The sequence below is a fragment of the Eucyclogobius newberryi genome, unplaced genomic scaffold, assembly GCF_026437365.1.
Source record: "Eucyclogobius newberryi isolate DKJ021-1_F unplaced genomic scaffold, fEucNew1.0.hap1 SCAF_21, whole genome shotgun sequence".
In the NCBI taxonomy this organism is placed as follows: Eukaryota; Metazoa; Chordata; class Actinopteri; order Gobiiformes; family Gobiidae; genus Eucyclogobius; species Eucyclogobius newberryi.
In genome coordinates this window covers 29,117,799-29,189,887 of record NW_027315846.1, presented here as the reverse complement: position 1 = coordinate 29,189,887, position 72,089 = coordinate 29,117,799, and the positions used below count along the sequence as shown (strand labels likewise).

The following is a 72,089-nucleotide window of genomic DNA, read 5'->3' as shown; positions in this document are numbered from 1 at the left end:
ACCACAGAGCGCCGTGCATGTGCATTTTAAAGCCTCTAATCCCTCTATTAAAGACATTGAGGAGAAGATTCTAAGCAGGAGAAAAGATGGTTTGAAAGAGGAGTTAAAGAGGCTATTCTGGTCAACAACAAAAAGGAAAAAAGAAATGGAAGTTTAAGGTTCAACCTACCGACCGCTATTTAGGTACTCAGTAAGGAGGGAGCGAAAGTCAGTTTACACAATAGGATTTTGATACAAAGAAGAGTAGTCTTAAGTGAAACCGTAAACACCCATAATAAGATAAGATAATCCTTTACATAATCAGGGGGTTCTGGCTGATGGACAAGGCCTACTCTTTCTAAAAACAGTGTCCAGATTACTACAACTGAATCTCTTTCCACAATTGAACACTCCAAGGCGAATGAGGGATTACACCGACTTGTTCCAAAACTTTAGTCAGAATGTCACCATGAATAAGCCCTCAAGACATCCGGGATGATGGTGGCATAGTGCTTTGTCTGGTCTGCCATTCTATCCATGGAAATGATCCGTTGTGGCAGATGTATAAAGAGACTGAACACTTATTTTATGAACATGTCTAAGAAAAACAAGAAGAAAAACACCACCGAAAATCTAGCTCGCAGTGTTGCACCTAAGCTAGCTTCTACCTCTTCCCCAGCGCTAGCCTCGGCGCACTCCGACATGGATTGCACCGCTTCTACATGGGCTGCTGCGCACTCAGGGCCCGCTGCTGCTCAGGTCTCTGGTCACAGCCCTTGCGGAGATGCAGGATTTGAAATTCAAGAACAGCAAGTTGGGCACCCGGACTGCAGCGGAGGAGGAGGGGGTCTCTGACCTGAGGGACACCGTATCCACTTTACAAACCAAAGTTGCTGAATTGACAAACCAGGTGCGTGTTTTGACAGACAAACTGGACGACTTGGAGAACCGAGAGCGAAGATGTCGGTATCCCAGAGGACACCGAGGCCAGGGATGTAAACAAGTATATGGAGACCTGGATCCCTGAACATCTCAAATGTCCAAAAAAAGCTGGGAAAATAAAGATAGATCATGCACATAGCTCTCTAGCTCCTAAACCGGCTCCAAACCAGCGTCCACCATGAACGTGGAATACGCTCTGCTTTATCCTGCAACACTGAGGATGAACGTGGAAGGGAAGATTAGAAGGTTTACTTCAGTGCACGAGGCATTAGCATTTGCTAGCTCAATACAGGTTACGGTCTGACATTCTCTCCTTTTTATTTTCCTTTATTTTAAAGAAAGAGACCTGGAATGTACTGGAGACATGTGAGTGTTGTGTTACGGCCAGAGAGCTGTGTAGAAAGGGCAGATTTACAAGAATGATTTCAACATGTTAAATACAATGGCACCTGAAAAGTTGAAAAATATGAATAGCATATTTTAATGTTATTAGCATATTGGGTCCAATTAAATGGTCCAAAATATTGACAAAGATCAGGAAAGAGAAAAGGTATATATACCTTGAAGAAACCCATTTAAATTACTTAGAACATCAGAAATTTACAAACTTATTCTTAACTTATTCTTCATACAGGCGCAAACAAAGAAGGGGTGTGGCCATATTGATCTCAAGCAAACTAACCTTTCATCAGAGTTTTGAATACAAAGATAAAGATGGCAGATTTGTACTGGTCAAATGAAGTATTAATGGAAGTGTTTTTACTTGACTTTACTTGAATGTATATGCTCCACCAGGAAGCAAACTCACTTTCTAGACTGAAATTGTGGATCTGTCCGGCGGCAACCGAACGTACTCAGCCATCATTGGATGTCTCAAGCTCAAAAAGTACTGGCAAATCTATAAATAATGAATTTCATAAATGAATACATAATGTAGGGTTGATCAATCTCTGGAGAGAGAACATATCCTAGAAAATATGACAAATCATCAGTTATTGCCCATGATGTCCAAAATAAGACTTGAAGCCGAAATTATATCATCCATAGCCAAACATCGACAGAGCAGCATCGACCACATTGACATTTGAAAAATTAAGAGACATCTAGAGTGTCCCCTCTGCCGTGGGTGGAGCCTCTCACATGCTAAGTGGTTTCAAGGACAGAATCAAACTCTTTAGCGTTTCTGTCACAAATGTTATCAACATGCACATTGAAATCACCTGTAATGACCAAACCATCAAAATCTGTGCATACGACTGAAACATCTCAGTAAAATCATCAATAAAACGTTGGCAGTGCTGGGGAGGCTTGTATAAAACAATGAAGAGAATGGATGGAGACTGTTATAGCTCCATTTTAAAGGAGACATACTCAAATGATGAAAACACCCCAAGAGACATTTCACATCTAAAAACTGCAGACAAATGAAATTATGAATTAAGATTATTTGACATTTAGCACAGCAACTTGGTGTAGCGGGAGCCGAGCAGTTTTCAGGGAGCTGGGGGGAAGACCTGGTGAGATGCAAGGGTGGAAAGTTGGAACTCCTGTCTGACGCAGTTTTGTGCTTGGAAGAGTCATCATTGTTGATATCAGAAAACTTAATCTCGCTATTTTAGGCTTGAGTGGATCCCTCTTAATGCCTGATTTGATCAGACTTTCAAGCTGGTTGGGATAGGAGCTAGACACACATCCCACGCATGGAACGACGGTCCATCACCAAATGTGACTATAGAGGTCATTCACTTGACGTGACACGACCGCCCCACACGCTCCCCCACACTCCTCCAGGCTCCCCCAGGCTCCTCCAGGCTCCCCCAGGCTCCTCCAGGCTCTCCCAGGCTCCTCCAGGCTCCCCCAGGCTCCTCCAGGCTCCCCCAGGCTCCTCCAGGCTCTCCCAGGCTCCTCCAGGCTCCCCCACGCTCCCCCAGGCTCCTCCAGGCTCCTCCAGGCTCCTCCAGGCTCCCCCACGCTCCCCCAGGCTCCCCCACGCTCCCCCAGGCTCCTCCAGGCCCTTTTGGCCATGTTGTCCGTCCTCAGTGCGTGTCCCTTATACAAGCCCATTCTATACCACAGTCTGTCTGCTTCGATTTACGACGAAACACGGCTCAAAGAGGCCCAAAACTTCATTAATGATATTGCACTCTTTACTATAATCACAATGGTGAAGGTTTATGTCGCAGTTGATGCAGCAACCGGGAAGATAAACGGAGAGAAGTTCTATCCGATACGAGAAATAAAAGCGCGATGGACATAGACTTTTATGACAACGTATGACAAGGGGGCGGCAACGTATGACAAGGGGGCGGCAACGTATGACAAGGGGGCGGCAACGTATGACAAGGGGGTGGCAACGTATGCGATCACGTGGTTTTGTGACGTCGGTGAATGAGCTCTATAAGTATGTTAAACAGCTGCAGAGAGCATTGATAAAATGCTGCAGAGAAAGGATTGTGCAATCTTAAGTTTAGGACTGAATGATATAAGCCTCCTGAGTCCATATTATCCAGTCCATTATTGGTCCATTATTTCAACATGCCCTTTATATAATGCTTATTTGAAATCTTTAACATTTGATCAACGTTAGGCCTTTTACACTGAGAAACATCCAGCGACTGTGCAAATATACTATATTCGAGCCTCGCTGACTGTAAAAGCTGACCCACTCCTGGCCTGTATATACACACAATGCAAGTCCTCATTTTAACTTCTGTGTGTAATGATGGTGAAAATATGATCATCTAAAATAGACCAGATTGCTGTAAATCATATCTGTTTTGCTCATGTTTAGCCTCACTGTGAGATTAAAAAAACAACTTAAATTGTTTATCTATAGCTCATAGGTCCCTTAACATGCATCGTCATGCATCAACAATAGGTTTTCACCACCTACCAACTTCCACTTTGCCTACCTTATTAAAGTGTACATTACATTTGCACACTTTTTTAGGTATTAAAATTCAGATGCTATTTCTATCCAAATGTCAAAGGTAAACGCTAAAAGGCCGGTTCTGTTCGCCTTCCTCCTAATGACCTCAGAGCTGTGAATGGAGGGCTGTTCAAACACACACATTGGACCCATTGCTCTTGCATGGTGCTTATCTCAATCATAAAACCAAATCATTTTCACTTTTAACATGAGTAATAGTACATCAATAAACTGCAGAACAATGAACCTTTGTCAGAGTGAGTGAAGCAACTGTATGCATGGTTGTCCTCTAGGGACATTCTCTGGAAAAGATGCAGTGGCTGAATAAGTATTAATATCTCTGGAACTTTTCCACATTTTGTCACGACACAACCACAAATGTAAATAAGTTATATTGGCATTTTGTGGAAGAGAAAGAAAACACAATAATTGTGAAGTCGAAAGAAAATTATAAATGACTTTCACTTTTGTTTTTGAATAGAAAATGCACCATGGGTTAGGGTTAAATTGTGAAACAGCGGTTTGAATATCTACCTGGCACATCGAGGACGCAGGACTGGAAGCGGAAATGCAGGAGTCCCACCAGAGACAATAGAACATTGGATTAATTCCTTGCCAACACCAAGGAGGCTTATTCTTCTTCCCCCCTCCCTCCCCTGGGCAGCTCGGACAACACCCTTGTACATCTGAGGCTTGTGTATGAATCCATCGTGCACAGGCAGCCTGTGGTGTCCCGTGAGGTGAGGATGTGGTCTGCTGAGAGCGAGGAGGCTCTGAGGGACTGCTTCAGCACCACTGTCTGGACTGAACTCTATGGCCCACATGGGGAGGACATCAGCACCATCACAGAGTGCATCACGGACTACATCAACTTCTGTTTTGAGAACATTGTTCCCTCCCGGACGGTGCTGTGTTTTCCAAACAGCAAGCCATGGATTAACCGTGAACTGAAGGCTCTGCTGAAGGAGAAGAAGAGAGCCTTCAGGTCAGGGAACAAGGAGGAGCTGAGGACTGTGCAGAAGGAGCTGCATGCCCTCTCTTCCACAGCCGGACAATGGCCCACCCCCGTTTCCCTTCACACCTCTGCTCCGGACCATCAGCTCCCCACTTCACCTGGACTCACCAATCCCCCCAGCACATAGTCCCCCTGCCAACCACTGACTGTCACAGCAGCACAGGTGAGGGGTGAGCTGAAGAGGATTAAAGTGAGGAAGGCAGCAGGACCTGACGGCATCAGCCCCAGGCCCCTTAAGTCCTGCAGATGAACTGTGTGGAGTTATGGAGCATGTCTTCAACATGAGCCTGAAGCTGAGGGTGGTACCACAGGTCTGGAAGACCTCCTGTCTGGTACCTGTGCCCAAGACACCGCGCGCCAAAGACCTCAACAGCTTCAGGCCAGTGGCTCTCACGTCCCACCTGATGAAGACACTGGAGCGGCTGGTCCTGGATCACCTCCGCTCCACCGTGAGCTCAGCCATGGACCCGCTGCAGTTTGCATATCGGCCTGGCATCGGAGTGGAGGACGCCGTCATCTCCCTGCTGCACCGCTCTCTCTCACCTCGAAAAGCCTGGCAGCTCTGTGAGGATTCTGTTCTTCGATCTTTCCAGCGCCTTCAACACCATCAGCTCCTGAGGGACAAGCTGGAGACGGCTGGTGTGGAGTATGACCTGGCAGAATGGATCCTGGACTACCTCATAGACTGACCCCAGTTTGTGAGAGCACGGGACTGTGTGTCTGACACTCGGACCTGCAGTGTGGGGGCGCCCCAGGGCACTGTCCTCGCGCCCTTTCTCTTCACCCTTTACACTGCAGACTTCAGACACGACACGGACAGCTGTGTCCTGCAGAAGTTCTCTGACCACTCTGCCATCATCGGACTCATCACGGACGACGATGACGCGGAATACAGAGGACTGGCGCAGGACTTTGTGGACTGGTGTCAGTGGAACCAGCTCCTCATCAACGCGGGGAAGATCAAGGAGATGGTGGTGGACTTCCGCAGACGCCACCCCACTGCCCCCTCACCAGTGAACATCCAGGGATGGGACATTGAGAGAGTGACTCATACAAGTACCTGGGTGTTCATCTGAACCACAAACTGGACTGGACTCATAACACAGACTGTACAGGAAGAGCCAGAGTCGGCTCTACCTCCTGAGGAGACTCAGGTCTTTTGGAGTGACAGGGCCGCTCCTGAAGACCTTCTACGACTCTGTGGTGGCATCAGCTCCTGTACGGTGTGGTCTGCTGGAGCAGCAGCATCACAGAGAGGGAGAGGAAGAGGCTGGACAGAGTCATCAAGAAGTCCAGCTCCGTCCTGGGCTGTGCTCTGGACTCGGTGCAGGACGTGGGGGACAGGAGGGTCCTGGCTAGATTCACATCTATGCTTGACCATGAGTCTCACCCCCTGCAGGACACTCTGTCCACTCTGGAGAGCAGCTTCAGTGAGAGACTGATCCACCCTCGCTGTGTGAAGGAGAGGGTTCGCAGGTCTTTCCTTCCTGCTGCTGTCAGACTTTATAACAAACACTGTTAGTCCTGAACATGTGCAATACTGATGTAACCATGTGCAATACCTGTAAATAAGAGTGTTCTATTTTGTTTTTATTCGATTTACTTACCTGCTAATAGTATTACCTAGTCTTGTGCTAGTTATTTTTACTATATTTAATTTTATTTTCATTTTATTCTATTATCATCATTTTATTATTATTATCTGATTTTTATCTTTATTTTGTATTTTTATTATCTATTTTATCTTATTTTATTTCCCCCCCTCCATTCCCTATTGAGATAGGAGAGGAGTTTTGTGAGAAGAGTTTTTTGTTTTGTTCATAAGAGTTCTATTAAGAGTGTGTGTTTGAAACTTCTTATAATCTGTCCTTTCCTCCTGTTTCTATTGCAGTGAAACAACAAAATTTCCCCTTGTGTGACATTAAAGGATTATCTTATCTTATCTTAAGAAGAAGACGGGCTTTTATGCTCTTAAGCGCCACATACTGGACTTAAAATTGTGGCAAACCCCCATTCTACCACAAAAAGAGCAGCATGCAAAAGTATTCAAACCCCCTGAGTCAATCATTTATAGTCTTTTAGTAAGTCATTAGTAAGTCTGTCCCTGGTGAAGAAAAGCAGCCCACAGCGTGATGCTACACCACCATGCTTGGCAGTGGGACAATTGGTGCGTTCAGAGTCATGGGCCCTGTTAGTTTTACACCATAAATAGAGTTTTACTTTTAGGTCAAAAGTTCAAGACAAGAGCACAACTGCAAACATGTTTTTCAACAATGGCTTTCTTCTTGCCATTCTTCCATAAAGCCCAGATTTGTGTAGTGACGACTAATAGTTGTCCTGTTGACAAATTCCCTGTCCACCTGAGCTGTGGATCTCAGGTGGACTCCTCCAGAGTCACCATGGGCCTCTTGGCTGCATCGCTGATCAGCGCTCCCCTTGTTCAGCCTGTTTAACCAACACTTTGTTAACTCTGGAAATATTTTTGTTGATGCTGTTCTATCTATGTCACTCCAATACATGAGAATAGAGCTGACAATCAAGTATTTTCCCTTGAGCCCTTTACACAGTATGAAGTATTAAATGTGTTGCTCTCTATAGATCAGAAAAGGTCCACTGGAGCACATGTGCTCTGAGGACAAACTCAAACCACGCTGAACAAACTTGTGTGTGCAACTTCTCTGCATCGGAAAGGGGGAGAATATAACTAATCATAAGATATGGCTTATGATGTCCGAAGTGATGTCCGAAGTGCCGCTCAGATGAAAGCACAGTGAGTAACCAAAGCACACATGGATGAAGTCTGCAGACAGTAAGGGGTGTGATGGAGGTACTGCGGGGCCAGAGTGACAACGCTGGGGTCAAATAAGCTCCTGGATTTGGAGTCCAGATCATGTCATCCTAACCTTTGGCTTTTAGGGGTCTCGGAGGGAGAAGAAGGACAAGATACAGAAATTTTTGGAAGATTATTCTTGAGTTCCTTGATGGGTCAGGAGTTGAAGTCCCTCCCATCACAATCGAAAGAGCACATCGACTGAGCAAAAAAAGACCAGCAGCTGATAAACCACGAGGCCTGATAAAGAGGTTTTTTAATGATCATGTGAAGGAACGTGTCATGAAGGCTGCAAGGGTTAAAGGAGACCTCCAGGGTTAAAGGAGACCTCCAGGGTTAAAGGAGACCTCCAGGGTTAAAGGAGACCTCCAGTACAAAGGCAAGTGCGTCTTCCAGATATTCCATACGAGGTTCATCAACAACGACAAAAGTTCCACCACATCTGTGAGGAGCTCAGGAGGAGAAAACTGAGACATGGATTCTCTTTCCCTGAGACTCTTCTGACTTTAGAAGGTAAAAAACACATGCTCAGAACACCAGGAGAAGCAGAGGTGCTCCTCAGAACAGCAGGAGAAGCAGAGGTGCTCCTCAGAACACCAGGAGAAGCAGAGGTGCTCCTCAGAACACCAGGAGAAGCAGAGGTGCTCCTCAGAACACCAGGAGAAGCAGAGGAGCTCCTCAGAACACCAGGAGAAGCAGAGGTGCTCCTCAGAACACCAGGAGAAGCAGAGGAGCTCCTCAGAACACCAGGAGAAGCAGAGGTGCTCCTCAGAACACCAGGAGAAGCAGAGGTGCTCCTCAGAACACCAGGAGAAGCAGAGGTGCTCCTGAAGAAGATGCAAAACGCAGAGAACTGAACAACATGAGAGATGGAGCCACCAGTGTGGAGTATGTGAGTTTGGGTTGTGGTCACATGGCAATACATTTCTGTTAATTTGAAGAGTTAGATGACATGATTTATTTGTTTTTTCTCCATGTTGGCGTCTGCTTTTGTACATACACTTTGTGTTTAAGTACATCCACTCATCAATGTGCCAAATGTAGGAGATTGGATTTTTGGGAAATTGGAAAATACGTGTGAAGCGGCTGGGATGAGAATCAGCACCTCCAAATCCGAGGCCATGGTTCTCAACAGGAAACTGTGTCTTGCCCTCTCCAGGTGGGTGGGGGGTCCTTGCCCCAAGTGGAGGAGTTCAAGTATCTCGGGGTCTTGTTCACGAGTGAGGGAAGGATGGAGCGTGAGATTGACAGGCGGATCGGTGCAGCGGCTGCAGTGATGCAGTCGCCGCATCGGACTGTTTTGGGTTAGGGTTAGGGTCGAAAGACTCTGGATTTACTAGTCAATCTACGTTCCTACCCTCACCTTTGGTGCAATGACCCAAAGGACAAGATCACATATACAAACGGTTGAAATGAGTTTCCTCTGCCGGGTGGCTGGGCGCTCCCTTAGAGATAGGGTGAGGAGCTCAGTCACATAGGAGGAGCTTGGAGTAGAGCCCCTGCTCCTCCAGCTGAGGTGGCTCGGGCATCTGTTCCGGATGCCTCCTGGGCGCCTCCCTGGGGAGGTGTTTCGGGCATGTCCCATCGGGAAAAGGTCCCATGGAAGACCCAGGACACGCTAGAGGGACTATGTCTCTCGGCTGGCCTGGGAACGCCTCAGGATCCCCCCGGAGGAATTGGAAGAAGTGTCTGGGGAGAATGAATTCTGGGAGTCTCTGCTTAGACTGCTGCCCCCACGACCCGGCCCTGGATAAGCAGAAGAAGATGGATGGATGGAAAATACTTGCAGAGTGCGGGGGGGTGTGGTGAGTTAATGAGGGCAAATATCCAGTTCTTCCTAAGGATTGGTGTCAGGAGTAACTGGGGAGGTTTTTGGGGGGCCTTCATGAGGATTGGACTTCCCACCACTCTACAATTTTTTTAAATCAGGTTTTGGGTTCAATGCCTGTTTCCAGCATGAACCCTTTTGTTTCCTTTTTGACCCTTTCAGTGGTTTTGTGTTCTTATGGTTCTTGTGTGTTTGTTGTTCTCGACCAGAGAGATTAAAATGATTCAAGAGTTATCAACGGTACGATCAATACAATCGACCCAATGGCACCAGACGTGTTGCAAGTCGCATCCTTCAATGTGAATGGCTCGTAGCCCCTCAACTGCCTCGTTGGTCCACTTCTTAGAAGTCCTCAATACAGGTTTGGAGAGCTATGTTCACACTGAAAAAGATGACCAAACCTTGACAAACATTTATTACTGTTATAGGGTGATGTTTGGTGTGCCACAGACATTTAAGGAGGTTGTGTACTCCTCAAAGTCAGTTATGGACAGTAATGGACTGGGGACTTTTAAAGCCAGGTACGTTGTTAAAGGCTACAGTCAAGTAGAAGGAATTGAAGTCAGACACAGGTGAAAAGTTAGTTTGCAAACTTCAAACTACAAATGTGTGAGAAACCAGAACGATATGTTACGTTATGTGAAAGAGGTTTTGTACAAAATCCTCTAGATCACTGTTTACAACAGAAAAGAGAGTTATTCTGATCATTTGGGTTGGTGATGTTTTCATTGCTACTAACAATGAAGCTGCCATTGATTTGAATGGACCGCCATCTTGGGGCTTGGTTCCACCACACGCGATTCTGTCCTGGTTCCCTTCCCGCTCGTCTCCCTCCTTATAAAGGTAAACTTATAAAGTTTTGCTTCTATTTTGGTAACTTTCTGTGTAACCGAACGTTACAGTGAAACAAAAATCTTCTTGAGAATCAAAGAAAAGACGCAAAGTAAAGTAAGTTACGGTTAACGGTGAAAACATGGTGAAAGTTGTAAAAACACAAAGATCAAGCTACAGTCGACAGTAAAACAAGGCTTTAAATATGAATGATATGAAGTAATAGTGATTATACGGACAAAACTGTAATTATTCTTTATTTGTTCTTGCCTAGATTCGACATTGGTTGAAAGACACGGAATTGAAAGAATAAAAACAAATTCAACCATCAGTTCTGGCCCTCTCAATTCGACTGGTTACCCCCCACGAGTCCGAAGGTTCACTAGTCCAAAGGTTCACAAGTCCGAAGGTTTTAAAGGTTCACTAGTCCGAAGGTTCGCTAGTCCGAAGGTTTTAAAGGTTCACTAGTCCGAAGGTTCACTGGTCCGAAGGTTCACTGGTCCGAAGGTTCACTAGTCCGAAAGTTCGCTAGTCCGAAGGTTCACTAGTCCGAAGGTTCACTGGTCCGAAGGTTCGCTAGTCCGAAGGTTCACTGGTCCGAAGGTTCACTGGTCCGAAGGTTCACTGGTCCGAAGGTTCACTGGTCCAAAGGTTCACTAGTCCGAAAGTTCCTCATAGGCTAAAGTGAAGGTGCAGATGGCATGGGGATGTAGTCAGTCTGTAAAATGCGCACGAAGCACGAAGACACGCACTGGGGCTCGTCACGTTTAATGTACCAGCTGCTACAGGAAGCTCCATGTTGTACTGTGTATGTGAAAATAACAAGGGAACATCAGAATCCTCCGCTTTATGCCCTCATTTGATCATAAGTATAGAAACACGCGTGATCCGATCACCGTAGGATTGGTGGTCAAAAAGGAAATTCAGCTGGCCAAGACGGGAGTGTCTACAGAGCCGCGGCGCGCGGCCGAAACTGCTGCTATTTGAGTTAATTCATTCATTAATAATACGATAAGGAGCTCGGGCTATGCACAGAAACAAGTCGGTTATGGAAAATACATGAGTTTAATCATAAAAAGTGCATCAACACTAGAAAAGTCCAAAAAGCCTCGTGGGCAGCCTCCATTTGACTGGACGCTACACCAGTCTAACTGCCTGCTTTTCTTCTTCTTCTTTGGTGTTTCATGGCGGTTGGTATCCAAGTGTTACATTACCGCCCCCCAGTGTTGAGAAAGGTCACTTTCTACATGAACTAGTTCATTTCATAGTTCACAAATTTTAAACTAGTTCAGTTCATAGATCATAATTCAAAATTTTGAACTAAGTTCACATTTCCAAAAAATGAACTAGTTCAGTTCTTTTTTTTCAATATTATGCTATAATGTTTCTAAATTATTTCCACAGCCCAAATACAACCACAGCAATTATTGTATTAGTTTAATGCTGAAACTGTGTCAGATTCATCTTCATATCCAATGTTGAATCCTCCAGGATTTACATTCACACTGAAGGAACAGACTTCCCCAGAGGCAAAGTTTGCACAAACATTTTAGATTGTTCCCATCCTCATATAAATCATCATCATAAAACGTAACTGGTCGTAGGGCGACTCCTTGTAACTGGTCGTAGGGCGATTCCTTGTAACTGGTCGTAGGGCGACTCTTTGTAACTGGTCGTAGGGCGACTCCTTGTAACTGGTCGTAGGGCGACTCTTTGTAACTGGTCGTAGGGCGACTACTTGTAACTGTGCGACTCCTTGTAACTGGTCGTAGGGCGACTCCTTGTAACTGGTCGTAGGGCGACTCCTTGTAACTGGTCGTAGGGTGACTCTTTGTAACTGGTCGTAGGGCGACTACTTGTAACTGTGCGACTCCTTGTAACTGGTCGTAGGGTGATTCCTTGTAACTGGTCGTAGGGCGACTCCTTGTAACTGGTTGTAGGGTGACTCCTTGTAACTGGTCGTAAGGCGACTCCTTGTAACTGTGCGACTCCGTGTAACTGGTCGTAGGACGACTCCTTGTAACTGGTCGTTGGGTGACTCTTTGTAACTGTTCGTAGGGTGACTGCTTGTAACTGGTCGTAGGGTGACTCCTTGCAACTTGTCGCAGGGCGACTCCTTGTAACTGTGCAACTCCGTGTAACTGGTCGTAGGGTGACTCCTTGTTACTGGTCGCAGGGCGACTCCTTGTAACTGTGCGACTCCGTGTAACTGGTCGTAGGACGACTCCTTGTAACTGGTCGTAGGGTGACTCCTTGTAACTGGTCGTACGGTGACTCCTTGTAACTGGTCGTAGGGTGACTGCTTGTAACTGGTCGTAGGGTGACTCCTTGTTACTGGTCGCAGGGCGACTCCTTGTAACTGTGCGACTCCGTGTAACTGGTCGTAGGACGACTCCTTGTAACTGGTCGTAGGGTGACTCCTTGTAACTGGTCGTACGGTGACTCCTTGTAACTGGTCGTAGGGCGACTACTTGTAACTGTGCGACTCCTTGTAACTGGTCGTAGGGCGACTCCTTGTAACTGGTCGTAGGGCGAATACTTGTAACTGTGCGACTCCTTGTAACTGGTCGTAGGGCGACTCCTTGTAACTGGTTGTAGGGCGACTCCTTGTAACTGGTCGTAGGGCGACTCCTTGTAACTGGTCGTAGGGTGACTCCTTGTAACTGGTCGTAGAACGACTACTTGTAACTGTGCGAATCCTTGTAACTGGTCGTAGGGCGACTACTTGTAACTGCACGACTCCTTGTAACTGGTCGTAGGGCGATTCCTTGTAACTGGTCGTAGGGCGACTCCTTGTAACTGGTCGTAGGGCGACTCCTTGTAACTGGTCGTAGGGCGACTCCTTGTAACTGGTCGTAGAGCGACTCCTTGTAACTGGTCGTAGGGTGACTCCTTGTAACTGGTCGTAGGGCGACTACTTGTAACTGTGCAACTCCTTTTAACTGGTCGTAGGGCGACTCCTTGTAACTGGTCGTAGAGCAACTCCTTGTAACTGGTCGTAGGGCCACTCCTTGTAACTGGTCGTTGGGCGACTCCTTGTAACTGGTCGTAGGGTGACTCCTTATAACTGGTCGTAGGGCGACTACTTGTAACTGTGCGACTCCTTGTAACTGGTCGTAAGGCGACTCCTTGTAACTGGTCGTAGGGCCACTCCTTGTAACTGGTCGTAGGGCCACTCCTTGTAACTGGTCGTAGGGCGACTCCTTGTAACTGGTCGTAGGGCGACTCCTTGTTACTGGTCGTAGGGTGACTCCTTGTAACTAGTCGTAGGGCGACTACTTGTAACTGTGCGACTCCTTGTAACTGGTCGTAGGGCGACTCCTTGTAACTGGTCGTAGGGCGACTACTTGTAACTGTGCGACTCCTTGTAACTGGTCGTAGGGCGACTCCTTGTAACTGGTCGTAGGGCGACTCCTTGTAACTGGTCGTAGGGCGACTCCTTGTAACTGGTTGTAGGGCGACTCCTTGTAACTGGTCGTAGGGCGACTCCTTGTAACTGGTCGTAGGGCGACTCCTTGTAACTGGTCGTTGGGCGACTCCTTGTAACTGGTCGCAGGGTGACTCCTTGTAACTGGTCGTAGGGTGACTCCTTGTAACTAGTCGTAGGGCGACTACTTGTAACTGTGCGACTCCTTGTAACTGGTCGTAGGGCGACTCCTTGTAACTGGTCGTAGGGCAACTCCTTGTAACTGGTCGTAGGGCGACTCTTTGTAACTGGTCGTAGGGCGACTCCTTGTAACTGGTTGTAGGGTGACTCCTTGTAACTGGTCGTAAGGCGACTCCTTGTAACTGTGCGACTCCGTGTAACTGGTCGTAGGACGACTCCTTGTAACTGGTCGTTGGGTGACTCTTTGTAACTGTTCGTAGGGTGACTGCTTGTAACTGGTCGTAGGGTGACTCCTTGCAACTTGTCGCAGGGCGACTCCTTGTAACTGTGCAACTCCGTGTAACTGGTCGTAGGGTGACTCCTTGTTACTGGTCGCAGGGCGACTCCTTGTAACTGTGCGACTCCGTGTAACTGGTCGTAGGACGACTCCTTGTAACTGGTCGTAGGGTGACTCCTTGTAACTGGTCGTACGGTGACTCCTTGTAACTGGTCGTAGGGTGACTGCTTGTAACTGGTCGTAGGGTGACTCCTTGTTACTGGTCGCAGGGCGACTCCTTGTAACTGTGCGACTCCGTGTAACTGGTCGTAGGACGACTCCTTGTAACTGGTCGTAGGGTGACTCCTTGTAACTGGTCGTACGGTGACTCCTTGTAACTGGTCGTAGGGCGACTACTTGTAACTGTGCGACTCCTTGTAACTGGTCGTAGGGCGACTCCTTGTAACTGGTCGTAGGGCGAATACTTGTAACTGTGCGACTCCTTGTAACTGGTCGTAGGGCGACTCCTTGTAACTGGTTGTAGGGCGACTCCTTGTAACTGGTCGTAGGGCGACTCCTTGTAACTGGTCGTAGGGTGACTCCTTGTAACTGGTCGTAGAACGACTACTTGTAACTGTGCGAATCCTTGTAACTGGTCGTAGGGCGACTACTTGTAACTGCACGACTCCTTGTAACTGGTCGTAGGGCGATTCCTTGTAACTGGTCGTAGGGCGACTCCTTGTAACTGGTCGTAGGGCGACTCCTTGTAACTGGTCGTAGGGCGACTCCTTGTAACTGGTCGTAGAGCGACTCCTTGTAACTGGTCGTAGGGTGACTCCTTGTAACTGGTCGTAGGGCGACTACTTGTAACTGTGCAACTCCTTTTAACTGGTCGTAGGGCGACTCCTTGTAACTGGTCGTAGAGCAACTCCTTGTAACTGGTCGTAGGGCCACTCCTTGTAACTGGTCGTTGGGCGACTCCTTGTAACTGGTCGTAGGGTGACTCCTTATAACTGGTCGTAGGGCGACTACTTGTAACTGTGCGACTCCTTGTAACTGGTCGTAAGGCGACTCCTTGTAACTGGTCGTAGGGCCACTCCTTGTAACTGGTCGTAGGGCCACTCCTTGTAACTGGTCGTAGGGCGACTCCTTGTAACTGGTCGTAGGGCGACTCCTTGTTACTGGTCGTAGGGTGACTCCTTGTAACTAGTCGTAGGGCGACTACTTGTAACTGTGCGACTCCTTGTAACTGGTCGTAGGGCGACTCCTTGTAACTGGTCGTAGGGCGACTACTTGTAACTGTGCGACTCCTTGTAACTGGTCGTAACTGGTCGTAGGGCGACTCCTTGTAACTGGTCGTAGGGCGACTCCTTGTAACTGGTCGTAGGGCGACTCCTTGTAACTGGTTGTAGGGCGACTCCTTGTAACTGGTCGTAGGGCGACTCCTTGTAACTGGTCGTAGGGCGACTCCTTGTAACTGGTCGTTGGGCGACTCCTTGTAACTGGTCGCAGGGTGACTCCTTGTAACTGGTCGTAGGGTGACTCCTTGTAACTAGTCGTAGGGCGACTACTTGTAACTGTGCGACTCCTTGTAACTGGTCGTAGGGCGACTCCTTGTAACTGGTCGTAGGGCAACTCCTTGTAACTGGTCGTAGGGCGACTCTTTGTAAGTGGTCGTAGGGCGACTCCTTGTAACTGGTCGTAGAGCGACTCCTTGTAACTGGTCGTAGGGTGACTCCTTGTAACTGGTCGTAGGGCGACTACTTGTAACTGTGCAACTACTTTTAACTGGTCGTAGGGCGACTCCTTGTAACTGGTCGTAGAGCAATTCCTTGTAACTGGTCGTAGGGCCACTCCTTGTAACTGGTCGTTGGGCGACTCCTTGTAACTGGTCGTAGGGTGACTCCTTATAACTGGTCGTAGGGCGACTACTTGTAACTGTGCGACTCCTTGTAAGTGGTCGTAAGGCGACTCCTTGTAACTGGTCGTAGGGCCACTCCTTGTAACTGGTCGTAGGGCGACTCCTTGTAACTGGTCGTAGGGCGATTCCTTGTAACTGGTCGTAGGGCGACTCTTTGTAACTGGTCGTAGGGTGACTCCTTGTAACTGGTCGTAGGGCGACTCTTTGTAACTGGTCGTAGGGTGACTCTTTGTAACTGGTCGTAGGGCGACTCTTTGTAACTGGTCGTAGGGTGACTCTTTGTAACTGGTCGTAGGGCGACTCCTTGTAACTGGTCGTAGGGCGACTCCTTGTAACTGGTCGTAGGGTGACTCCTTGTAACTGGTCGTAGGGCGACTCCTTGTAACTGGTCGTAGGGTGACTCTTTGTAACTGGTCGTAGGGCGACTACTTGTAACTGTGCGACTCCTTGTAACTGGTCGTAGGGCGACTCCTTGTAACTGGTCGTAGGGCGACTCCTTGTAACTGGTCGTAGGGTGACTCTTTGTAACTGGTCGTAGGGCGACTACTTGTAACTGTGCGACTCCTTGTAACTGGTCGTAGGGCGACTCCTTGTAACTGGTCGTAGGGCGAATACTTGTAACTGTGCGACTCCTTGTAACTGGTCGTAGGGCGACTCCTTGTAACTGGTTGTAGGGCGACTCCTTGTAACTGGTCGTAGGGCGACTCCTTGTAACTGGTCGTAGGGTGACTCCTTGTAACTGGTCGTAGAACGACTACTTGTAACTGTGCGAATCCTTGTAACTGGTCGTAGGGCGACTACTTGTAACTGCACGACTCCTTGTAACTGGTCGTAGGGCGATTCCTTGTAACTGGTCGTAGGGCGACTCCTTGTAACTGGTCGTAGGGCGACTCCTTGTAACTGGTCGTAGGGCGACTCCTTGTAACTGGTCGTAGAGCGACTCCTTGTAACTGGTCGTAGGGTGACTCCTTGTAACTGGTCGTAGGGCGACTACTTGTAACTGTGCAACTCCTTTTAACTGGTCGTAGGGCGACTCCTTGTAACTGGTCGTAGGGCGACTCCTTGTAACTGGTCGTAGGGCGACTCCTTGTTACTGGTCGTAGGGTGACTCCTTGTAACTAGTCGTAGGGCGACTACTTGTAACTGGTCGTAGGGCGACTCCTTGTAACTGGTCGTAGGGCGACTCCTTGTAACTGGTCGTAGAGCGACTCCTTGTAACTGGTCGTAGGGTGACTCCTTGTAACTGGTCGTAGGGCGACTACTTGTAACTGTGCAACTCCTTTTAACTGGTCGTAGGGCGACTCCTTGTAACTGGTCGTAGAGCAACTCCTTGTAACTGGTCGTAGGGCCACTCCTTGTAACTGGTCGTTGGGCGACTCCTTGTAACTGGTCGTAGGGTGACTCCTTATAACTGGTCGTAGGGCGACTACTTGTAACTGTGCGACTCCTTGTAACTGGTCGTAAGGCGACTCCTTGTAACTGGTCGTAGGGCCACTCCTTGTAACTGGTCGTAGGGCCACTCCTTGTAACTGGTCGTAGGGCGACTCCTTGTAACTGGTCGTAGGGCGACTCCTTGTTACTGGTCGTAGGGTGACTCCTTGTAACTAGTCGTAGGGCGACTACTTGTAACTGTGCGACTCCTTGTAACTGGTCGTAGGGCGACTCCTTGTAACTGGTCGTAGGGCGACTACTTGTAACTGTGCGACTCCTTGTAACTGGTCGTAGGGCGACTCCTTGTAACTGGTCGTAGGGCGACTCCTTGTAACTGGTCGTAGGGCGACTCCTTGTAACTGGTCGTAGGGCGACTCCTTGTAACTGGTTGTAGGGCGACTCCTTGTAACTGGTCGTAGGGCGACTCCTTGTAACTGGTCGTAGGGCGACTCCTTGTAACTGGTCGTTGGGCGACTCCTTGTAACTGGTCGCAGGGTGACTCCTTGTAACTGGTCGTAGGGTGACTCCTTGTAACTAGTCGTAGGGCGACTACTTGTAACTGTGCGACTCCTTGTAACTGGTCGTAGGGCGACTCCTTGTAACTGGTCGTAGGGCAACTCCTTGTAACTGGTCGTAGGGCGACTCTTTGTAAGTGGTCGTAGGGCGACTCCTTGTAACTGGTCGTAGAGCGACTCCTTGTAACTGGTCGTAGGGTGACTCCTTGTAACTGGTCGTAGGGCGACTACTTGTAACTGTGCAACTACTTTTAACTGGTCGTAGGGCGACTCCTTGTAACTGGTCGTAGAGCAATTCCTTGTAACTGGTCGTAGGGCCACTCCTTGTAACTGGTCGTTGGGCGACTCCTTGTAACTGGTCGTAGGGCGACTACTTGTAACTGTGCGACTCCTTGTAAGTGGTCGTAAGGCGACTCCTTGTAACTGGTCGTAGGGCCACTCCTTGTAACTGGTCGTAGGGCGACTCCTTGTAACTGGTCGTAGGGCGATTCCTTGTAACTGGTCGTAGGGCGACTCTTTGTAACTGGTCGTAGGGTGACTCCTTGTAACTGGTCGTAGGGCGACTCTTTGTAACTGGTCGTAGGGCGACTACTTGTAACTGTGCGACTCCTTGTAACTGGTCGTAGGGCGACTCCTTGTAACTGGTTGTAGGGCGACTCCTTGTAACTGGTCGTAGGGTGACTCTTTGTAACTGGTCGTAGGGCGACTACTTGTAACTGTGCGACTCCTTGTAACTGGTCGTAGGGTGATTCCTTGTAACTGGTCGTAGGGCGACTCCTTGTAACTGGTTGTAGGGTGACTCCTTGTAACTGGTCGTAAGGCGACTCCTTGTAACTGTGCGACTCCGTGTAACTGGTCGTAGGACGACTCCTTGTAACTGGTCGCAGGGCGACTCCTTGTAACTGTGCGACTCCGTGTAACTGGTCGTAGGACGACTCCTTGTAACTGGTCGTAGGGTGACTCCTTGTAACTGGTCGTACGGTGACTCCTTGTAACTGGTCGTAGGGTGACTCCTTGTAACTGGTCGTAGGGCGACTACTTGTAACTGTGCGACTCCTTGTAACTGGTCGTTGGGTGACTCTTTGTAACTGGTCGTAGGGTGACTGCTTGTAACTGGTCGTAGGGTGACTCCTTGTTACTGGTCGCAGGGCGACTCCTTGTAACTGTGCGACTCCGTGTAACTGGTCGTAGGACGACTCCTTGTAACTGGTCGTAGGGTGACTCCTTGTAACTGGTCGTACGGTGACTCCTTGTAACTGGTCGTAGGGCGACTACTTGTAACTGTGCGACTCCTTGTAACTGGTCGTAGGGCGACTCCTTGTAACTGGTCGTAGGGCGAATACTTGTAACTGTGCGACTCCTTGTAACTGGTCGTAGGGCGACTCCTTGTAACTGGTTGTAGGGCGACTCCTTGTAACTGGTCGTAGGGCGACTCCTTGTAACTGGTCGTAGGGTGACTCCTTGTAACTGGTCGTAGAACGACTACTTGTAACTGTGCGACTCCTTGTAACTGGTCGTAGGGCGACTCCTTGTAACTGGTCGTAGGGCGACTCCTTGTAACTGGTCGTAGGGCGACTCCTTGTAACTGGTCGTAGGGTGACTCCTTGTAACTGGTCGTAGAACGACTACTTGTAACTGTGCGAATCCTTGTAACTGGTCGTAGGGCGACTACTTGTAACTGCACGACTCCTTGTAACTGGTCGTAGGGCGATTCCTTGTAACTGGTCGTAGGGCGACTCCTTGTAACTGGTCGTAGGGCGACTCCTTGTAACTGGTCGTAGGGCGACTCCTTGTAACTGGTCGTAGGGCGACTCCTTGTAACTGGTCGTAGAGCGACTCCTTGTAACTGGTCGTAGAGCAACTCCTTGTAACTGGTCGTAGGGCGACTACTTGTAACTGTGCAACTCCTTTTAACTGGTCGTAGGGCGACTCCTTGTAACTGGTCGTAGAGCAACTCCTTGTAACTGGTCGTAGGGCCACTCCTTGTAACTGGTCGTTGGGCGACTCCTTGTAACTGGTCGTAGGGTGACTCCTTATAACTGGTCGTAGGGCGACTACTTGTAACTGTGCAACTCCTTTTAACTGGTCGTAGGGCGACTCCTTGTAACTGGTCGTAGAGCAACTCCTTGTAACTGGTCGTAGGGCGACTACTTGTAACTGTGCAACTCCTTTTAACTGGTCGTAGGGCGACTCCTTGTAACTGGTCGTAGAGCAACTCCTTGTAACTGGTCGTAGGGCCACTCCTTGTAACTGGTCGTAAGGCGACTCCTTGTAACTGGTCGTAGGGCCACTCCTTGTAACTGGTCGTAGGGCCACTCCTTGTAACTGGTCGTAGGGCGACTCCTTGTAACTGGTCGTAGGGCGACTCCTTGTTACTGGTCGTAGGGTGACTCCTTGTAACTAGTCGTAGGGCGACTACTTGTAACTGTGCGACTCCTTGTAACTGGTCGTAGGGCGACTCCTTGTAACTGGTCGTAGGGCGACTACTTGTAACTGTGCGACTCCTTGTAACTGGTCGTAGGGCGACTCCTTGTAACTGGTCGTAGGGCGACTCCTTGTAACTGGTCGTAGGGCGACTCCTTGTAACTGGTCGTAGGGCGACTCCTTGTAACTGGTTGTAGGGCGACTCCTTGTAACTGGTCGTAGGGCGACTCCTTGTAACTGGTCGTAGGGCGACTCCTTGTAACTGGTCGTTGGGCGACTCCTTGTAACTGGTCGCAGGGTGACTCCTTGTAACTGGTCGTAGGGTGACTCCTTGTAACTAGTCGTAGGGCGACTACTTGTAACTGTGCGACTCCTTGTAACTGGTCGTAGGGCGACTCCTTGTAACTGGTCGTAGGGCAACTCCTTGTAACTGGTCGTAGGGCGACTCTTTGTAAGTGGTCGTAGGGCGACTCCTTGTAACTGGTCGTAGAGCGACTCCTTGTAACTGGTCGTAGGGTGACTCCTTGTAACTGGTCGTAGGGCGACTACTTGTAACTGTGCAACTACTTTTAACTGGTCGTAGGGCGACTCCTTGTAACTGGTCGTAGAGCAATTCCTTGTAACTGGTCGTAGGGCCACTCCTTGTAACTGGTCGTTGGGCGACTCCTTGTAACTGGTCGTAGGGCGACTACTTGTAACTGTGCGACTCCTTGTAAGTGGTCGTAAGGCGACTCCTTGTAACTGGTCGTAGGGCCACTCCTTGTAACTGGTCGTAGGGCGACTCCTTGTAACTGGTCGTAGGGCGATTCCTTGTAACTGGTCGTAGGGCGACTCTTTGTAACTGGTCGTAGGGTGACTCCTTGTAACTGGTCGTAGGGCGACTCTTTGTAACTGGTCGTAGGGCGACTACTTGTAACTGTGCGACTCCTTGTAACTGGTCGTAGGGCGACTCCTTGTAACTGGTTGTAGGGCGACTCCTTGTAACTGGTCGTAGGGTGACTCTTTGTAACTGGTCGTAGGGCGACTACTTGTAACTGTGCGACTCCTTGTAACTGGTCGTAGGGTGATTCCTTGTAACTGGTCGTAGGGCGACTCCTTGTAACTGGTTGTAGGGTGACTCCTTGTAACTGGTCGTAAGGCGACTCCTTGTAACTGTGCGACTCCGTGTAACTGGTCGTAGGACGACTCCTTGTAACTGGTCGCAGGGCGACTCCTTGTAACTGTGCGACTCCGTGTAACTGGTCGTAGGACGACTCCTTGTAACTGGTCGTAGGGTGACTCCTTGTAACTGGTCGTACGGTGACTCCTTGTAACTGGTCGTAGGGTGACTCCTTGTAACTGGTCGTAGGGCGACTACTTGTAACTGTGCGACTCCTTGTAACTGGTCGTTGGGTGACTCTTTGTAACTGGTCGTAGGGTGACTGCTTGTAACTGGTCGTAGGGTGACTCCTTGTTACTGGTCGCAGGGCGACTCCTTGTAACTGTGCGACTCCGTGTAACTGGTCGTAGGACGACTCCTTGTAACTGGTCGTAGGGTGACTCCTTGTAACTGGTCGTACGGTGACTCCTTGTAACTGGTCGTAGGGCGACTACTTGTAACTGTGCGACTCCTTGTAACTGGTCGTAGGGCGACTCCTTGTAACTGGTCGTAGGGCGAATACTTGTAACTGTGCGACTCCTTGTAACTGGTCGTAGGGCGACTCCTTGTAACTGGTTGTAGGGCGACTCCTTGTAACTGGTCGTAGGGCGACTCCTTGTAACTGGTCGTAGGGTGACTCCTTGTAACTGGTCGTAGAACGACTACTTGTAACTGTGCGACTCCTTGTAACTGGTCGTAGGGCGACTCCTTGTAACTGGTCGTAGGGCGACTCCTTGTAACTGGTCGTAGGGCGACTCCTTGTAACTGGTCGTAGGGTGACTCCTTGTAACTGGTCGTAGAACGACTACTTGTAACTGTGCGAATCCTTGTAACTGGTCGTAGGGCGACTACTTGTAACTGCACGACTCCTTGTAACTGGTCGTAGGGCGATTCCTTGTAACTGGTCGTAGGGCGACTCCTTGTAACTGGTCGTAGGGCGACTCCTTGTAACTGGTCGTAGGGCGACTCCTTGTAACTGGTCGTAGGGCGACTCCTTGTAACTGGTCGTAGAGCGACTCCTTGTAACTGGTCGTAGAGCAACTCCTTGTAACTGGTCGTAGGGCGACTACTTGTAACTGTGCAACTCCTTTTAACTGGTCGTAGGGCGACTCCTTGTAACTGGTCGTAGAGCAACTCCTTGTAACTGGTCGTAGGGCCACTCCTTGTAACTGGTCGTTGGGCGACTCCTTGTAACTGGTCGTAGGGTGACTCCTTATAACTGGTCGTAGGGCGACTACTTGTAACTGTGCAACTCCTTTTAACTGGTCGTAGGGCGACTCCTTGTAACTGGTCGTAGAGCAACTCCTTGTAACTGGTCGTAGGGCGACTACTTGTAACTGTGCAACTCCTTTTAACTGGTCGTAGGGCGACTCCTTGTAACTGGTCGTAGAGCAACTCCTTGTAACTGGTCGTAGGGCCACTCCTTGTAACTGGTCGTTGGGCGACTCCTTGTAACTGGTCGTAGGGTGACTCCTTATAACTGGTCGTAGGGCGACTACTTGTAACTGTGCGACTCCTTGTAACTGGTCGTAAGGCGACTCCTTGTAACTGGTCGTAGGGCCACTCCTTGTAACTGGTCGTAGGGCCACTCCTTGTAACTGGTCGTAGGGCGACTCCTTGTAACTGGTCGTAGGGCAACTCCTTGTTACTGGTCGTAGGGTGACTCCTTGTAACTAGTCGTAGGGCGACTACTTGTAACTGTGCGACTCCTTGTAACTGGTCGTAGGGCGACTCCTTGTAACTGGTCGTAGGGCGACTACTTGTAACTGTGCGACTCCTTGTAACTGGTCGTAGGGCGACTCCTTGTAACTGGTCGTAGGGCGACTCCTTGTAACTGGTCGTAGGGCGACTCCTTGTAACTGGTCGTAGGGCGACTCCTTGTAACTGGTTGTAGGGCGACTCCTTGTAACTGGTCGTAGGGCGACTCCTTGTAACTGGTCGTAGGGCGACTCCTTGTAACTGGTCGTTGGGCGACTCCTTGTAACTGGTCGCAGGGTGACTCCTTGTAACTGGTCGTAGGGTGACTCCTTGTAACTAGTCGTAGGGCGACTACTTGTAACTGTGCGACTCCTTGTAACTGGTCGTAGGGCGACTCCTTGTAACTGGTCGTAGGGCAACTCCTTGTAACTGGTCGTAGGGCGACTCTTTGTAAGTGGTCGTAGGGCGACTCCTTGTAACTGGTCGTAGAGCGACTCCTTGTAACTGGTCGTAGGGTGACTCCTTGTAACTGGTCGTAGGGCGACTACTTGTAACTGTGCAACTACTTTTAACTGGTCGTACGGCGACTCCTTGTAACTGGTCGTAGAGCAATTCCTTGTAACTGGTCGTAGGGCCACTCCTTGTAACTGGTCGTTGGGCGACTCCTTGTAACTGGTCGTAGGGTGACTCCTTATAACTGGTCGTAGGGCGACTACTTGTAACTGTGTGACTCCTTGTAACTGGTCGTAAGGCGACTCCTTGTAACTGGTCGTAGGGCCACTCCTTGTAACTGGTCGTAGGGCCACTCCTTGTAATTGGTCGTAGGGCGACTCCTTGTAACTGGTCGTAGGGCGACTCCTTGTTACTGGTCGTAGGGTGACTCCTTGTAACTGGTCGTAGGGTGACTCCTTGTAACTAGTCGTAGGGCGACTACTTGTAACTGTGCGACTCCTTGTAACTGGTCGTAGGGCGACTCCTTGTAACTGGTCGTAGGGCGACTCCTTGTAACTGGTCGTAGGGTGACTCCTTGTAACTGGTCGTAGGGCGACTCCTTGTAACTGGTTGTAGGGCGACTCCTTGTAACTGGTCGTAGGGCGACTCCTTGTAACTGGTCGTAGGGCGACTCCTTGTAACTGGTCGTTGGGCGACTCCTTGTAACTGGTCGTAGGGTGACTCCTTGTAACTGGTCGTAGGGTGACTCCTTGTAACTAGTCGTAGGGCGACTACTTGTAACTGTGCGACTCCTTGTAACTGGTCGTAGGGCGACTCCTTGTAACTGGTCGTAGGGCAACTCCTTGTAACTGGTCTTAGGGTGACTCCTTGTAACTGGTTGTAGGGTGACTCCTTGTAACTGGTCGTAGGGCAACTCCTTGTAACTGGTCGTAGGGCAACTCCTTGTAACTGGTCTTAGGGTGACTCCTTGTAACTGGTTGTAGGGTGACTCCTTGTAACTGGTCGTAGGGTGACTCCTTGTAACTGGTCGTAGGGCAACTCCTTGTAACTGGTCGTAGGGTGACTCCTTGTAACTGGTCGTAGGGTGACTCCTGCTGCTCTGTTGCTGTCGCTGCTTTTTGTTTTGATGCGCATGTGCAGTGCGGTGCGAGACGCGAAAGCTCTATCGGCCTCTACAACTCTGGAGCTCTCGCACTTTCCAGGCATAAGCTATGATTGGGTGTTTTTCGCCTGGAAGTCTCTAGAAATTTGACACTTTATTGAACGAAATTAATAAGAATGAACGTGCCGTTCACATTATCGTTCGTCAGCAATAACATAGTTCGTTCAGTTCACGTTCACCAAAATTATGAACGCACAACTCTGCCGCCCTCTACCCACTACAGTTCCACTACAGTTCCACTACAGTCCCACTACAGTTCCACTACAGTTCCACTACAGTCCACTACAGTCCACTACAGTCCCACTACAATTCCACTACAGTCCCACTACAGTCCCACTACAGTTCCACTACAGTCCCACTACAGTTCCACTACAGTCCCACTACAGTCCACTACAGTCCCACTACAGTCCACTACAGTCCCACTACAGTCCCACTACAGTCCCACTACAGTCCCACTACAGTCCCACTACAGTTCCACTACAGTTCCACTACAGTCCCACTACAGTCCACTACAGTCCCACTACAGTCCCACTACAGTCCACTACAGTCCCACTACAGTCCCACTACAGTCCCACTACAGTTCCACTACAGTTCCACTACAGTCCCACTACAGTCCCACTACAGTCCCCCTACCGTCCCACTACAGTCCCACTACAGTCCCACTACAGTTCCACTACAGTCCCACTACAGTCCACTACAGTCCCACTACAGTTCCACTACAGTCCCACTACAGTCCACTACAGTCCCACTACAGTTCCACTACAGTCCCACTACAGTCCACTACAGTCCCACTACAGTCCACTACAGTCCCACTACAGTCCCACTACAGTCCACTACAGTCCCACTACAGTCCCACTACAGTCCCACTACAGTTCCACTACAGTCCCACTACAGTTCCACTACAGTCCCACTACAGTTCCACTACAGTTCCACTACAGTCCCACTACAGTTCCACTACAGTCCCACTACAGTCCCACTACAGTTCCACTACAGTCCCACTACAGTTCCACTACAGTCCCACTACAGTTCCACTACAGTCCCACTACAGTCCCACTACAGTTCCACTACAGTCCCACTACAGTCCCACTACAGTCCCACTACAGTTCCACTACAGTCCCACTACAGTCCCACTACAGTTCCACTACAGTTCCACTACAGTCCCACTACAGTCCCACTACAGTTCCACTACAGTTCCACTACAGTCCCACTACAGTCCCACTACAGTTCCACTACAGTCCCACTACAGTTCCACTACAGTTCCACTACAGTCCCACTACAGTCCCACTACAGTCCCACTACAGTTCCACTACAGTCCCACTACAGTTCCACTACAGTCCCACTACAGTCCCACTACAGTCCCACTACAGTCCCACTACAGTTCCACTACAGTCCCACTACAGTTCCACTACAGTCCCACTACAGTCCCACTACAGTTCCACTACAGTCCCACTACAGTTCCACTACAGTCCCACTACAGTTCCACTACAGTCCCACTACAGTCCCACTACAGTTCCACTACAGTCCCACTACAGTCCCACTACAGTTCCACTACAGTCCCACTACAGTCCCACTACAGTCCCACTACAGTTCCACTACAGTTCCACTACAGTCCCACTACAGTCCCACTACAGTTCCACTACAGTTCCACTACAGTCCCACTACAGTTCCACTACAGTCCCACTACAGTTCCACTACAGTCCCACTACAGTCCCACTACAGTCCCACTACAGTTCCACTACAGTCCCACTACAGTCCCACTACAGTTCCACTACAGTCCCACTACAGTTCCACTACAGTCCCACTACAGTTCCACTACAGTCCCACTACAGTCCCACTACAGTTCCACTACAGTCCCACTACAGTTCCACTACAGTCCCACTACAGTCCACTACAGTCCCACTACAGTTCCACTACAGTCCCACTACAGTCCACTACAGTCCCACTACAGTCCACTACAGTCCCACTACAGTCCACTACAGTCCCACTACAGTCCACTACAGTCCCACTACAGTCCCACTACAGTCCACTACAGTCCCACTACAGTTCCACTACAGTCCCACTACAGTCCCACTACAGTCCACTACAGTCCCACTACAGTTCCACTACAGTTCCACTACAGTCCCACTACAGTCCCACTACAGTCCCACTACAGTCCCACTACAGTCCCACTACAGTCCCACTACAGTTCCACTACAGTCCCACTACAGTCCCACTACAGTCCCACTACAGTCCCACTACAGTCCCACTACAGTTCCACTACAGTCCCACTACAGTTCCACTACAGTTCCACTACAGTCCCACTACAGTCCCACTACAGTCCCACTACAGTCCCACTACAGTCCCACTACAGTCCCACTACAGTTCCACTACAGTCCCACTACAGTTCCACTACAGTCCCACTACAGTTCCACTACAGTCCCACTACAGTTCCACTACAGTCCCACTACAGTCCCACTACAGTCCCACTACAGTCCCACTACAGTTCCACTACAGTCCCACTACAGTTCCACTACAGTCCCACTACAGTTCCACTACAGTCCCACTACAGTTCCACTACAGTCCCACTACAGTTCCACTACAGTCCCACTACAGTTCCACTACAGTCCCACTACAGTTCCACTACAGTCCCACTACAGTTCCACTACAGTCCCACTACAGTTCCACTACAGTCCCACTACAGTCCCACTACAGTCCCACTACAGTTCCACTACAGTCCCACTACAGTTCCACTACAGTCCCACTACAGTTCCACTACAGTCCCACTACAGTCCCACTACAGTCCCACTACAGTCCCGCTACAGTTCCACTACAGTCCCACTACAGTCCCACTACAGTCCCACTACAGTTCCACTACAGTTCCACTACAGTCCCACTACAGTTCCACTACAGTCCCACTACAGTCCCACTACAGTCCCACTACAGTCCCACTACAGTTCCACTACAGTCCCACTACAGTCCCACTACAGTTCCACTACAGTCCCACTACAGTTCCACTACAGTCCCACTACAGTTCCACTACAGTTCCACTACAGTCCCACTACAGTTCCACTACAGTCCCACTACAGTTCCACTACAGTCCCACTACAGTCCCACTACAGTTCCACTACAGTCCCACTACAGTCCCACTACAGTTCCACTACAGTCCCACTACAGTTCCACTACAGTCCCACTACAGTTCCACTACAGTCCCACTACAGTTCCACTACAGTCCCACTACAGTTCCACTACAGTCCCACTACAGTTCCACTACAGTCCCACTACAGTCCCACTACAGTCCCACTACAGTTCCACTACAGTCCCACTACAGTTCCACTACAGTCCCACTACAGTTCCACTACAGTCCCACTACAGTCCCACTACAGTCCCACTACAGTCCCACTACAGTTCCACTACAGTCCCACTACAGTTCCACTACAGTCCCACTACAGTTCCACTACAGTTCCACTACAGTCCCACTACAGTCCCACTACAGTTCCACTACAGTCCCACTACAGTCCCACTACAGTCCCACTACAGTCCCACTACAGTTCCACTACAGTCCCACTACAGTTCCACTACAGTCCCACTACAGTTCCACTACAGTCCCACTACAGTTCCACTACAGTCCCACTACAGTTCCACTACAGTCCCACTACAGTCCCACTACAGTCCCACTACAGTCCCACTACAGTTCCACTACAGTCCCACTACAGTTCCACTACAGTCCCACTACAGTTCCACTACAGTCCCACTACAGTCCCACTACAGTTCCACTACAGTCCCACTACAGTCCCACTACAGTCCCACTACAGTTCCACTACAGTCCCACTACAGTTCCACTACAGTCCCACTACAGTCCCACTACAGTTCCACTACAGTCCCACTACAGTCCCACTACAGTTCCACTACAGTCCCACTACAGTCCCACTACAGTTCCACTACAGTCCCACTACAGTCCCACTACAGTCCCACTACAGTTCCACTACAGTCCCACTACAGTTCCACTACAGTCCCACTACAGTCCCACTACAGTTCCACTACAGTCCCACTACAGTTCCACTACAGTCCCACTACAGTTCCACTACAGTCCCACTACAGTTCCACTACAGTTCCACTACAGTCCCACTACAGTCCCACTACAGTCCCACTACAGTTCCACTACAGTCCCACTACAGTTCCACTACAGTCCCACTACAGTTCCACTACAGTCCCACTACAGTTCCACTACAGTTCCACTACAGTCCCACTACAGTCCCACTACAGTCCCACTACAGTTCCACTACAGTCCCACTACAGTTCCACTACAGTCCCACTACAGTTCCACTACAGTTCCACTACAGTTCCACTACAGTTCCACGTCTTAGACTTCAGACCTTCTTCATCTGTAGCTGCTGCTGTTGTAGTAGCTTTCATCTTCTTTGGGGTTCAACAGCGGCCGACGTCCACAGTGCCACACGCCCACCACCTACCGCAGCCACGCCCCCAGGAGTCGCCCCCCGTGTCAGATCGTAGTGTAACACAACCTAACTCTATAATATTCCACTCAACCCTATGTTAAAAGTAACTGACAGACTTACACGATCCCTGAGACTGGAATGTAAGAATATTCTGCAGATTGAAGTCTAAAGTCTAAGACGTACAACACTTGGATTCCAACCGCCAGAAGAAGAAGAAGAAAAAGAAGAAGAAGATATAAAGCATATGTAAAAAGAATGCATGTGCATCAATTCCTTTCTGCTTTGATCTCAGGGGCTTTGAAGACAATGAAACATAATCACAGAGGTACAAGTCAATACCGATAGTGGGTGAGAAGAAGAACTGAAGAATGGAGTCCAAAGAATAAAGTCTAAAGAATAAAGTCTGGGGTTAATGTAACGAGAAGTAACGTGAGTGCGTCATCTCCTTGAAACCCTCGGTTTAGGCTAATTTACCCAGTCTCTTTCCCCTGTTTCTTTTAACTTTTAGATTATATTGAAATATTCCAGCAATGGCAAATCAACCAATGGATGTCATAACAGAAGTGTTGTAAAATGTAGAGGAGCAGGTAGATGCAGAGCTGAGCAAACTGAATGACAAGCAGATGAGTGTTTAAAGCAGTTCTACACAAACAGAAGGAATAGGGACTTTGTCTGGACTTCCTGATCAAAATAGACATAACGGTCCAGAGACTTTTTCATAACTCAATGGGTCTACCTATTTCTTCAACAAAGCTGATTGTTTTAGCATCTTTATTTTAAGCCTTAAATTATAAGTTTGATTGAATTTAACTTAACTCGCATCCAAAAGTAGAAAGAGAACAACAAGGACGCCATGACTTAACAACCCTCTAATCGTATTCTTGTTTCTTTCTATTTGAAGGAATGGTTGCCCAAAGGTCATTGGGAATACAGAAAAATCCCAAGTGAAAGAGACTTTTTCGGTGCGGTTAACTAAAGAGAGACTCTACTTTCAGGTTGGTTTCACACATACTTTCTTATTCCATTGTGTGTTTGCTATTTGTCTGTTACAGAAAAAACTCAAACTAAATTCCTTTTCATGAAATACAGATTAAGAGGACCATCTGACCATAGACTAAGAACAAGTAGCTACATTTTCTCTGCATCACTCTTGGACATACATTCCTTACAACTAGTGGTAGTAGTTCAAAGACATGGCTGAGATTGATCCTAAGGATGTGCAGGATCTAACCAATGTGGTTCAGTCTCTGCTACAACAGATGCAAAACAAGTTCAAGACCATGTCAGACCAGATCATTGGAAGGATTGATGAGATGAGTACCCGCATTGGTGACTTGGAGAAAAACATTGCTGATCTGATGGTGCAGGCGGGTGTCGAAGAGGTCGACGGAACAGAAAAAAGCTAATGAAGGCTCCGCTCCCTGAAGAGGAACTGAACACAGTTCTCAAACATAGGAACTTGTTTTGGTTACAACATGAAACAATGAATAATAACATGATAATGATAATAAGCAATGTCTATCAAATCAAATAAGGCGAGCATAAATTAAGAATTTACTCATAAAATAAAGTCAAAATAAACTGAACAGTGCGTGAATAGTATTGGTTGAGTATCGTTAGGTGCTCATAAGACAAACGGCAGAGGGAAAGTAAAACTGACGCTTTGGTAAACTTGTTAGCTCTTTATGCTATAGTCATCTTAATATGTTACATTTACATACCAGACCACAGTCATGTTACGTGGTTAGCATATGTTCACCTATTCACCATGTTCTCTAATCTGATATCATTTTAAACTGCATTTCAACATTAAATGTCTGTTTTTGGTCTTTGATTTTATCAAATAAATTTCCCCAAAAAATGTGACTTATATGTTTTTTTTCTCTATTGTAATTTTTTGGGCTAGTGCAACTTATAGTCCAGAAAACACAGTTTAGGTCATTTGTTCACGACACTGATTTAACTGACAATGGCCCTATTTCACTTTGCAAAATACTCTTATGAGTTTATTAATCCATAACTCAGTTATTATACTTGGACTGGGCCAACTCTGAGTTTTATGTTTCAGAAAACTGGTTTGTTCACCTCAACTTTAGCTGAGGAGACGGACACAAGAAGGATCAAACTAAATGACATCTGAAGGATTCTCCAGCATGTTTCTGTCCTCATTATGGTGATAGTTCGTCCACATCTGAGATTCAGATGTAAATCATTATGATCTAGAATTGAACTCTTCACTGACTATAAATCACAAACCAGTATAAGTCAAATCAATCCTGATATTATTTTTTGTATAAAAATTACAGCAAAAACGATATTATTCAGAGACCACATTTAATGACAAACATTAAAGACAAACTATTATTCTCTTTAACGGCAGGACTCTATACTCTAATATTTAAAACTACATTAATCAACTTCAACAAACTTAGGGAGTGACTTTAATTGAATGGGTTATGAAACGTTAGTAGTACGAACAGGGAACATGGCGATGTCGCCTGTAGAAATGAAAAGGCAAAAAAGGAAAAACGATTGTAAGTTGTGTTTTACAGGACCTGATATGAATGTCATTATGGACTGGATGGAAAGATTATTTTCTCCTAAAACAAAAGAAATAATTAATATGTGCTGACTACGATATAGATTTAATGAGGGCAAAGAAGCACAAATTTACAGAAAAAAGTGTTGACTCAATGTTTAGCATGAACTTGTTTCCATTAATCACAAGAATCACACAGAGCTACTCTGAGAGACAACAGAATAAAACATTCTGGATCGTATCCTAATTGTGGCCTTTTACTAAACTATATTAGGGATCATTGACCTATTTTCATGGTCTATAACAGGGGTTTCAAAAAGGCGGCCCGCGGGCCAAGTCCAGACTCCCATGACTTAAAATATATAATTCCATGCCACTTCCACGAGGCAACCGCATCACTCTGCACAGCTTTGTGGCAGCGCCGCCACTGGTCAGGGCGGGCCAGAGAGAACACTGTTCTGTCAAAGCACAAAAGTGTGACCGCAGTAAATAACAGCTTCATTGATGCTTTGGTGTAAATGTGACGTGTGTAAGGACCGTGTGCTCAGAGTGTTTGGAACTCTGCTCGTTAAAGAGGAACATGACGCGGCACCGGAGAACAGGTTCCAGGCTTCATAGTTGGACTGAAAGGACTGTGTGCGTGCGCGATAGGTCAGACATGTGTGAGTGCGCGATAGGTCAGACATGTGTGAGTGCGCGATAGGTCAGACATGTGCGCGTGCGCGATAGGTCAGACATGTGCGCGTGCGCGATAGGTCAGACATGTGTGCGTGCGCGATAGGTCAGACATGTGTGCGTGCGCGATAGGTCAGACATGTGTGAGTGCACGATAGGTCAGACATGTGCGAGTGCGCGATAGGTCAGACATGTGTGCGTGCGCGATAGGTCAGACATGTGCGCGTGCGCGATAGGTCAGACATGTGTGCGTGCGCGATAGGTCAGACATGTGTGAGTGCGCGATAGGTCAGACATGTGTGAGTGCGCGATAGGTCAGACATGTGCGCGTGCGCGATAGGTCAGACATGTGCGCGTGCGCGATAGGTCAGACATGTGCGCGTGCGCGATAGGTCAGACATGTGTGCGTGCGCGATAGGTCAGACATGTGTGAGTGCACGATAGGTCAGACATGTGCGAGTGCGCGATAGGTCAGACATGTGCGCGTGCGCGATAGGTCAGACATGTGCGAGTGCGCGATAGGTCAGACATGTGTGAGTGCGCGATAGGTCAGACATGTGTGCGTGCGCGATAGGTCAGACATGTGCGAGTGCGCGATAGGTCAGACATGTGTGAGTGCGCGATAGGTCAGACATGTGCGAGTGCGCGATAGGTCAGACATGTGCGCGTGCGCGATAGGTCAGACATGTGCGAGTGCGCGATAGGTCAGACATGTGCGAGTGCACGATAGGTCAGACATGTGTGAGTGCACGATAGATCAGACATGTGTGCGTGCGCGATAGGTCAGACATGTGCGAGTGCGCGATAGGTCAGACATGTGTGCGTGCGCGATAGGTCAGACACGTGTGCGTGCGCGATAGGTCAGACACGTGTGAGTGCGCGATATGTCAGACATGTGCGCGTGCGCGATAGGTCAGACATGTGTGCGTGCGCGATAGGTCAGACATGTGTGAGTGCGCGATAGGTCAGACATGTGCGCGTGCGCGATAGGTCAGACATGTGTGCGTGCGCGATAGGTCAGACATGTGTGAGTGCGCGATAGGTCAGACATGTGTGAGTGCGCGATAGGTCAGACATGTGCGCGTGCGCGATAGGTCAGACATGTGTGTGTGCGCGATAGGTCAGACATGTGCGCGTGCGCGATAGGTCAGACATGTGTGAGTGCGCGATAGATCAGACATGTGTGAGTGCGCGATAGGTCAGACATGTGCGCGTGCGCGATAGGTCAGACATGTGTGAGTGCGCGATAGGTCAGACATGTGCGAGTGCACGATAGGTCAGACATGTGTGCGTGCGCGATAGGTCAGACATGTGCGAGTGCGCGATAGGTCAGACATGTGTGAGTGCGCGATAGGTCAGACATGTGTGAGTGCGCGATAGGTCAGACATGTGCGAGTGCGCGATAGGTCAGACATGTGCGCGTGCGCGATAGATCAGACATGTGTGAGTGCGCGATAGGTCAGACATGTGTGAGTGCGCGATAGGTCAGACATGTGTGAGTGCGCGATAGGTCAGACATGTGCGCGTGCGCGATAGGTCAGACATGTGTGAGTGCACAATAGGTCAGACATGTGCGAGTGCGCGATAGGTCAGACATGTGCGCGTGCGCGATAGGTCAGACATGTGTGCGTGCGCGATAGGTCAGACATGTGTGAGTGCACGATAGGTCAGACATGTGCGAGTGCGCGATAGGTCAGACATGTGCGCGTGCGCGATAGGTCAGACATGTGCGAGTGCGCGATAGGTCAGACATGTGTGAGTGCGCGATAGGTCAGACATGTGTGCGTGCGCGATAGGTCAGACATGTGCGAGTGCGCGATAGGTCAGACATGTGTGAGTGCGCGATAGGTCAGACATGTGCGAGTGCGCGATAGGTCAGACATGTGCGCGTGCGCGATAGGTCAGACATGTGCGAGTGCGCGATAGGTCAGACATGTGCGAGTGCACGATAGGTCAGACATGTGTGCGTGCGCGATAGGTCAGACATGTGCGAGTGCGCGATAGGTCAGACATGTGTGCGTGCGCGATAGGTCAGACACGTGTGCGTGCGCGATAGGTCAGACACGTGTGAGTGCGCGATAGGTCAGACATGTGCGCGTGCGCGATAGGTCAGACATGTGCGAGTGCGCGATAGGTCAGACATGTGTGAGTGCGCGATAGGTCAGACATGTGTGCGTGCGCGATAGGTCAGACATGTGTGCGTGCGCGATAGGTCAGACATGTGCGAGTGCGCGATAGGTCAGACATGTGTGCGTGCGCGATAGGTCAGACATGTGCGAGTGCGCGATAGGTCAGACATGTGTGAGTGCGCGATAGGTCAGACATGTGCGAGTGCGCGATAGGTCAGACATGTGTGAGTGCGCGATAGGTCAGACATGTGTGCGTGCGCGATAGGTCAGACATGTGTGCGTGCGCGATAGGTCAGACATGTGCGAGTGCGCGATAGGTCAGACATGTGTGAGTGCGCGATAGGTCAGACATGTGTGCGTGCGCGATAGGTCAGACATGTGCGAGTGCGCGATAGGTCAGACATGTGTGAGTGCGCGATAGGTCAGACATGTGTGAGTGCACGATAGGTCAGACATGTGTGAGTGCGCGATAGGTCAGACATGTGTGAGTGCACGATAGGTCAGACATGTGTGCGTGCGCGATAGGTCAGACATGTGCGCGTGCGCGATAGGTCAGACATGTGTGCGTGCGCGATAGGTCAGACATGTGCGCGTGCGCGATAGGTCAGACATGTGTGAGTGCGCGATAGGTCAGACATGTGTGAGTGCACGATAGGTCAGACATGTGTGAGTGCGCGATAGGTCAGACATGTGTGAGTGCACGATAGGTCAGACATGTGCGCGTGCGCGATAGGTCAGACATGTGTGCGTGCGCGATAGGTCAGACATGTGCGCGTGCGCGATAGGTCAGACATGTGCGAGTGCGCGATAGGTCAGACATGTGCGAGTGCGCGATAGGTCAGACATGTGTGAGTGCGCGATAGGTCAGACATGTGTGCGTGCGCGATAGGTCAGACATGTGCGAGTGCGCGATAGGTCAGACATGTGCGAGTGCGCGATAGGTCAGACATGTGTGAGTGCGCGATAGGTCAGACATGTGCGAGTGCACGATAGGTCAGACATGTGCGAGTGCGCGATAGGTCAGACATGTGTGCGTGCGCGATAGGTCAGACATGTGCGAGTGCGCGATAGGTCAGACAAGTGTGAGTGCACGATATATCAGACATGTGTGAGTGCGCGATAGGTCAGACATGTGTGCGTGCGCGATAGGTCAGACATGTGCGAGTGCGCGATAGGTCAGACATGTGTGAGTGCGCGATAGATCAGACATGTGAGCGTGCGCGATAGGTCAGACATGTGCGAGTGCGCGATAGATCAGACATGTGTGCGTGCGCGATAGGTCAGACATGTGCGCGTGCGCGATAGGTCAGACATGTGCGCGTGCACGATAGGTCAGACATGTGTGAGTGCACGATAGGTCAGACATGTGCGCGTGCGCGATAGGTCAGACATGTGCGAGTGCGCGATAGGTCAGACATGTGCGCGTGCGCGATAGGTCAGACATGTGCGAGTGCACTATAGATCAGACATGTGCGAGTGCGCGATAGGTCAGACATGTGCGAGTGCGCGATAGGTCAGACATGTGCGAGTGCGCGATAGGTCAGACATGTGCGAGTGCGCGATAGGTCAGACATGTGTGAGTGCGCGATAGGTCAGACATGTGCGCGTGCGCGATAGGTCAGACATGTGCGAGTGCGCGATAGGTCAGACATGTGCGCGTGCGCGATAGGTCAGACATGTGCGAGTGCACGATAGGTCAGACATGTGCGAGTGCGCGATAGGTCAGACATGTGCGCGTGCGCGATAGGTCAGACATGTGCGCGTGCGCGATAGGTCAGACATGTGTGAGTGCACGATAGGTCAGACATGTGCGCGTGCGCGATAGGTCAGACATGTGCGCGTGCGCGATAGGTCAGACATGTGCGCGTGCGCGATAGGTCAGACATGTGTGAGTGCGCGATAGGTCAGACATGTGCGCGTGCGCGATAGGTCAGACATGTGCGCGTGCGCGATAGGTCAGACATGTGTGAGTGCGCGATAGATCAGACATGTGCGAGTGCGCGATAGGTCAGACATGTGCGCATGCGCGATAGGTCAGACATGTGCGCGTGCGCGATAGATCAGACATGTGCGAGTGCGCGATAGGTCAGACATGTGCGCGTGCGCGATAGGTCAGACATGTGCGCGTGCGCGATAGGTCAGACATGTGCGAGTGCGCGATAGGTCAGACATGTGTGAGTGCGCGATAGGTCAGACATGTGTGAGTGCGCGATAGGTCAGACATGTGTGAGTGCGCGATAGGTCAGACATGTGAGCGTGCGCGATAGGTCAGACATGTGCGAGTGCGCGATAGGTCAGACATGTGCGCGTGCGCGATAGGTCAGACATGTGCGCGTGCGCGATAGGTCAGACATGTGCGCGTGCTCGATAGGTCAGACATGTGTGCGTGCGCGATAGGTCAGACATGTGCGAGTGCGCGATAGGTCAGACATGTGTGCGCGCGCGATAGGTCAGACATGTGCGAGTGCGCGATAGGTCAGACATGTGTGCGTGCGCGATAGATCAGACATGTGCGAGTGCGCGATAGGTCAGACATGTGTGAGTGCGCGATAGGTCAGACATATGCGCGTGCGCGATAGGTCAGACATGTGTGCGTGCGCGATAGGTCAGACATGTGCGCGTGCGCGATAGGTCAGACATGTGTGCGTGCGCGATAGGTCAGACATGTGTGAGTGCGCGATAGGTCAGACATGTGCGAGTGCGCGATAGGTCAGACATGTGCGAGTGCGCGATAGGTCAGACATGTGTGCGTGCACGATAGGTCAGACATGTGTGAGTGCGCGATAGGTCAGACATGTGTGCGTGCGCGATAGATCAGACATGTGCGAGTGCACGATAGGTCAGACATGTGCGAGTGCACGATAGGTCAGACATGTGTGAGTGCACGATAGGTCAGACATGTGTGAGTGCGCGATAGGTCAGACATGTGTGCATGCGCGATAGGTCAGACAAGTGCGCGTGCGCGATAGGTCAGACATGTGTGCATGCGCGATAGGTCAGACATGTGCGAGTGCGCGATAGGTCAGACATGTGTGAGTGCACGATAGGTCAGACATGTGCGAGTGCGCGATAGGTCAGACATGTGCGCGTGCGCGATAGATCAGACATGTGCGAGTGCGCGATAGGTCAGACATGTGTGAGTGCGCGATAGATCAGACATGTGAGCGTGCACGATAGGTCAGACATGTGTGAGTGCGCGATAGATCAGACATGTGTGCGTGCGCGATAGGTCAGACATGTGCGAGTGCGCGATAGGTCAGACATGTGCGCGTGCGCGATAGGTCAGACATGTGCGCGTGCGCGATAGATCAGACATGTGTGAGTGCGCGATAGATCAGACATGTGAGCGTGCGCGATAGGTCAGACATGTGTGAGTGCGCGATAGATCAGACATGTGTGAGTGCGCGATAGATCAGACATGTGAGCGTGCGCGATAGGTCAGACATGTGCGAGTGCGCGATAGATCAGACATGTGTGAGTGCGCGATAGATCAGACATGTGAGCGTGCGCGATAGGTCAGACATGTGCGAGTGCGCGATAGATCAGACATGTGCGCGTGCGCGATAGGTCAGACATGTGCGCGTGCGCGATAGGTCAGACATGTGTGAGTGCGCGATAGGTCAGACATGTGTGCGTGCGCGATAGATCAGACATGTGCGAGTGCGCGATAGGTCAGACATGTGTGCGTGCGCGATAGGTCAGACATGTGCGCGTGCGCGATAGGTCAGACATGTGTGAGTGCGCGATAGGTCAGACATGTGTGCGTGCGCGATAGATCAGACATGTGCGAGTGCGCGATAGGTCAGACATGTGCGAGTGCGCGATAGGTCAGACATGTGTGAGTGCGCGATAGGTCAGACATGTGTGAGTGCACGATAGGTCAGACATGTGTGCGTGCGCGATAGGTCAGACATGTGTGCGTGCGCGATAGGTCAGACATGTGTGAGTGCGCGATAGGTCAGACATGTGAGCGTGCGCGATAGGTCAGACATGTGCGAGTGCGCGATAGATCAGACATGTGTGCGTGCGCGATAGGTCAGACATGTGCGCATGCGCGATAGGTCAGACATGTGTGAGTGCACGATAGGTCAGACATGTGTGCGTGCGCGATAGGTCAGACATGTGTGAGTGCACGATAGATCAGACATGTGTGCGTGCGCGATAGGTCAGACATGTGCGCGTGCGCGATAGGTCAGACATGTGCGAGTGCGCGATAGGTCAGACATGTGCGCGTGCGCGATAGGTCAGACATGTGTGCGTGCGCGATAGGTCAGACATGTGTGAGTGCGCGATAGGTCAGACATGTGTGCGTGCGCGATAGGTCAGACATGTGCGCGTGCGCGATAGGTCAGACATGTGCGAGTGCGCGATAGGTCAGACATGTGCGAGTGCGCGATAGGTCAGACATGTGCGCGCGCGCGATAGGTCAGACATGTGCGAGTGCGCGATAGGTCAGACATGTGTGCGTGCACGATAGGTCAGACATGTGTGAGTGCGCGATAGGTCAGACATGTGTGAGTGCGCGATAGGTCAGACATGTGCGCGTGCGCGATAGGTCAGACATGTGTGCGTGCGCGATAGGTCAGACATGTGCGCGTGCGCGATAGGTCAGACATGTGTGAGTGCGCGATAGGTCAGACATGTGCGAGTGCACGATAGGTCAGACATGTGCGCGTGCGCGATAGGTCAGACATGTGTGCGTGCGCGATAGATCAGACATGTGCGAGTGCGCGATAGGTCAGACATGTGCGCGTGCGCGATAGGTCAGACATGTGCGCGTGCGCGATAGGTCAGACATGTGCGCGTGCGCGATAGGTCAGACATGTGTGCATGCGCGATAGGTCAGACATGTGCGAGTGCGCGATAGGTCAGACATGTGTGCGTGCGCGATAGGTCAGACATGTGCGAGTGCGCGATAGGTCAGACATGTGCGAGTGCGCGATAGGTCAGACATGTGTGCGTGCACGATAGGTCAGACATGTGTGAGTGCGCGATAGGTCAGACATGTGTGCGTGCGCGATAGATCAGACATGTGCGAGTGCGCGATAGGTCAGACATGTGCGCGTGCGCGATAGGTCAGACATGTGCGCGTGCGCGATAGGTCAGACATGTGCGCGTGCGCGATAGGTCAGACATGTGTGCATGCGCGATAGGTCAGACATGTGCGAGTGCGCGATAGGTCAGACATGTGTGAGTGCACGATAGGTCAGACATGTGTGAGTGCGCGATAGGTCAGACATGTGTGCATGCGCGATAGGTCAGACATGTGCGCGTGCGCGATAGGTCAGACATGTGTGAGTGCACGATAGGTCAGACATGTGTGAGTGCGCGATAGGCCAGACATGTGCGAGTGCGCGATAGGTCAGACATGTGCGAGTGCGCGATAGGTCAGACATGTGCGCGTGCGCGATAGATCAGACATGTGTGAGTGCGCGATAGATCAGACATGTGAGCGTGCACGATAGGTCAGACATGTGTGAGTGCGCGATAGATCAGACATGTGTGCGTGCACGATAGGTCAGACATGTGCGAGTGCGCGATAGGTCAGACATGTGCGCGTGCGCGATAGGTCAGACATGTGCGCGTGCGCGATAGATCAGACATGTGTGAGTGCGCGATAGATCAGACATGTGAGCGTGCACGATAGGTCAGACATGTGTGAGTGCGCGATAGATCAGACATGTGTGAGTGCGCGATAGATCAGACATGTGAGCGTGCGCGATAGGTCAGACATGTGCGAGTGCGCGATAGATCAGACATGTGTGCGTGCGCGATAGGTCAGACATGTGCGCGTGCGCGATAGGTCAGACATGTGCGCGTGCACGATAGGTCAGACATGTGTGAGTGCACGATAGGTCAGACATGTGCGCGTGCGCGATAGGTCAGACATGTGCGAGTGCGCGATAGGTCAGACATGTGTGCGTGCGCGATAGGTCAGACATGTGTGCGTGCGCGATAGGTCAGACATGTGCGAGTGCGCGATAGGTCAGACATGTGTGAGTGCACGATAGGTCAGACATGTGCGCGTGCGCGATAGGTCAGACATGTGCGAGTGCGCGATAGGTCAGACATGTGTGCGTGCGCGATAGGTCAGACATGTGCGCGTGCACGATAGGTCAGACATGTGTGAGTGCACGATAGGTCAGACATGTGCGCGTGCGCGATAGGTCAGACATGTGCGCGTGCGCGATAGGTCAGACATGTGCGAGTGCGCGATAGGTCAGACATGTGTGCGTGCGCGATAGATCAGACATGTGCGAGTGCGCGATAGGTCAGACATGTGTGCGTGCGCGATAGGTCAGACATGTGCGAGTGCGCGATAGGTCAGACATGTGCGCGTGCGCGATAGGTCAGACATGTGCGCGTGCGCGATAGGTCAGACATGTGTGAGTGCGCGATAGGTCAGACATGTGTGCGTGCGCGATAGATCAGACATGTGCGAGTGCGCGATAGGTCAGACATGTGCGAGTGCGCGATAGGTCAGACATGTGCGAGTGCGCGATAGGTCAGACATGTGCGAGTGCACGATAGGTCAGACATGTGCGAGTGCGCGATAGGTCAGACATGTGTGCGTGCGCGATAGGTCAGACATGTGTGCGTGCGCGATAGGTCAGACATGTGTGCGTGCGCGATAGGTCAGACATGTGTGAGTGCGCGATAGGTCAGACATGTGAGCGTGCGCGATAGGTCAGACATGTGCGAGTGCGCGATAGATCAGACATGTGTGCGTGCGCGATAGGTCAGACATGTGCGCATGCGCGATAGGTCAGACATGTGTGAGTGCACGATAGGTCAGACATGTGTGAGTGCACGATAGATCAGACATGTGTGCGTGCGCGATAGGTCAGACATGTGCGCGTGCGCGATAGGTCAGACATGTGTGAGTGCGCGATAGGTCAGACATGTGCGCGTGCGCGATAGGTCAGACATGTGTGCGTGCGCGATAGGTCAGACATGTGCGCGTGCGCGATAGGTCAGACATGTGTGAGTGCGCGATAGGTCAGACATGTGCGAGTGCACGATAGGTCAGACATGTGCGCGTGCGCGATAGGTCAGACATGTGTGAGTGCGCGATAGGTCAGACATGTGCGAGTGCACGATAGGTCAGACATGTGTGCGTGCGCGATAGATCAGACATGTGCGAGTGCGCGATAGGTCAGACATGTGTGCGTGCGCGATAGATCAGACATGTGCGAGTGCGCGATAGGTCAGACATGTGCGAGTGCGCGATAGGTCAGACATGTGTGCGTGCGCGATAGATCAGACATGTGCGAGTGCGCGATAGGTCAGACATGTGTGCGTGCGCGATAGGTCAGACATGTGCGAGTGCGCGATAGGTCAGACATGTGCGAGTGCGCGATAGGTCAGACATGTGTGCGTGCGCGATAGGTCAGACATGTGCGCGTGCGCGATAGGTCAGACATGTGCGCGTGCGCGATAGGTCAGACATGTGCGCGTGCACGATAGGTCAGACATGTGAGCGTGCGCGATAGGTCAGACATGTGCGAGTGCGCGATAGATCAGACATGTGCGCGTGCGCGATAGGTCAGACATGTGCGCGTGCGCGATAGGTCAGACATGTGCGCGTGCGCGATAGGTCAGACATGTGTGCGTGCGCGATAGGTCAGACATGTGCGCGTGCGCGATAGATCAGACATGTGCGAGTGCGCGATAGGTCAGACATGTGCGCGTGCGCGATAGGTCAGACATGTGCGCGTGCGCGATAGGTCAGACATGTGCGCGTGCGCGATAGGTCAGACATGTGTGAGTGCGCGATAGGTCAGACATGTGCGAGTGCGCGATAGGTCAGACATGTGTGAGTGCGCGATAGGTCAGACATGTGTGAGTGCGCGATAGGTCAGACATGTGTGAGTGCGCGATAGGTCAGACATGTGTGCGTGCACGATAGGTCAGACATGTGCGAGTGCACGATAGGTCAGACATGTGTGCGTGCGCGATAGGTCAGACATGTGCGAGTGCGCGATAGGTCAGACATGTGTGAGTGCGCGATAGGTCAGACATGTGTGCATGCGCGATAGGTCAGACATGTGCGCGTGCGCGATAGGTCAGACATGTGTGCATGCGCGATAGGTCAGACATGTGCGAGTGCGCGATAGGTCAGACATGTGTGAGTGCACGATAGGTCAGACATGTGCGAGTGCGCGATAGGTCAGACATGTGCGCGTGCGCGATAGATCAGACATGTGCGAGTGCGCGATAGGTCAGACATGTGCGCGTGCGCGATAGGTCAGACATGTGCGCGTGCGCGATAGGTCAGACATGTGCGCGTGCGCGATAGGTCAGACATGTGTGAGTGCGCGATAGGCCAGACATGTGCGAGTGCGCGATAGGTCAGACATGTGCGAGTGCGCGATAGGTCAGACATGTGCGCGTGCGCGATAGATCAGACATGTGTGAGTGCGCGATAGATCGGACATGTGAGCGTGCGCGATAGATCAGACATGTGTGCGTGCGCGATAGGTCAGACATGTGCGAGTGCACGATAGATCAGACATGTGTGCGTGCGCGATAGGTCAGACATGTGCGCGTGCGCGATAGGTCAGACATGTGCGCGTGCGCGATAGATCAGACATGTGTGAGTGCGCGATAGATCAGACATGTGAGCGTGCACGATAGGTCAGACATGTGTGAGTGCGCGATATTTCAGACATGTGTGAGTGCGCGATAGATCAGACATGTGAGCGTGCGCGATAGGTCAGACATGTGCGAGTGCGCGATAGATCAGACATGTGTGCGTGCGCGATAGGTCAGACATGTGCGCGTGCGCGATAGGTCAGACATGTGCGCGTGCACGATAGGTCAGACATGTGTGAGTGCACGATAGGTCAGACATGTGCGCGTGCGCGATAGGTCAGACATGTGCGAGTGCGCGATAGGTCAGACATGTGTGAGTGCACGATAGATCAGACATGTGCGCGTGCACGATAGGTCAGACATGTGTGCGTGCGCGATAGGTCAGACATGTGTGCGTGCGCGATAGGTCAGACATGTGTGCGTGCGCGATAGGTCAGACATGTGTGTGTGCGCGATAGGTCAGACATGTGCGAGTGCGCGATAGATCAGACATGTGCGCGTGCGCGATAGGTCAGACATGTGCGCGTGCGCGATAGGTCAGACATGTGCGCGTGCGCGATAGGTCAGACATGTGTGCGTGCGCGATAGGTCAGACATGTGCGAGTGCGCGATAGGTCAGACATGTGTGCGTGCGCGATAGGTCAGACATGTGCGCATGCGCGATAGGTCAGACATGTGCGCGTGCGCGATAGATCAGACATGTGCGAGTGCGCGATAGGTCAGACATGTGCGCGTGCGCGATAGGTCAGACATGTGCGCGTGCGCGATAGGTCAGACATGTGCGCGTGCGCGATAGGTCAGACATGTGCGAGTGCGCGATAGGTCAGACATGTGTGAGTGCGCGATAGGTCAGACATGTGTGAGTGCGCGATAGGTCAGACATGTGTGAGTGCGCGATAGGTCAGACATGTGTGCGTGCGCGATAGGTCAGACATGTGCGCGTGCACGATAGGTCAGACATGTGTGAGTGCACGATAGGTCAGACATGTGTGCGTGCGCGATAGGTCAGACATGTGCGAGTGCGCGATAGGTCAGACATGTGTGAGTGCACGATAGGTCAGACATGTGTGAGTGCGCGATAGGTCAGACATGTGTGCGTGCGCGATAGGTCAGACATGTGCGCGTGCGCGATAGGTCAGACATGTGTGCTTGCGCGATAGGTCAGACATGTGCGAGTGCGCGATAGGTCAGACATGTGTGAGTGCACGATAGGTCAGACATGTTCGAGTGCGCGATAGGTCAGACATGTGCGCGTGCGCGATAGATCAGACATGTGCGAGTGCGCGATAGGTCAGACATGTGCGCGTGCGCGATAGGTCAGACATGTGCGCGTGCGCGATAGGTCAGACATGTGCGCGTGCGCGATAGATCAGACATGTGTGAGTGCGCGATAGATCAGACATGTGAGCGTGCACGATAGGTCAGACATGTGTGAGTGCGCGATAGATCAGACATGTGTGCGTGCGCGATAGGTCAGACATGTGCGCGTGCGCGATAGGTCAGACATGTGCGCGTGCGCGATAGATCAGACATGTGTGAGTGCGCGATAGATCAGACATGTGAGCGTGCACGATAGGTCAGACATGTGTGAGTGCGCGATAGATCAGACATGTGTGAGTGCGCGATAGATCAGACATGTGAGCGTGCGCGATAGGTCAGACATGTGCGAGTGCGCGATAGATCAGACATGTGTGCGTGCGCGATAGGTCAGACATGTGCGCGTGCGCGATAGGTCAGACATGTGCGCGTGCACGATAGGTCAGACATGTGTGAGTGCACGATAGGTCAGACATGTGCGCGTGCGCGATAGGTCAGACATGTGCGAGTGCGCGATAGGTCAGACATGTGTGCGTGCGCGATAGGTCAGACATGTGCGCGTGCGCGATAGGTCAGACATGTGCGAGTGCGCGATAGGTCAGACATGTGTGCGTGCGCGATAGATCAGACATGTGCGAGTGCGCGATAGGTCAGACATGTGTGCGTGCGCGATAGGTCAGACATGTGCGAGTGCGCGATAGGTCAGACATGTGCGCGTGCGCGATAGGTCAGACATGTGCGCGTGCGCGATAGGTCAGACATGTGTGAGTGCGCGATAGGTCAGACATGTGTGCGTGCGCGATAGATCAGACATGTGCGAGTGCGCGATAGGTCAGACATGTGCGAGTGCGCGATAGGTCAGACATGTGTGAGTGCGCGATAGGTCAGACATGTGTGAGTGCACGATAGGTCAGACATGTGTGCGTGCGCGATAGGTCAGACATGTGTGCGTGCGCGATAGGTCAGACATGTGTGCGTGCGCGATAGGTCAGACATGTGTGAGTGCGCGATAGGTCAGACATGTGTGCGTGCGCGATAGGTCAGACATGTGCGAGTGCGCGATAGATCAGACATGTGTGCGTGCGCGATAGGTCAGACATGTGCGCATGCGCGATAGGTCAGACATGTGTGAGTGCACGATAGATCAGACATGTGAGCGTGCACGATAGGTCAGACATGTGCGCGTGCACGATAGGTCAGACATGTGTGAGTGCACGATAGGTCAGACATGTGAGCGTGCACGATAGGTCAGACATGTGTGCGTGCGCGATAGGTCAGACATGTGCGCGTGCACGATAGGTCAGACATGTGTGAGTGCACGATAGATCAGACATGTGTGCGTGCGCGATAGGTCAGACATGTGTGTGTGCGCGATAGGTCAGACATGTGCGCGTGCGCGATAGGTCAGACATGTGCGAGTGCGCGATAGGTCAGACATGTGCGCGTGCGCGATAGGTCAGACATGTGCGAGTGCGCGATAGGTCAGACATGTGTGCGTGCGCGATAGGTCAGACATGTGTGAGTGCGCGATAGGTCAGACATGTGCGCGTGCGCGATAGGTCAGACATGTGCGAGTGCGCGATAGGTCAGACATGTGTGCGTGCGCGATAGGTCAGACATGTGTGAGTGCGCGATAGGTCAGACATGTGTGCGTGCGCGATAGGTCAGACATGTGCGCGTGCGCGATAGGTCAGACATGTGCGAGTGCGCGATAGGTCAGACATTAGCGAGTGCGCGATAGGTCAGACATGTGTGCGCGCGCGATAGGTCAGACATGTGTGAGTGCGCGATAGGTCAGACATGTGTGAGTGCGCGATAGGTCAGACATGTGTGAGTGCGCGATAGGTCAGACATGTGCGAGTGCGCGATAGGTCAGACATGTGCGCGTGCGCGATAGGTCAGACATGTGTGAGTGCGCGATAGGTCAGACATGTGTGCGTGCGCGATAGATCAGACATGTGCGAGTGCGCGATAGGTCAGACATGTGTGCGTGCGCGATAGATCAGACATGTGCGAGTGCGCGATAGGTCAGACATGTGCGCGTGCGCGATAGGTCAGACATGTGCGCGTGCGCGATAGGTCAGACATGTGCGCGTGCGCGATAGGTCAGACATGTGTGCGTGCGCGATAGATCAGACATGTGCGAGTGCGCGATAGGTCAGACATGTGTGCGTGCGCGATAGATCAGACATGTGCGAGTGCGCGATAGGTCAGACATGTGCGCGTGCGCGATAGGTCAGACATGTGCGCGTGCGCGATAGGTCAGACATGTGCGCGTGCGCGATAGGTCAGACATGTGTGCATGCGCGATAGGTCAGACATGTGTGCGTGCACGATAGGTCAGACATGTGTGAGTGCGCGATAGGTCAGACATGTGTGAGTGCGCGATAGGTCAGACATGTGTGCGTGCGCGATAGATCAGACATGTGTGCATGCGCGATAGGTCAGACATGTGTGAGTGCACGATAGGTCAGACATGTGTGAGTGCGCGATAGGTCAGACATGTGCGCGTGCACGATAGGTCAGACATGTGTGAGTGCACGATAGGTCAGACATGTGCGCGTGCGCGATAGGTCAGACATGTGTGAGTGCGCGATAGGTCAGACATGTGTGCGTGCGCGATAGGTCAGACATGTGTGAGTGCGCGATAGGTCAGACATGTGTGCGTGCGCGATAGGTCAGACATGTGCGAGTGCGCGATAGATCAGACATGTGCGCGTGCGCGATAGATCAGACATGTGTGAGTGCGCGATAGGTCAGACATGTGCGAGTGCGCGATAGGTCAGACATGTGCGCGTGCGCGATAGGTCAGACATGTGCGCGTGCACGATAGGTCAGACATGTGTGAGTGCACGATAGGTCAGACATGTGCGCGTGCGCGATAGGTCAGACATGTGCGAGTGCGCGATAGGTCAGACATGTGCGCGTGCGCGATAGGTCAGACATGTGCGAGTGCACTATAGATCAGACATGTGCGAGTGCGCGATAGGTCAGACATGTGCGAGTGCGCGATAGGTCAGACATGTGCGAGTGCGCGATAGGTCAGACATGTGCGAGTGCGCGATAGGTCAGACATGTGTGAGTGCGCGATAGGTCAGACATGTGCGCGTGCGCGATAGGTCAGACATGTGCGAGTGCGCGATAGGTCAGACATGTGCGCGTGCGCGATAGGTCAGACATGTGCGAGTGCACGATAGGTCAGACATGTGCGAGTGCGCGATAGGTCAGACATGTGCGCGTGCGCGATAGGTCAGACATGTGCGCGTGCGCGATAGGTCAGACATGTGTGAGTGCACGATAGGTCAGACATGTGCGCGTGCGCGATAGGTCAGACATGTGCGCGTGCGCGATAGGTCAGACATGTGCGCGTGCGCGATAGGTCAGACATGTGTGAGTGCGCGATAGGTCAGACATGTGCGCGTGCGCGATAGGTCAGACATGTGCGCGTGCGCGATAGGTCAGACATGTGTGAGTGCGCGATAGATCAGACATGTGCGAGTGCGCGATAGGTCAGACATGTGCGCATGCGCGATAGGTCAGACATGTGCGCGTGCGCGATAGATCAGACATGTGCGAGTGCGCGATAGGTCAGACATGTGCGCGTGCGCGATAGGTCAGACATGTGCGCGTGCGCGATAGGTCAGACATGTGCGAGTGCGCGATAGGTCAGACATGTGTGAGTGCGCGATAGGTCAGACATGTGTGAGTGCGCGATAGGTCAGACATGTGTGAGTGCGCGATAGGTCAGACATGTGAGCGTGCGCGATAGGTCAGACATGTGCGAGTGCGCGATAGGTCAGACATGTGCGCGTGCGCGATAGGTCAGACATGTGCGCGTGCGCGATAGGTCAGACATGTGCGCGTGCTCGATAGGTCAGACATGTGTGCGTGCGCGATAGGTCAGACATGTGCGAGTGCGCGATAGGTCAGACATGTGTGCGCGCGCGATAGGTCAGACATGTGCGAGTGCGCGATAGGTCAGACATGTGTGCGTGCGCGATAGATCAGACATGTGCGAGTGCGCGATAGGTCAGACATGTGTGAGTGCGCGATAGGTCAGACATATGCGCGTGCGCGATAGGTCAGACATGTGTGCGTGCGCGATAGGTCAGACATGTGCGCGTGCGCGATAGGTCAGACATGTGTGCGTGCGCGATAGGTCAGACATGTGTGAGTGCGCGATAGGTCAGACATGTGCGAGTGCGCGATAGGTCAGACATGTGCGAGTGCGCGATAGGTCAGACATGTGTGCGTGCACGATAGGTCAGACATGTGTGAGTGCGCGATAGGTCAGACATGTGTGCGTGCGCGATAGATCAGACATGTGCGAGTGCACGATAGGTCAGACATGTGTGAGTGCGCGATAGGTCAGACATGTGTGCATGCGCGATAGGTCAGACAAGTGCGCGTGCGCGATAGGTCAGACATGTGTGCATGCGCGATAGGTCAGACATGTGCGAGTGCGCGATAGGTCAGACATGTGTGAGTGCACGATAGGTCAGACATGTGCGAGTGCGCGATAGGTCAGACATGTGCGCGTGCGCGATAGATCAGACATGTGCGAGTGCGCGATAGGTCAGACATGTGTGAGTGCGCGATAGATCAGACATGTGAGCGTGCGCGATAGGTCAGACATGTGCGAGTGCACGATAGGTCAGACATGTGTGAGTGCGCGATAGGTCAGACATGTGTGCGTGCGCGATAGGTCAGACATGTGCGAGTGCGCGATAGGTCAGACATGTGCGCGTGCGCGATAGGTCAGACATGTGCGCGTGCGCGATAGATCAGACATGTGTGAGTGCGCGATAGATCAGACATGTGAGCGTGCGCGATAGGTCAGACATGTGTGAGTGCGCGATAGATCAGACATGTGCGAGTGCGCGATAGATCAGACATGTGAGCGTGCGCGATAGGTCAGACATGTGCGAGTGCGCGATAGATCAGACATGTGTGAGTGCGCGATAGATCAGACATGTGAGCGTGCGCGATAGGTCAGACATGTGCGAGTGCGCGATAGATCAGACATGTGCGCGTGCGCGATAGGTCAGACATGTGCGCGTGCGCGATAGGTCAGACATGTGTGAGTGCGCGATAGGTCAGACATGTGTGCGTGCGCGATAGATCAGACATGTGCGAGTGCGCGATAGGTCAGACATGTGTGCGTGCGCGATAGGTCAGACATGTGCGCGTGCGCGATAGGTCAGACATGTGCGCGTGCGCGATAGGTCAGACATGTGTGAGTGCGCGATAGGTCAGACATGTGTGCGTGCGCGATAGATCAGACATGTGCGAGTGCGCGATAGGTCAGACATGTGCGAGTGCGCGATAGGTCAGACATGTGTGAGTGCGCGATAGGTCAGACATGTGTGAGTGCACGATAGGTCAGATATGTGTGCGTGCGCGATAGGTCAGACATGTGTGCGTGCACGATAGGTCAGACATGTGTGAGTGCGCGATAGGTCAGACATGTGAGCGTGCGCGATAGGTCAGACATGTGCGAGTGCGCGATAGATCAGACATGTGTGCGTGCGCGATAGGTCAGACATGTGCGCATGCGCGATAGGTCAGACATGTGTGAGTGCACGATAGGTCAGACATGTGTGCGTGCGCGATAGGTCAGACATGTGTGAGTGCACGATAGATCAGACATGTGTGCGTGCGCGATAGGTCAGACATGTGCGCGTGCGCGATAGGTCAGACATGTGCGAGTGCGCGATAGGTCAGACATGTGCGCGTGCGCGATAGGTCAGACATGTGTGCGTGCGCGATAGGTCAGACATGTGTGAGTGCGCGATAGGTCAGACATGTGTGCGTGCGCGATAGGTCAGACATGTGCGCGTGCGCGATAGGTCAGACATGTGCGAGTGCGCGATAGGTCAGACATGTGCGAGTGCGCGATAGGTCAGACATGTGCGCGCGCGCGATAGGTCAGACATGTGCGAGTGCGCGATAGGTCAGACATGTGTGCGTGCACGATAGGTCAGACATGTGTGAGTGCGCGATAGGTCAGACATGTGTGAGTGCGCGATAGGTCAGACATGTGCGCGTGCGCGATAGGTCAGACATGTGCGCGTGCGCGATAGGTCAGACATGTGCGCGTGCGCGATAGGTCAGACATGTGTGAGTGCGCGATAGGTCAGACATGTGCGAGTGCACGATAGGTCAGACATGTGCGCGTGCGCGATAGGTCAGACATGTGTGCGTGCGCGATAGATCAGACATGTGCGAGTGCGCGATAGGTCAGACATGTGCGCGTGCGCGATAGGTCAGACATGTGCGCGTGCGCGATAGGTCAGACATGTGCGCGTGCGCGATAGGTCAGACATGTGTGCATGCGCGATAGGTCAGACATGTGCGAGTGCGCGATAGGTCAGACATGTGTGCGTGCGCGATAGGTCAGACATGTGCGAGTGCGCGATAGGTCAGACATGTGCGAGTGCGCGATAGGTCAGACATGTGTGCGTGCACGATAGGTCAGACATGTGTGAGTGCGCGATAGGTCAGACATGTGTGCGTGCGCGATAGATCAGACATGTGCGAGTGCGCGATAGGTCAGACATGTGCGCGTGCGCGATAGGTCAGACATGTGCGCGTGCGCGATAGGTCAGACATGTGCGCGTGCGCGATAGGTCAGACATGTGTGCATGCGCGATAGGTCAGACATGTGCGAGTGCGCGATAGGTCAGACATGTGTGAGTGCACGATAGGTCAGACATGTGTGAGTGCGCGATAGGTCAGACATGTGTGCATGCGCGATAGGTCAGACATGTGCGCGTGCGCGATAGGTCAGACATGTGTGAGTGCACGATAGGTCAGACATGTGTGAGTGCGCGATAGGCCAGACATGTGCGAGTGCGCGATAGGTCAGACATGTGCGAGTGCGCGATAGGTCAGACATGTGCGCGTGCGCGATAGATCAGACATGTGTGAGTGCGCGATAGATCAGACATGTGAGCGTGCACGATAGGTCAGACATGTGTGAGTGCGCGATAGATCAGACATGTGTGCGTGCACGATAGGTCAGACATGTGCGAGTGCGCGATAGGTCAGACATGTGCGCGTGCGCGATAGGTCAGACATGTGCGCGTGCGCGATAGATCAGACATGTGTGAGTGCGCGATAGATCAGACATGTGAGCGTGCACGATAGGTCAGACATGTGTGAGTGCGCGATAGATCAGACATGTGTGAGTGCGCGATAGATCAGACATGTGAGCGTGCGCGATAGGTCAGACATGTGCGAGTGCGCGATAGATCAGACATGTGTGCGTGCGCGATAGGTCAGACATGTGCGCGTGCGCGATAGGTCAGACATGTGCGCGTGCACGATAGGTCAGACATGTGTGAGTGCACGATAGGTCAGACATGTGCGCGTGCGCGATAGGTCAGACATGTGCGAGTGCGCGATAGGTCAGACATGTGTGCGTGCGCGATAGGTCAGACATGTGTGCGTGCGCGATAGGTCAGACATGTGCGAGTGCGCGATAGGTCAGACATGTGTGAGTGCACGATAGGTCAGACATGTGCGCGTGCGCGATAGGTCAGACATGTGCGAGTGCGCGATAGGTCAGACATGTGTGCGTGCGCGATAGGTCAGACATGTGCGCGTGCACGATAGGTCAGACATGTGTGAGTGCACGATAGGTCAGACATGTGCGCGTGCGCGATAGGTCAGACATGTGCGCGTGCGCGATAGGTCAGACATGTGCGAGTGCGCGATAGGTCAGACATGTGTGCGTGCGCGATAGATCAGACATGTGCGAGTGCGCGATAGGTCAGACATGTGTGCGTGCGCGATAGGTCAGACATGTGCGAGTGCGCGATAGGTCAGACATGTGCGCGTGCGCGATAGGTCAGACATGTGCGCGTGCGCGATAGGTCAGACATGTGTGAGTGCGCGATAGGTCAGACATGTGTGCGTGCGCGATAGATCAGACATGTGCGAGTGCGCGATAGGTCAGACATGTGCGAGTGCGCGATAGGTCAGACATGTGCGAGTGCGCGATAGGTCAGACATGTGCGAGTGCACGATAGGTCAGACATGTGCGAGTGCGCGATAGGTCAGACATGTGTGCGTGCGCGATAGGTCAGACATGTGTGCGTGCGCGATAGGTCAGACATGTGTGCGTGCGCGATAGGTCAGACATGTGTGAGTGCGCGATAGGTCAGACATGTGAGCGTGCGCGATAGGTCAGACATGTGCGAGTGCGCGATAGATCAGACATGTGTGCGTGCGCGATAGGTCAGACATGTGCGCATGCGCGATAGGTCAGACATGTGCGAGTGCACGATAGGTCAGACATGTGTGAGTGCACGATAGATCAGACATGTGTGCGTGCGCGATAGGTCAGACATGTGCGCGTGCGCGATAGGTCAGACATGTGTGAGTGCGCGATAGGTCAGACATGTGCGCGTGCGCGATAGGTCAGACATGTGTGCGTGCGCGATAGGTCAGACATGTGCGCGTGCGCGATAGGTCAGACATGTGTGAGTGCGCGATAGGTCAGACATGTGCGAGTGCACGATAGGTCAGACATGTGCGCGTGCGCGATAGGTCAGACATGTGTGAGTGCGCGATAGGTCAGACATGTGCGAGTGCACGATAGGTCAGACATGTGTGCGTGCGCGATAGATCAGACATGTGCGAGTGCGCGATAGGTCAGACATGTGTGCGTGCGCGATAGATCAGACATGTGCGAGTGCGCGATAGGTCAGACATGTGCGAGTGCGCGATAGGTCAGACATGTGTGCGTGCGCGATAGATCAGACATGTGCGAGTGCGCGATAGGTCAGACATGTGTGCGTGCGCGATAGGTCAGACATGTGCGAGTGCGCGATAGGTCAGACATGTGCGAGTGCGCGATAGGTCAGACATGTGTGCGTGCGCGATAGGTCAGACATGTGCGCGTGCGCGATAGGTCAGACATGTGTGCGTGCGCGATAGGTCAGACATGTGCGCGTGCACGATAGGTCAGACATGTGAGCGTGCGCGATAGGTCAGACATGTGCGAGTGCGCGATAGATCAGACATGTGCGCGTGCGCGATAGGTCAGACATGTGCGCGTGCGCGATAGGTCAGACATGTGCGCGTGCGCGATAGGTCAGACATGTGTGCGTGCGCGATAGGTCAGACATGTGCGCGTGCGCGATAGATCAGACATGTGCGAGTGCGCGATAGGTCAGACATGTGCGCGTGCGCGATAGGTCAGACATGTGCGCGTGCGCGATAGGTCAGACATGTGCGCGTGCGCGATAGGTCAGACATGTGTGAGTGCGCGATAGGTCAGACATGTGCGAGTGCGCGATAGGTCAGACATGTGTGAGTGCGCGATAGGTCAGACATGTGTGAGTGCGCGATAGGTCAGACATGTGTGAGTGCGCGATAGGTCAGACATGTGTGCGTGCACGATAGGTCAGACATGTGCGCGTGCACGATAGGTCAGACATGTGTGAGTGCACGATAGGTCAGACATGTGTGCGTGCGCGATAGGTCAGACATGTGCGAGTGCGCGATAGGTCAGACATGTGTGAGTGCACGATAGGTCAGACATGTGTGAGTGCGCGATAGGTCAGACATGTGTGCATGCGCGATAGGTCAGACATGTGCGCGTGCGCGATAGGTCAGACATGTGTGCATGCGCGATAGGTCAGACATGTGCGAGTGCGCGATAGGTCAGACATGTGTGAGTGCACGATAGGTCAGACATGTGCGAGTGCGCGATAGGTCAGACATGTGCGCGTGCGCGATAGATCAGACATGTGCGAGTGCGCGATAGGTCAGACATGTGCGCGTGCGCGATAGGTCAGACATGTGCGCGTGCGCGATAGGTCAGACATGTGCGCGTGCGCGATAGGTCAGACATGTGTGAGTGCGCGATAGGCCAGACATGTGCGAGTGCGCGATAGGTCAGACATGTGCGAGTGCGCGATAGGTCAGACATGTGCGCGTGCGCGATAGATCAGACATGTGTGAGTGCGCGATAGATCGGACATGTGAGCGTGCGCGATAGATCAGACATGTGTGCGTGCGCGATAGGTCAGACATGTGCGAGTGCACGATAGATCAGACATGTGTGCGTGCGCGATAGGTCAGACATGTGCGCGTGCGCGATAGGTCAGACATGTGCGCGTGCGCGATAGATCAGACATGTGTGAGTGCGCGATAGATCAGACATGTGAGCGTGCACGATAGGTCAGACATGTGTGAGTGCGCGATATTTCAGACATGTGTGAGTGCGCGATAGATCAGACATGTGAGCGTGCGCGATAGGTCAGACATGTGCGAGTGCGCGATAGATCAGACATGTGTGCGTGCGCGATAGGTCAGACATGTGCGCGTGCGCGATAGGTCAGACATGTGCGCGTGCACGATAGGTCAGACATGTGTGAGTGCACGATAGGTCAGACATGTGCGCGTGCGCGATAGGTCAGACATGTGCGAGTGCGCGATAGGTCAGACATGTGTGAGTGCACGATAGGTCAGACATGTGCGCGTGCGCGATAGGTCAGACATGTGTGCGTGCGCGATAGGTCAGACATGTGTGCGTGCGCGATAGGTCAGACATGTGTGAGTGCACGATAGGTCAGACATGTGCGAGTGCGCGATAGATCAGACATGTGCGCGTGCGCGATAGGTCAGACATGTGCGCGTGCGCGATAGGTCAGACATGTGCGCGTGCGCGATAGGTCAGACATGTGTGCGTGCGCGATAGGTCAGACATGTGCGAGTGCGCGATAGGTCAGACATGTGTGCGTGCGCGATAGGTCAGACATGTGCGCGTGCGCGATAGGTCAGACATGTGTGCGTGCGCGATAGGTCAGACATGTGCGAGTGCGCGATAGGTCAGACATGTGCGCGTGCGCGATAGGTCAGACATGTGCGCGTGCGCGATAGGTCAGACATGTGTGAGTGCGCGATAGGTCAGACATGTGCGCGTGCGCGATAGGTCAGACATGTGTGAGTGCGCGATAGATCAGACATGTGCGAGTGCGTGATAGGTCAGACATGTGTGCGTGCGCGATAGGTCAGACATGTGCGCATGCGCGATAGGTCAGACATGTGCGCGTGCGCGATAGATCAGACATGTGCGAGTGCGCGATAGGTCAGACATGTGCGCGTGCGCGATAGGTCAGACATGTGCGCGTGCGCGATAGGTCAGACATGTGCGCGTGCGCGATAGGTCAGACATGTGCGAGTGCGCGATAGGTCAGACATGTGTGAGTGCGCGATAGGTCAGACATGTGTGAGTGCGCGATAGGTCAGACATGTGTGAGTGCGCGATAGGTCAGACATGTGTGCGTGCGCGATAGGTCAGACATGTGCGCGTGCACGATAGGTCAGACATGTGTGAGTGCACGATAGGTCAGACATGTGTGCGTGCGCGATAGGTCAGACATGTGCGAGTGCGCGATAGGTCAGACATGTGTGAGTGCACGATAGGTCAGACATGTGTGAGTGCGCGATAGGTCAGACATGTGTGCGTGCGCGATAGGTCAGACATGTGCGCGTGCGCGATAGGTCAGACATGTGTGCTTGCGCGATAGGTCAGACATGTGCGAGTGCGCGATAGGTCAGACATGTGTGAGTGCACGATAGGTCAGACATGTTCGAGTGCGCGATAGGTCAGACATGTGCGCGTGCGCGATAGATCAGACATGTGCGAGTGCGCGATAGGTCAGACATGTGCGCGTGCGCGATAGGTCAGACATGTGCGCGTGCGCGATAGGTCAGACATGTGCGCGTGCGCGATAGATCAGACATGTGTGAGTGCGCGATAGATCAGACATGTGAGCGTGCACGATAGGTCAGACATGTGTGAGTGCGCGATAGATCAGACATGTGTGCGTGCGCGATAGGTCAGACATGTGCGCGTGCGCGATAGGTCAGACATGTGCGCGTGCGCGATAGATCAGACATGTGTGAGTGCGCGATAGATCAGACATGTGAGCGTGCACGATAGGTCAGACATGTGTGAGTGCGCGATAGATCAGACATGTGTGAGTGCGCGATAGATCAGACATGTGAGCGTGCGCGATAGGTCAGACATGTGCGAGTGCGCGATAGATCAGACATGTGTGCGTGCGCGATAGGTCAGACATGTGCGCGTGCGCGATAGGTCAGACATGTGCGCGTGCACGATAGGTCAGACATGTGTGAGTGCACGATAGGTCAGACATGTGCGCGTGCGCGATAGGTCAGACATGTGCGAGTGCGCGATAGGTCAGACATGTGTGCGTGCGCGATAGGTCAGACATGTGCGCGTGCGCGATAGGTCAGACATGTGCGAGTGCGCGATAGGTCAGACATGTGTGCGTGCGCGATAGATCAGACATGTGCGAGTGCGCGATAGGTCAGACATGTGTGCGTGCGCGATAGGTCAGACATGTGCGAGTGCGCGATAGGTCAGACATGTGCGCGTGCGCGATAGGTCAGACATGTGCGCGTGCGCGATAGGTCAGACATGTGTGAGTGCGCGATAGGTCAGACATGTGTGCGTGCGCGATAGATCAGACATGTGCGAGTGCGCGATAGGTCAGACATGTGCGAGTGCGCGATAGGTCAGACATGTGTGAGTGCGCGATAGGTCAGACATGTGTGAGTGCACGATAGGTCAGACATGTGTGCGTGCGCGATAGGTCAGACATGTGTGCGTGCGCGATAGGTCAGACATGTGTGCGTGCGCGATAGGTCAGACATGTGTGCGTGCGCGATAGGTCAGACATGTGTGAGTGCGCGATAGGTCAGACATGTGTGCGTGCGCGATAGGTCAGACATGTGCGAGTGCGCGATAGATCAGACATGTGTGCGTGCGCGATAGGTCAGACATGTGCGCATGCGCGATAGGTCAGACATGTGTGAGTGCACGATAGGTCAGACATGTGTGCGTGCGCGATAGGTCAGACATGTGCGCGTGCACGATAGGTCAGACATGTGTGAGTGCACGATAGATCAGACATGTGTGCGTGCGCGATAGGTCAGACATGTGTGTGTGCGCGATAGGTCAGACATGTGCGCGTGCGCGATAGGTCAGACATGTGCGAGTGCGCGATAGGTCAGACATGTGCGCGTGCGCGATAGGTCAGACATGTGCGAGTGCGCGATAGGTCAGACATGTGTGCGTGCGCGATAGGTCAGACATGTGTGAGTGCGCGATAGGTCAGACATGTGCGCGTGCGCGATAGGTCAGACATGTGCGAGTGCGCGATAGGTCAGACATGTGTGCGTGCGCGATAGGTCAGACATGTGTGAGTGCGCGATAGGTCAGACATGTGTGCGTGCGCGATAGGTCAGACATGTGCGCGTGCGCGATAGGTCAGACATGTGCGAGTGCGCGATAGGTCAGACATTAGCGAGTGCGCGATAGGTCAGACATGTGTGCGCGCGCGATAGGTCAGACATGTGTGAGTGCGCGATAGGTCAGACATGTGTGAGTGCGCGATAGGTCAGACATGTGTGAGTGCGCGATAGGTCAGACATGTGTGCGTGCACGATAGGTCAGACATGTGTGAGTGCGCGATAGGTCAGACATGTGTGAGTGCGCGATAGGTCAGACATGTGCGAGTGCGCGATAGGTCAGACATGTGCGCGTGCGCGATAGGTCAGACATGTGTGAGTGCGCGATAGGTCAGACATGTGTGCGTGCGCGATAGATCAGACATGTGCGAGTGCGCGATAGGTCAGACATGTGTGCGTGCGCGATAGATCAGACATGTGCGAGTGCGCGATAGGTCAGACATGTGCGCGTGCGCGATAGGTCAGACATGTGCGCGTGCGCGATAGGTCAGACATGTGCGCGTGCGCGTGCGCGATAGGTCAGACATGTGTGCGTGCGCGATAGATCAGACATGTGCGAGTGCGCGATAGGTCAGACATGTGTGCGTGCGCGATAGATCAGACATGTGCGAGTGCGCGATAGGTCAGACATGTGCGCGTGCGCGATAGGTCAGACATGTGCGCCTGGCGATAGGTCAGACATGTGCGCGTGCGCGATAGGTCAGACATGTGTGCATGCGCGATAGGTCAGACATGTGTGCGTGCACGATAGGTCAGACATGTGTGAGTGCGCGATAGGTCAGACATGTGTGAGTGCGCGATAGGTCAGACATGTGTGCGTGCGCGATAGATCAGACATGTGTGCATGCGCGATAGGTCAGACATGTGTGAGTGCACGATAGGTCAGACATGTGTGAGTGCGCGATAGGTCAGACATGTGCGCGTGCACGATAGGTCAGACATGTGTGAGTGCACGATAGGTCAGACATGTGCGCGTGCGCGATAGGTCAGACATGTGTGAGTGCGCGATAGGTCAGACATGTGTGCGTGCGCGATAGGTCAGACATGTGTGAGTGCGCGATAGGTCAGACATGTGTGCGTGCACGATAGGTCAGACATGTGTGCGTGCGCGATAGGTCAGACATGTGCGAGTGCACTATAGATCAGACATGTGTGCGTGCGCGATAGATCAGACATGTGCGAGTGCGCGATAGGTCAGACATGTGCGCGTGCGCGATAGGTCAGACATGTGCGCGTGCGCGATAGGTCAGACATGTGCGCGTGCGCGATAGGTCAGACATGTGCGAGTGCGCGATAGGTCAGACATGTGCGAGTGCGCGATAGGTCAGACATGTGCGAGTGCGCGATAGGTCAGACATGTGTGAGTGCGCGATAGATCAGACATGTGTGAGTGCGCGATAGGTCAGACATGTGAGCGTGCGCGATAGGTCAGACATGTGCGAGTGCGCGATAGATCAGACATGTGCGCGTGCGCGATAGGTCAGACATGTGCGCGTGCGCGATAGGTCAGACATGTGCGCGTGCGCGATAGGTCAGACATGTGCGCGTGCGCGATAGGTCAGACATGTGTGCGTGCGCGATAGGTCAGACATGTGTGCGTGCGCGATAGGTCAGACATGTGTGCGTGCGCGATAGGTCAGACATGTGTGAGTGCGCGATAGGTCAGACATGTGCGAGTGCGCGATAGATCAGACATGTGCGCGTGCGCGATAGGTCAGACATGTGCGCGTGCGCGATAGGTCAGACATGTGCGCGTGCGCGATAGGTCAGACATGTGTGCGTGCGCGATAGGTCAGACATGTGTGCGTGCGCGATAGGTCAGACATGTGCGCGTGCGCGATAGGTCAGACATGTGCGCGTGCGCGATAGGTCAGACATGTGCGCGTGCGCGATAGGTCAGACATGTGTGAGTGCACGATAGGTCAGACATGTGCGCGTGCGCGATAGGTCAGACATGTGTGAGTGCGCGATTGATCAGACATGTGTGAGTGCACGATAGATCAGACATGTGTGAGTGCGCGATAGATCAGACATGTGTGAGTGCGCGATAGGTCAGACATGTGCGAGTGCGCGATAGGTCAGACATGTGTGCGTGCGCGATAGGTCAGACATGTGCGAGTGCGCGATAGATCAGACATGTGCGCGTGCGCGATAGATCAGACATGTGTGAGTGCGCGATAGGTCAGACATGTGCGAGTGCGCGATAGGTCAGACATGTGTGCGTGCGCGATAGGTCAGACATGTGCGAGTGCGCGATAGATCAGACATGTGCGAGTGCGCGATAGGTCAGACATGTGTGCGTGCGCGATAGGTCAGACATGTGTGAGTGCACGATAGGTCAGACATGTGTGCGTGCGCGATAGGTCAGACATGTGTGCGTGCGCGATAGATCAGACATGTGCGAGTGCGCGATAGGTCAGACATGTGTGCGTGCGCGATAGGTCAGACATGTGCGCGTGCGCGATAGGTCAGACATGTGCGCGATAGGTCAGACATGTGCGAGTGCGCGATAGGTCAGACATGTGCGAGTGCGCGATAGGTCAGACATGTGTGCGTGCGCGATAGGTCAGACATGTGCGAGTGCGCGATAGGTCAGACATGTGTGCGTGCGCGATAGGTCAGACATGTGCGAGTGCACGATAGGTCAGACATGTGTGCGAGTGCGCGATAGGTCAGACATGTGCGAGTGCACGATAGGTCAGACATGTGTGCGTGCACGATAGGTCAGACATGTGCGAGTGCACGATAGGTCAGACATGTGTGAGTGCACGATAGGTCAGACATGTGCGAGTGCGCGATAGGTCAGACATGTGCGAGTGCGCGATAGGTCAGACATGTGTGAGTGCGCGATAGGTCAGACATATGCGCGTGCGCGATAGGTCAGACATGTGTGAGTGCACGATAGGTCAGACATGTGTGAGTGCGCGATAGGTCAGACATGTGTGCGTGCGCGATAGGTCAGACATGTGTGCGTGCGCGATAGGTCAGACATGTGCGAGTGCGCGATAGGTCAGACATGTGCGAGTGCGCGATAGGTCAGACATGTGCGAGTGCACGATAGGTCAGACATGTGTGAGTGCACGATAGGTCAGACATGTGTGCGTGCGCGATAGGTCAGACATGTGCGAGTGCGCGATAGGTCAGACATGTGCGAGTGCGCGATAGGTCAGACATGTGCGCGTGCACGATAGGTCAGACATGTGTGAGTGCGCGATAGGTCAGACATGTGCGAGTGCGCGATAGGTCAGACATGTGTGCGCGCGCGATAGGTCAGACATGTGCGAGTGCGCGATAGGTCAGACATGTGTGAGTGCACGATAGGTCAGACATGTGTGCGTGCGCGATAGGTCAGACATGTGTGCGTGCGCGATAGGTCAGACATGTGCGAGTGCGCGATAGGTCAGACATGTGTGCGTGCGCGATAGATCAGACATGTGTGAGTGCGCGATAGGTCAGACATGTGCGAGTGCGCGATAGGTCAGACATGTGTGAGTGCACGATAGGTCAGACATGTGCGAGTGCGCAATAGGTCAGACATGTGCGCGTGCGCGATAGGTCAGACATGTGCGAGTGCGCGATATGTCAGACATGTGCGCGTGCGCGATAGGTCAGACATGTGTGAGTGCACGATAGGTCAGACATGTGTGAGTGCACGATAGGTCAGACATGTGCGAGTGCGCGATAGGTCAGACATGTGTGAGTGCACGATAGGTCAGACATGTGCGAGTGCACGATAGGTCAGACATGTGTGAGTGCACGATAGGTCAGACATGTGTGCGTGCGCGATAGGTCAGACATGTGTGCGTGCGCGATAGGTCAGACATGTGTGAGTGCACGATAGGTCAGACATGTGCGAGTGCGCGATAGGTCAGACATGTGTGCGTGCGCGATAGGTCAGACATGTGTGAGTGCACGATAGGTCAGACATGTGCGAGTGCGCGATAGGTCAGACATGTGTGCGTGCGCGATAGGTCAGACATGTGTACGTGCGCGATAGGTCAGACATGTGTGAGTGCACGATAGATCAGACATGTGTGCGTGCGCGATAGGTCAGACATGTGCGCGTGCGCGATAGGTCAGACATGTGCGAGTGCACTATAGATCAGACATGTGTGAGTGCGCGATAGGTCAGACATGTGCGAGTGCACGATAGGTCAGACATGTGCGAGTGCGCGATAGATCAGACATGTGTGAGTGCGCGATAGGTCAGACATGTGCGAGTGCACGATAGGTCAGACATGTGTGAGTGCGCGATAGGTCAGACATGTGTGCGTGCGCGATAGGTCAGACATGTGCGAGTGCGCGATAGATCAGACATGTGTGAGTGCGCGATAGGTCAGACATGTGCGAGTGCACGATAGATCAGACATGTGTGAGTGCGCGATAGGTCAGACATGTGCGAGTGCACGATAGGTCAGACATGTGTGAGTGCGCGATAGGTCAGACATGTGCGAGTGCACTATAGATCAGACATGTGTGAGTGCGCGATAGGTCAGACATGTGCGAGTGCGCGATAGGTCAGACATGTGCGAGTGCACGATAGGTCAGACATGTGCGAGTGCACTATAGATCAGACATGTGTGAGTGCGCGATAGGTCAGACATGTGCGAGTGCACGATAGGTCAGACATGTGCGAGTGCGCGATAGATCAGACATGTGTGAGTGCGCGATAGGTCAGACATGTGTGCGTGCGCGATAGGTCAGACATGTGCGAGTGCGCGATAGGTCAGACATGTGCGAGTGCGCGATAGGTCAGACATGTGTGAGTGCACGATAGGTCAGACATGTGTGAGTGCACGATAGGTCAGACATGTGTGCGTGCGCGATAGGTCAGACATGTGCGAGTGCGCGATAGGTCAGACATGTGCGAGTGCGCGATAGGTCAGACATGTGCGCGTGCACGATAGGTCAGACATGTGTGAGTGCGCGATAGGTCAGACATGTGCGAGTGCGCGATAGGTCAGACATGTGTGCGCGCGCGATAGGTCAGACATGTGCGAGTGCGCGATAGGTCAGACATGTGCGAGTGCGCGATAGGTCAGACATGTGTGAGTGCACGATAGGTCAGACATGTGTGCGTGCGCGATAGGTCAGACATGTGCGAGTGCGCGATAGGTCAGACATGTGTGCGTGCGCGATAGGTCAGACATGTGTGAGTGCGCGATAGGTCAGACATGTGCGAGTGCGCGATAGGTCAGACATGTGTGAGTGCACGATAGGTCAGACATGTGCGAGTGCGCGATAGGTCAGACATGTGCGAGTGCGCGATAGGTCAGACATGTGTGAGTGCACGATAGGTCAGACATGTGCGAGTGCACGATAGGTCAGACATGTGTGAGTGCACGATAGGTCAGACATGTGTGCGTGCGCGATAGGTCAGACATGTGTGCGTGCGCGATAGGTCAGACATGTGTGAGTGCACGATAGGTCAGACATGTGCGAGTGCGCGATAGGTCAGACATGTGTGCGTGCGCGATAGGTCAGACATGTGTGAGTGCACGATAGGTCAGACATGTGCGAGTGCGCGATAGGTCAGACATGTGTGCGTGCGCGATAGGTCAGACATGTGTACGTGCGCGATAGGTCAGACATGTGTGAGTGCACGATAGATCAGACATGTGTGCGTGCGCGATAGGTCAGACATGTGCGCGTGCGCGATAGGTCAGACATGTGCGAGTGCACTATAGATCAGACATGTGTGCGTGCGCGATAGGTCAGACATGTGTGAGTGCGCGATAGGTCAGACATGTGTGCGTGCACGATAGGTCAGACATGTGCGAGTGCGCGATAGATCAGACATGTGTGAGTGCGCGATAGGTCAGACATGTGCGAGTGCACGATAGATCAGACATGTGTGAGTGCGCGATAGGTCAGACATGTGCGAGTGCACGATAGGTCAGACATGTGTGAGTGCGCGATAGGTCAGACATGTGCGAGTGCACTATAGATCAGACATGTGTGAGTGCGCGATAGGTCAGACATGTGCGCGTGCGCGATAGGTCAGACATGTGCGAGTGCACGATAGGTCAGACATGTGCGAGTGCACTATAGATCAGACATGTGTGAGTGCGCGATAGGTCAGACATGTGCGAGTGCACGATAGGTCAGACATGTGCGAGTGCGCGATAGATCAGACATGTGTGAGTGCGCGATAGGTCAGACATGTGCGAGTGCACGATAGGTCAGACATGTGCGAGTGCACGATAGGTCAGACATGTGTGAGTGCGCGATAGGTCAGACATGTGCGAGTGCGCGATAGGTCAGACATGTGCGAGTGCACGATAGGTCAGACATGTGCGAGTGCACTATAGATCAGACATGTGTGAGTGCGCGATAGGTCAGACATGTGCGAGTGCACGATAGGTCAGACATGTGCGAGTGCGCGATAGATCAGACATGTGTGAGTGCGCGATAGGTCAGACATGTGCGAGTGCACGATAGGTCAGACATGTGCGAGTGCGCGATAGGTCAGACATGTGCGAGTGCGCGATAGGTCAGACATGTGTGAGTGCACGATAGGTCAGACATGTGTGAGTGCACGATAGGTCAGACATGTGTGCGTGCGCGATAGGTCAGACATGTGCGAGTGCGCGATAGGTCAGACATGTGCGAGTGCGCGATAGGTCAGACATGTGCGCGTGCACGATAGGTCAGACATGTGTGAGTGCGCGATAGGTCAGACATGTGCGAGTGCGCGATAGGTCAGACATGTGTGCGCGCGCGATAGGTCAGACATGTGCGAGTGCGCGATAGGTCAGACATGTGCGAGTGCGCGATAGGTCAGACATGTGTGAGTGCACGATAGGTCAGACATGTGTGCGTGCGCGATAGGTCAGACATGTGTGCGTGCGCGATAGGTCAGACATGTGCGAGTGCGCGATAGGTCAGACATGTGTGCGTGCGCGATAGGTCAGACATGTGTGAGTGCGCGATAGGTCAGACATGTGCGAGTGCGCGATAGGTCAGACATGTGTGAGTGCACGATAGGTCAGACATGTGCGAGTGCGCGATAGGTCAGACATGTGCGAGTGCGCGATAGGTCAGACATGTGTGAGTGCACGATAGGTCAGACATGTGCGAGTGCACGATAGGTCAGACATGTGTGAGTGCACGATAGGTCAGACATGTGTGCGTGCGCGATAGGTCAGACATGTGTGCGTGCGCGATAGGTCAGACATGTGTGAGTGCACGATAGGTCAGACATGTGCGAGTGCGCGATAGGTCAGACATGTGTGCGTGCGCGATAGGTCAGACATGTGTGAGTGCACGATAGGTCAGACATGTGCGAGTGCGCGATAGGTCAGACATGTGTGCGTGCGCGATAGGTCAGACATGTGTACGTGCGCGATAGGTCAGACATGTGTGAGTGCACGATAGATCAGACATGTGTGCGTGCGCGATAGGTCAGACATGTGCGCGTGCGCGATAGGTCAGACATGTGCGAGTGCACTATAGATCAGACATGTGTGCGTGCGCGATAGGTCAGACATGTGTGAGTGCGCGATAGGTCAGACATGTGTGCGTGCACGATAGGTCAGACATGTGCGAGTGCGCGATAGATCAGACATGTGTGAGTGCGCGATAGGTCAGACATGTGCGAGTGCACGATAGATCAGACATGTGTGAGTGCGCGATAGGTCAGACATGTGCGAGTGCACGATAGGTCAGACATGTGTGAGTGCGCGATAGGTCAGACATGTGCGAGTGCACTATAGATCAGACATGTGTGAGTGCGCGATAGGTCAGACATGTGCGAGTGCGCGATAGGTCAGACATGTGCGAGTGCACGATAGGTCAGACATGTGCGAGTGCACTATAGATCAGACATGTGTGAGTGCGCGATAGGTCAGACATGTGCGAGTGCACGATAGGTCAGACATGTGCGAGTGCGCGATAGATCAGACATGTGTGAGTGCGCGATAGGTCAGACATGTGCGAGTGCACGATAGGTCAGACATGTGCGAGTGCACGATAGGTCAGACATGTGTGAGTGCGCGATAGGTCAGACATGTGCGAGTGCACGATAGGTCAGACATGTGTGCGTGATGTGCAGATTGTCCCATGGGTTATGAAAGGTGGACCGCGGCCTCGTCCCGGGACTTTTGCTATTACTACACACACACACACACACACACCGCTTTTTAGACCCGCTTTAGACCCATTTTAGTCCCGCTTTAGTCCCGCTTTAGACCCGTTTTAGACCCGTTTTAGACCTGCTTTAGTCCTGCTTTACTCCTGCTTTAGACCCACTTTAGTCCCGCTTTAGACCCGCTTTAGACCCGTTTTAGACCCGCTTTAGCTTTAGTCTTGCTTTAGTCCTGCTTTAGACCCGCTTTAGACCCGCTTTAGTCCCGCTTTAGACCCGCTTTAGACCCGTTTTAGACCCGCTTTAGTCCTGCTTTAGTCCTGCTTTAGTCCTGCTTTAGTCCTGCTTTAGACCCACTTTAGTCCCGCTTTAGTCCCGCTTTAGACCCGCTTTAGTCCCGCTTTAGACCCGTTTTAGACCCGCTTTAGTCCCGCTTTAGACCCGCTTTAGACCCCTTTTTGACCCGCTTTAGTCCTGCTTTAGTCCTGCTTTAGTCCTGTTTTAGTCCTGCTTTAGACCCGCTTTAGTCCCGCTTTAGACCCGCTTTAGACCCCTTTTTGACCCGCTTTAGTCCTGCTTTAGACCCGCTTTAGTCCCGCTTTAGACCCGCTTTAGACCCCTTTTTGACCCGCTTTAGTCCTGCTTTAGTCCTGCTTTAGTCCAACTTTAGACTCGCTTTAGTCCCGCTTTAGACCCGCTTTAGACCTTTTTTAGACCCGCTTTAGTCCTGCTTTAGTCCTGCTTTAGACCCGCTTTAGACCTGTTTTAGACCTGCTTTAGTCCTGCTTTAGACCCGCTTTAGTCCCGCTTTAGACCCGCTTTAGACCTGCTTTAGTCCAACTTTAGACCCGCTTTAGTCCCGCTTTAGACCCGCTTTAGTCCTGCTTTAGTCCTGCTTTAGACCCGCTTTAGACCTGTTTTAGACCCGCTTTAGACCCGCTTTAGTCCTGCTTTAGTCCAGCTTTAGTCCCACTTTAGTCCCGCTTTAGTCCTGCTTTAGTCCTGCTTTAGTCCTCCTTTAGTCCCGCTTTAGTCCCGCTTCAATCCAGCTTTAGCTCTAGTAGATTTGGTTGGTTTAGTCTTGGTTTAGCCCTGGTCTTGTCTTAGTTCTGCTTTGCACTAGTCGAGTCAGGTTTCTGGTAAACACTGTTTTTTAGTGCTTTTGTCCTGTTTTTAGTCATGTCATATTGTAGGATATTTTAGCTTCTCTGTAAAGTCCTATGTGGATTTCCCATGTTGAATTGTGCCACTGTGACCTCTGACCTTCGCCCTCTGATACGGTTGGAGACCCTAGTCCACTTTACATGGTCCTGGCATGTGGTGTGTAGCAGACGTGCTGTTGTGCCCCTTTCAAAATGGCGGACTCGGTTGCTCCGGCACAAGTTCCTGGACGTGCGAACGTTTGTATTATGACCTGAAACAACTAAGGGCCACAATTATCTCTGTTACAGAAGAATAAACACTGAAGAGTCAGAGTCAAGAATGACTTCTGCAGAGAACACATTATGAAACACACAACAAGGACTGCAATTAAAAAAGAAGAAGAAAAATGAATAAAACACTAGACTCTGACCGCTGCTGACCGTTACTGACCGCTACTGACCGCTACTGACCGCTACCGACCGCTGCTGACCGTTACTGACCGCTACTGACCGCTACTGACCGCTACCGACCGCTGCTGACCGTTACTGACCGCTACTGACCGCTAATTACAGCTACTGACCGCTACTGACCGCTACTGACCGCTAATTACAGCTACTGACCGCTTCTGACAGCTACTGACCGCTACTGACCGCTTCTGACCGCTACTGACTGCTACTGACCGCTACTGACCGCTACTGACCGCTACTGACTGCTACTGACCGCTACTGACCGCTACTGACCGCTACTGACTGCTACTGACCGCTACTGACCGCGACCGCTTCTGACCGCTACTGACCGCTACTGACCGCTACTGACCGCTTCTGACCGCTACTGACCGCTACTGACCGCTACTGACCGCTACTGACCGCTACTGACCGCTACTGACTGCTACTGACCGCGACCGCTTCTGACCGCTACTGACCGCTACTGACCGCTACTGACCGCTTCTGACCGCTACTGACTGCTACTGACCGCTACTGACCGCTACTGACCGCTACTGACCGCTAATGACCGCTACTGACCGCTACTGACCATATAAAGCATATGCGTAAGAATCCATGTGGCTTTCTCTCTCTCGTTCTTGTTTTTCCTTTAGTATTTGTTTGTTTTTATGGTATAGTGTATAACACGTAGGTGGCGGTAAATCAAAAGTAACACGACAACAACAACAACAACAACAACAACAACAACAACAATGTATGTGCATCAAGTCCTTTCCGCTTTAATCTCAGGGACTTTGAAGACAGAGTTACGAGTCAGCGCCGCGACACAAAGAAGTCTAAAGACTAAACATCTAAAGAATAGAAGACTAAAGAATAAAGTAGTTGGCGGTAACATGACACTTTTAAGTATTACGACAAAGTCTGAGGAATACAGTCTGGCGGTTATGCAACACTTGGATGCCAACCGCCATAAAACAACAACAACAACAACAACAACAACAACAACAACAACAACAACACTTGGACACCAACTGCCACAAAGAACACCAGAGAAGAAGAAGAACAAGAAGTGGTCTGTGTGTCATGGTTGAGGAGCTGCAGTGGTGAAAGTGATCCACAGTGAGGAGAACCATCCTTATACAGATACTAGAACCATCCTTATACAGATACTAGAACCATCCTTATACACATACTAGAACCATCCTTATACAGATACTAGAACCATCCTTATACACATACTAGAACCATCCTTACACACATACTAGAACCATCCTTATACACATACTAGAACCATCCTTACACACATACTAGAACCATCCTTATACACATACTAGAACCATCCTTACACACATACTAGAACCATCCTTATACACATACTAGAACCATCCTTATACAGATACTAGAACCATCCTTATACACATACTAGAACCATCCTTATACACATACTAGAACCATCCTTATACACATACTAGAACCATCCTTATACACATACTAGAACCATCCTTACACACATACTAGAACCATCCTTACACACATACTAGAACCATCCTTATACACATACTAGAACCATCCTTACACACATACTAGAACCATCCTTACACACATACTAGAACCATCCTTACACACATACTAGAACCATCCTTATACACATACTAGAACCATCCTTATACACATACTAGAACCATCCTTACACACATACTAGAACCATCCTTACACACATACTAGAACCATCCTTATACACATACTAGAACCATCCTTATACACATACTAGAACCATCCTTATACACATACTAGAACCATCCTTATACACATACTAGAACCATCCTCATACACATACTAGAACCATCCTTATACACATACTAGAACCATCCTTATACACATACTAGAACCATCCTTATACACATACTAGAACCATCCTTACACACATACTAGAACCATCCTTATACACATACTAGAACCATCCTTATACACATACTAGAACCATCCTTACACACATACTAGAACCATCCTTATACACATACTAGAACCATCCTTACACACATACTAGAACCATCCTTACACACATACTAGAACCATCCTTATACACATACTAGAACCATCCTTACACACATACTAGAACCATCCTTATACACATACTAGAACCATCCTTATACACATACTAGAACCATCCTTATACACATACTAGAACCATCCTTACACACATACTAGAACCATCCTTATACACATACTAGAACCATCCTTACACACATACTAGAACCATCCTTACACACATACTAGAACCATCCTTACACACATACTAGAACCATCCTTATACACATACTAGAACCATCCTTATACACATACTAGAACCATCCTTATACACATACTAGAACCATCCTTACACACATACTAGAACCATCCTTATACACATACTAGAACCATCCTTACACACATACTAGAACCATCCTTATACACATACTAGAACCATCCTTATACACATACTAGAACCATCCTTATACACATACTAGAACCATCCTTATACACATACTAGAACCATCCTTACACACATACTAGAACCATCCTTATACACATACTAGAACCATCCTTATACACATACTAGAACCATCCTTATACACATACTAGAACCATCCTTATACACATACTAGAACCATCCTTACACACATACTAGAACCATCCTTATACACATACTAGAACCATCCTTACACACATACTAGAACCATCCTTATACACATACTAGAACCATCCTTATACACATACTAGAACCATCCTTACACACATACTAGAACCATCCTTATACACATACTAGAACCATCCTTACACACATACTAGAACCATCCTTACACACATACTAGAACCATCCTTACACACATACTAGAACCATCCTTACACACATACTAGAACCATCCTTACACACATACTAGAACCATCCTTATACACATACTAGAACCATCCTTACACACATACTAGAACCATCCTTATACACATACTAGAACCATCCTTACACACATACTAGAACCATCCTTATACACATACTAGAACCATCCTTACACACATACTAGAACCATCCTTATACACATACTAGAACCATCCTTACACACATACTAGAACCATCCTTACACACATACTAGAACCATCCTTATACACATACTAGAACCATCCTTATACACATACTAGAACCATCCTTACACACATACTAGAACCATCCTTACACACATACTAGAACCATCCTTATACACATACTAGAACCATCCTTACACACATACTAGAACCATCCTTATACACATACTAGAACCATCCTTATACACATACTAGAACCATCCTTACACACGGTCAAGGCTGTTCTCATTCTGGACACTGATGGAGGAAGTATTATGATGACACTTACCCAACGTTCAAGAAGCAGAACGCCTTTGAGACGACCATATTCATCCAAACTCAGCGGGCTCAGGGTGAGATGGTTCTGCTGGAGGCTCTGACGGTGGTTTACAAGAGGAACATGGATCTCTTCATCTATATGACTGGAGGTTCACATGAAAATGAGCTCATGCTTATGGCGGTTCTCAACTGTCTGTTGGATTCACTCAGCCAGATGCTGATGGGATATGTTGAAAAGAGGGCTTTGCTTCAGAACGTGAAGGGCCTGTTTCTAGCTGTGGATGTGATAGTCGATGGAGGGCTGATGAAGTTGTGCATCGCGTGGCCCTCAGAGGAGATGGCGTGTGTTTAAAAGTCGCCCAGCTTCTCCTCTCAGCCAAGGAGCAGATGAAGTGGTCCCTCTTTCCATAGACTCCAGTCTGTGGTTGGTGAGTTTGTTCCTTTGTTCCACTGATCCAGGTTCTTTTTGAAGTTCCACTGACAGTTCACTGTTCACTTGAGTCATCGATGACCCTTTTACACTAGGATGTGTTTTAAAACAAGGAAACATTATAGGATCTACATATACTTACACTTACATGGTCTTTTCATGAACATTATGCACGTTGATTACAAATGATGACAGTAGTAAACATCGTAAACACTTCCCTTTGTGTCTTTGTGAAGGATTATGTTATTTTAGTGCCTTTTTCCTTTTGTCTTCAGACTACTGTACAAAATACCAGCTCTATCCCTCTAATGGTGGGAACTCAAGACACAATTACATGATCACATGTTGTGATCCCTCCTTCAAGAGGAATATGAAGTCTTATATTTGCAAGCAGCAAAAACCTTTCCTCAGTCGTCAAAATGGAGCATAAAGTCTGAAAACAACTACCTCACATCACTGTCATCAGTCTCTTCAAACACATGTCATGTATCTCACATGCCCCACGCTGGTGGCTCCTGAGGAGCTCCTCTGCTTCTCCTGGTGGCTCCTGAGGAGCTCCTCTGCTCCTGAAGAGCTCCTCTGCTTCTCCTGGTGGCTCCTGAGGAGCTCCTCTGCTTCTCCTGGTGGCTCCTGAAGAGCTCCTCTGCTTCTCCTGGTGGCTCCTGAGGA

The 72,089-nt window shown here is 51.6% G+C and overlaps 1 pseudogene; it reads left to right on the top strand.

The window, feature by feature from the left end:
* Window positions 1-30,588: 30,588 nt before the first annotated feature.
* LOC140370343 (coatomer subunit zeta-1 pseudogene) lies at window positions 30,589-71,401 on the top strand (annotated as a pseudogene).
* Window positions 71,402-72,089: the final 688 nt, after the last annotated feature.